The sequence below is a fragment of the Saccostrea echinata genome, unplaced genomic scaffold (assembly GCF_033153115.1).
Source record: "Saccostrea echinata isolate AGI-Se365-2 ecotype Australia unplaced genomic scaffold, CSIRO_AGI_Sech_v1 ptg000009l, whole genome shotgun sequence".
Taxonomy (NCBI): domain Eukaryota; kingdom Metazoa; phylum Mollusca; class Bivalvia; order Ostreida; family Ostreidae; genus Saccostrea; species Saccostrea echinata.
This window is the reverse complement of record NW_026889758.1, coordinates 5037516-5098463: the sequence shown is the minus strand read 5'-3', so window position 1 is coordinate 5098463 and position 60948 is coordinate 5037516. Positions and strand designations below refer to the sequence as shown.

General features: G+C 33.7%; 4 protein-coding genes across 10 annotated transcripts; 2 read left to right on the top strand and 2 right to left on the bottom strand.

Annotated features, from left to right (window-relative positions):
* The first annotated feature begins 7410 nt into the window (after nt 1–7410).
* Nucleotides 7411–8793, top strand: LOC133181648 (putative nuclease HARBI1). Its single transcript, XM_061316202.1, has 4 exons — nt 7411–7419; nt 7715–7791; nt 7887–8141; nt 8404–8793. The coding sequence occupies exons 1-4, from the start codon at nt 7411–7413 to the stop codon at nt 8627–8629; spliced, it is 567 nt and encodes a 188-aa protein (XP_061172186.1). The 3' UTR covers nt 8630–8793.
* Nucleotides 8794–9841: 1048 nt separating this feature from the next.
* On the bottom strand, nt 9842–13873 carry LOC133181655 (uncharacterized). Of its 2 annotated transcripts, none has more exons than XM_061316210.1 (7): nt 13668–13873; nt 13360–13438; nt 12935–13030; nt 12650–12700; nt 11973–12029; nt 11754–11793; nt 9842–11247 (listed from the first exon to the last, which is right to left on the bottom strand). In XM_061316210.1, coding segments are annotated over exons 2-7 (294 nt in total). In that variant the 5' UTR covers nt 13408–13438; nt 13668–13873; the 3' UTR covers nt 9842–11245. The 2 variants fall into 2 exon arrangements, with proteins under 2 accessions (XP_061172194.1, XP_061172193.1); XM_061316209.1 differs by having other exon boundaries at nt 9842–11250; nt 11758–11793.
* Nucleotides 13874–15015: 1142 nt separating this feature from the next.
* On the bottom strand, nt 15016–27528 carry LOC133181652 (calmodulin). 2 transcript variants are annotated; one of them, XM_061316207.1, is made up of 5 exons: nt 27279–27528; nt 22270–22300; nt 22012–22155; nt 20000–20242; nt 15016–15764 (listed from the first exon to the last, which is right to left on the bottom strand). In XM_061316207.1, the coding sequence occupies exons 1-5, from the start codon at nt 27279–27281 to the stop codon at nt 15736–15738; spliced, it is 450 nt and encodes a 149-aa protein (XP_061172191.1). In that variant the 5' UTR covers nt 27282–27528; the 3' UTR covers nt 15016–15735. The 2 variants fall into 2 exon arrangements, with proteins under 2 accessions (XP_061172191.1, XP_061172190.1); XM_061316206.1 differs by lacking the exon at nt 15016–15764 and adding an exon at nt 15860–16197 and having other exon boundaries at nt 27279–27522.
* A 12582-nt stretch (nt 27529–40110) lies between these two features.
* On the top strand, nt 40111–60855 carry LOC133181644 (dynein regulatory complex subunit 7-like). Of its 5 annotated transcripts, none has more exons than XM_061316192.1 (19): nt 40111–40321; nt 41000–41171; nt 41585–41710; nt 45541–45735; nt 49129–49287; nt 50588–50806; nt 51220–51339; nt 52021–52038; nt 52488–52535; nt 53961–54039; nt 54283–54411; nt 56119–56247; nt 56557–56789; nt 56947–57162; nt 57784–57894; nt 58560–58670; nt 59038–59232; nt 59761–59900; nt 60389–60855. In XM_061316192.1, exons 1-19 carry the CDS (start codon nt 40119–40121, stop codon nt 60468–60470), a joined length of 2685 nt encoding a protein of 894 aa, XP_061172176.1. In that variant the 5' UTR covers nt 40111–40118; the 3' UTR covers nt 60471–60855. The 5 variants fall into 5 exon arrangements, with proteins under 5 accessions (XP_061172176.1, XP_061172177.1, XP_061172179.1 ...); XM_061316193.1 differs by having other exon boundaries at nt 57784–57899; nt 58565–58670; XM_061316195.1 differs by lacking the exon at nt 52488–52535 and having other exon boundaries at nt 57784–57899; nt 58565–58670.
* The last annotated feature ends 93 nt before the right edge of the window (nt 60856–60948 follow it).

The following is a 60948-nucleotide window of genomic DNA, read 5'->3' as shown; positions in this document are numbered from 1 at the left end:
TCGTTATAACGAGATAACTAACTCGTTATAACGAGATAACTATCTCGTTATAACGAGTTAATTATTTCTTTATCTTGTCAAAAATGAGCCTATCCGGCTTTCGTAGTTCTCGGCATTAGCTCCTTTGATAAAATGTAGCGGTAATGATCGCCCGAAAATTTGAGAAAATGTAGCGGTAATGAGTTGAAATTTTTCGCAATGTAGCAGTAATGTTGACCTCCCCTGGCGAGTTGGTTTTGCTTCCTTGCATTTCTACTCTGAATTTTTTGGATTAAATTTTTCATTAATACACAAATATTTTTTTTCTACTTTTCTTAAGTATTATAGATAACGTTTGCTTTGTGAAAGTGCAAGGATTATGCGTCAATCAAACGCGTCCCAAAATCTGTAGTTTTAATAATTTCCAGATAAAAGAAGTTTCTAAACATGCTTTTAATATATTTCGGTGTGAAATGCTCTGGCAACATATAAATCATGATATTACTTAAAGGTCATCTGATGTTTCTTGAGGGTGTATGACCGTAAGTTAGCATACATTTTATAAAGTTTTTACGGGCAAAACTATAGAGGGGCACAACTTAACATTAACTTTCTTTTTTGTAGTAAAGCTTATACTGGTAAGAGTAACCCCACCTTCTCCTCCCCGGTTTCCGTGGGCCTGATATCATATACACAGGTGCTGTCTTCAACAGCCATGCATCCTATTTTCAACAGAAATGTCTTCCATATCAAGAAGAACACCACTGAGTAGCTAAAACTGGACAATATTTTTAACTCACATAGGCGTCGGCCGGGGGGGGGGGGGCTTAGCCTCCCACTTTTTTTTGCAAAGATAGACATGATAAAGGCATTGAACATTGGGGCGTAGGTTTAGCCCCCCCACTTTCAACAGGCACATTGCAGTGTAATCAAATAAGGGTAAGTGGTAGCGTTTTGAAAAACAAATTTGGTACTGAAACAAGTTCGACCCCCCCCCCCTTACGAAACAGGATTTTCGGATTGGACAATTTTTAATTATCCCTTTTTTTTGCTTGTCAAGTTTTTTCAGGTTTGTACGGAAGCCCATTAGTGCCAACCTGTATATATAAAGGAAAAGCAATATATAAAAGCAAACCTTGATATATAAAGGAAATGCGAAATATAAAAACAAAATCTCGATATCTATAAAGGAAATGCGGAATATATAAACAAAACCTCGATATATATATAGGAAATGCGAAATACATAAACAAAACCTCGATATATATTAAGAGAAATGCGATATATATATATATATATATATATATATATATATATATATATATATATATATATATATATATATATATATAGAAAATTTTCCACTGCGTGACCTGTATCACTCAGCTGTCCATCAAGATTATATACAGATTAACTCCTGGCAGGGGGAAATCAGTTATACAGTACTCATGTATTACTTTCCCAGAATCAGCAAAATGGTGCTATTTAATGTTTATTTATTTATACATGCATGCATATATCAATGAACTGTAATTGTAACATTACTTAATATAATGCACTTAATTGAGTAGATGAGCATTCAATTATATATATTCATGAAATAAGTATAATGTGTATCGTATTTTCTGTGTATCTATTGACTATACATGTATTTTGATCAATTTAGTTTTTACAGCCTACCTTGTGTACTGTTTTACAAAAACTTAGCCGTACTACCTTTGGTTTCACAATCGAGAATTTATGAAAATAATGATCAACATGGAGTCTTATCAAGTTCAGTTTTTTTTATGTCCTAATTCATATTATAAAAATAATATACTAGTATGCCCATTGATTGTAAAAAAAGGAATCGAAATCAGAATGGGAGAGAGGGGAGAGTTTAATGAAGGTGCTCGTCCCCCCCCCCCCCCACTTCATTTGAATGTGAGGGAAGATCAGTAGGGAACTAGTATTGCTAATGCAATACTCTCAGAATGCTTGTTAGCTTTAGTTTTAATCATTGTAATTATTAAGATACACAAATAAAGAAAACATAATACACTAATACCATCCTGAAACCGAGCCACATCAAGTGATTTCACTAAAATCATTAGATCGGGAGCCGCTTATCATATGTTGGCGAAGTCCCTGTTGTAATGAAAGTCATTAAACGTGTTAAAGGTCAGGCGATGGAAATTTTTCTCTTTATATATATCGATGTTTTGTTTATATATTTCGCATTTCTCTTTATATATATATCGAGGTTTTGTTTATATATTTCGCATTTCCTTTATATATATCGAGGTCCTATTTATATATTTCGCGTTTCCTTTAAGTATATCGAGGTTTTGTTTTTATATTTCGCATTTCCTTTATATATCGAGGTTTGCTTTTATATATTGCTTTTCCTTTATATACAGGTTGGCACTAATGGGCTTCCGTATAGGTTTGAAATTTTTTTCTCTTTCAATTAACCCCCCACTTTCAATTTGCTTCCGACGCCTATGACTCTGACCTTTCAAGAGCAAAACATTTCACATATAAAGGTAATTGTGATACATAGATGACTACCATATACTCCCAACATTCCAACGTTAAAGGTCAATGCTATATTAGATACCTTGATCAAGTATAATTGATATCCAGCTTTAGTTTTAAACTATTAGGTTAAATTATATACTCAAACGCAAAAGAAACGCAACATCCTAATTTTAGGGGGAAAATTATATACAGGTTACAACTTTGTACTTAAAAAAGTTATGACATCTTCAACTTTGCCAAATCAGTATAATTTAATGGTTGAATAATTTTCATTCGATTACCGGAAGTTGATTTAGAGCCCTTTTTACAGAAATCAAAAATTGCATGTTTAATAGAACATTTAATAATAATTTGGGTTTTCATGAGTTTGTAGCTGTTAATCGTAAGTATTGCACTAATATTCCGAAAAAAAATCCTTTCTTTTCCCGATGTGATGCCAATATTTCCTAAAAATGACTGAAAGCACGCATTTTCATTGCTCTTGTTGGAAATTCTCAAAATAAAGGTAAAGGAGAGTTGCAGATGCATATATACACTGCATAACGACTCATCAGGCTCATGCGTTTCATAAGTATGAATGACAGTTCTTTGACCGGAAGTCCAAGGGTTACTACACTACGCCAGGTTAGAGAAAATTCGACCTCAGTATCTGAAAAACAGGCACTTAAAAATGCCTAAGAATATTTATTTCGCTCAGATCAAGAAATTGATAAACCTAATGCAGAAATCAAGCTGCAATTGTTGTACAAGGCGGACTAGCACGCTGTAATTGAATGGTAAATTTAGGTTAGACTTTTTTTTTTGGACAGGGATGGACCCCTCCTGGATAACCTTCCGATCACGGAGCGAGCGCTTTACCGAGTGAGCTACCTTGACGGCGCCAATTTATATTGAAATCGGATCAAAACTGTAAAAGTAGTGTTTTGAAAGTACTTCACAGAATTTTCTATTTTTAGTAACCATGGCAACACCGTTCATTGAAATAAAAAATCGATAAACAGAATTATGTATCTTTGTGTAGTCTACTTGTGTGTCAAGTTATAATAAAATCAGACAATATGAGGAGTAGCATTTTGAAAGTATTTCACAGAAAGGATCACTTCTTTCTGAATGGAGCTTGGACCTATAGGATCGGGATTGGTTTTAATCTTTACAAAAAGCTTGTTGAGTTCGTTACGGTCAATGAATTTCGGCTACATATATGTAATAATTCGTTTTCATTTTATTACAGTATGTATAGAGATAGGCGGAACCTTTCCATAGATATTTATTATGAAGCATGATTATATTGTCAACACGGTTTGAGTTTGTTATCTCAAAATGTTATTTGATTTGATTTTTCCCCTTACTTTTCATCGCAAATAATGATAATGTCTATATTCTGATCTTTTCTTGATGTGTGTTTATTTTACAACACATCTCCTTTGATGTTATAAAAATTAAATCCAAGGGAGTGTAGATACTAATATATTATCCTATACTGTTAGAAAACTTAAGATCTGAAATTTATTGACTCGGGACATGTATGTATTTCTAAATATATTTTTAAGCTCAGATAATATAAGCAGTGCGTATACTTTCCAGCGCAATAACTAGTAGTACAGACGGAATAAGAGCAATGTGATTAAATTCTAAGGAATATATATATATATATACAATAGAAATTCATCGCAGCTCATGTTCATCGCAGGCGAGAATATTTAATAAGTGAATAATTCTTGTCCTCGAAGAAAGTGTGCTATCCTGAGGTATAGTTTCGCTTGACTGTTTTTGTTACAGTGGAATTTACAATTTGCTTTCTCTTTAGAAGTGTCTATTATATCAAGAATGAACAGGCATAAAAGATAGATAATTGAAAGAAAATACACGTTCATAAAAGATAGATAATTGAAAGAAAATACACAAGACCCTATAAAAAAAAATTAAAAAGTCTATAACAAGAGGCCCAGGGGCCACATCGCTCACCTTAGCACTCTGGCTAGGAAAAAGCATAAATCAGTTCAGTCTTGAAAAGTTTAAATATTTAAGTGGTTTAGGGGGAGGGGTTGATTTGAACTAACTTGAATCTATACTTCATAGGGATGCTTTCGAATTAATATAACAAATAATGGCTTTGCTATTCTTGAGAAGAAAATTTTTATCGATATATCCTTTGTATTTCTTTGTATAACTATGATCCCATTATGGCCCCTCTATTCTCCTGAGGGGTTATGATTTGAACAAACTTTGATCTGCATAACCTGAGGATGCTTCCATATAAATCTGACCAATCATGGCTCTGAGAAGATTTTTAAAGATTTTTTCAAATGTATTCCTATGTAAAACTTTGGTCACCCATTGTGGCCCCACCCCTACCCCGGGGGGTCATGATTTGAACAAACTTGAATCTACACTACCTGAGGATGCTTCCATATAAATATGACCAATCATGGCTTTGCTGTTCTCAAGATTTTTCCTATGTAAAACTTTGATCGCCCATTGTGGCCCCACCCTATCTCCAGGGGTCATGATTTGAACAAATTTGAATCTATACTACCTGAGGACGCTTCCATGCAAGTTTCATATTTTCAAGCACAGTGGTTCTTGAGATTTTTAAATGATGTCATTAATTTTTCACAAATTCATAATTATCTCCCCTTGGAAGAAGGTGTGGCCCTTCATTTGAACAAACTTAACCCCTTTTACCCAAGGATACTTTGTGGCAAGATTGGTTGAAATAAGCCAAGTGGTTCTTGATAAGCTGAAAATGTGAAAAGTTTACGATGACGACGACAGACAATGGACAAATTTCGATCAGAAAAGCTCACTTGAGCCTTCAGCTCGGGTGAGCTATAAAGACAAGAATATAAAAGTGTGCCACCAGGTGGATTCCAACTTCGACTCATAAAAATATCTTCGGTGTATATACCCAGCTGTTTTACCGATCTAGCTATTCTGGATTTGAATATTGTGTGCATAAATGCGAACTAGGTTTTTGAAAACAGGTTTCCTCATTTTTTTATATGCTTTTTGTGAATTTCGATCCTAGGGCAGGGATGCCCAAAAATATTCCTTTCTGAAAATTATTCCTTTCATGTCATCACAAGCTATCAAAATATCATAATTTTATTTACGGACAGGCCTGCCCTGAAAGACTTTTAGGCCAAAATCCATGCAATAATCTGGACATCTATTCACAAAAAATCTTACGATAAATCGTAGACGTAAGATTGTCGTAAGATTTTTTTGGAGACTTTGAGCTATTCACAAAAATACTTACGATAATCTTACGATAAAAAATTATCGTAACTTTACGAGTGCCCTGAGGCTGTCGTAAGTCTAAGATTACTATGGTAACAGTCTTAGAGGTAAAAATGGCCGCCGCATTAATTGTATTAATGAAAGAAAAAAATCAAAACAGAACTAGAAAATTACCTACACCGAGGATATTTCGAGACAGAACAAATCCGCTCGAATCAATGACGGACAGTGACATACTAGCACGGTACCGTTTTCAAAGAGGGGATATTTTACATTTAACGGACCTTGTGAAAGATGATATAAGAAATCCAACTTCCCGAAGTTATGCGGTACCTGAAATAACACAGGTATACATTCAATATACCAGTACAGACTACTTTCATTTTAATATTTTGTTAAAGTATGAATTCCATGCCCGATTGAAATCCATTGTAAAATTAATTCTAAAAAAGGGGACTCGTTGTGTGTACTCGTATTGTGTTCTTTTCTTCTTTTTTTTTTACCTTACTGTTTTATTAAATGATAATATTCCCCTATTTTCTAATGATACATGCAGTTTTTATGGATAACATCCCATTTATTTTATATACTTCTTGCCGATGTTCAAAATTTCTGTTATCAAAAATAGAAAGCCTTTATCGTAAAAATCTCCCGATAATTTTTTAAACACCAAATATTTCACTGTCTACTTTGTATTATTAAAAATGAAGAGGAATTCAGTTCAGGAAAAGTGTCTGTAGACCCAGTAAAGTAGCATTCACATACCAAAAGGAAGCTTAAATAGCTTGTTCACAGTGGGAATAATCTAATACCCCCCCCCCCCCCCCCGGTCCGGTTTATTAATTCAGAGAAGTAATAATGTATGGTAATGGTATCAGAATATTTTTGTCTGAATATTTACAAAAGAAAGATATATCCTTGGAAATTGCTATTTATCAATGGTTAAAGTTTATATTCTAAAATCTTTTTTCCACATCGTCACAAGCCAAGGTTCGGGGGAGGGCGTGGGGTGGAGATCCATTAATTAAATTTGAACAATAGGTTAAGCAATTTTATTTTTTTAAATTAACAAAATTACAATGTTAGATGCATTTTATGGCATTTATTTCAGCACACGTACCCCCAATCGCTTCAACCCCCCCCCCCCCCCCCTCAATACACATACAGTATAGTCAAATCAAATATTTTGTCTCTTAGTTGATTAACCTTGCCCATAACTTTTAATTGGTTGGAGCTATGGCTTTCGTATTTTACATGTATATTCCACAGGCGTCGGAACCGCGGGGGGGGGGGGGGGGGGGGGGGGGGGCTTCCCCCCTTTTTGCAAAGATAGACTTATTACACTACATTATTTGCTACACCAATTGTTTGTATTCTAGTTGTGTTCTACCGTATTATTATACTTATTAATGTGCTCTGTGTGGGCCTTTACCAATTACTGTAATTGTGTTTGTGCCAATTAAATATTTGTATTTGTATTTGTATTTGTATAGGCATTGAAAATTGTGGCTTACCTTTTTTGTTGATTTAACCCCCCCCCCACACTTTCAATTAGCCACCCCACTTTCAATTTGCTTCCAACGCCTATGCAATCCTCAAGACAAGACCTTCCTTTGGGTACGAATACATTTCACCTTTTAAAAAACCGTTAACCTTGGCCATGACTTTTGAATGGCTGGTGTTTCACAGACACATCTTGTCTTATTTAATTGTGTAGATGCTGGTGTGTTTGCGATACTTGGCAAAAGGAGACTTTCAGTCAGAGTGCGGGGACATACACGGGATTTCCCAGCCCACGGTATCCAGAATTATACACAGAGTTGTTTCAGCCCTTGACCTGCGATTGCAAAATATTCAATTTCCAACATCAGAACATGAAATCGTAAAAACCAAAACACAGTTTTACAGACTTGCAAGCTTTCCTGGGGTGATAGGCGCTATCGATGGGACATTGATTCCTATCCTGGCTCCAAAGGAAGACGAATATGTGTACATATGTCGTAAAGGATATCACGCCTTAAACGTTCAAGGCGTGGTTGACTCAGCTTTAAGGTTAGAGACTGATTATTCATATACTGTTCATACGTGTACATTTACTTCTCAAGTATAAACAATAGTGTATATCTTATGATATATGAATATTACAGATTCACGAACATGGTGTGTAAGTGGCCAGGATCCGTTCATGATAGTTTCATCTTTAACAATAGCAGGCTGCGTGAGGTTTTGGAGAGGCTAGGCAACTGCTGGTTGGTTGGTGATTCCGGATACCCCTTAAAGTCGTACTTAATGACCCCAAAGCTGATTCCACAAACAGAGGCAGAGGAGCGCTATAATAAGGCCCACGGACAGACAAGGGTCGTTGTAGAAAGGGCCTTTGGCGTCCTCAAATCGCGTTTCAGGTACATGTATAGCATCAACCATTGGTTTTAATCTTGTAAAAATTGCATTTAATTTCACCTGGGTTATTGTTTTCTAGCAATTTACACAAAATTAATAGCCTGAGAAACTCAAAAACTTTCAAACCGTTCCTACAATAATTAAATTCATACCGCCGAAATATGGCTGAAATATTGCCGACTAGGCGTAAAACAACAATAATCGATCAATCAATCAATCACAAAATTAATATTGAATGAGGCTCAATATGGTCATTTTTTTCAGGTGCTTGCACAAAACTGGAGGGTGTTTGCCATTCAGTCCTGAAAAGTGTATTAAGGTGGTAAGTGTTGCAATGAAATTGCACAACATGTGCATCGAGAGGAAAGTTCCTTTGGTTACTCCTGGGGATGATATAGTTGACATAAATTCTGAGGAGGACACTGTCTGCCTGGGACAAGATCGTGATGGTACACTGCAACGTGAAAGACTTGTTCATCTTTTTGTTTAGTGGTAGCTCAATAGTAGGTTATCCTCATATATACACAGGTATCATTATACCTTTAAAAATTCTACGGATTCAATTATTATGTAACTGTCTGGTTGAAAAGACATATGCTGGCTTAGTGCATCCTTACCACCACGAAAAATGAATAAGTTTCTTATGTGGCAGAGTTCTGGAAAAATGACAAGATAAACTCTTACTCTTAATTTTGAATTAATTTATCTGTGTACAAGTAATTTATAACAAGAAGAAAAAAAAGCTACATTTGTTTGTTTACTCACACATTAACAGGGTTATTTTAAAATAAAAATTTAATTAACAGATTTGAAAAGTGTTAAGAACAAATGACAAATTTCTATTTTATGTAAAAATTGAAAATTTCATTTAAATCAAGGATCAAAAATTGTATACAAATTTTAAAAAAATGCTGTGTTTAATGTATGTTGCACATACATGTAAAACTTTATGTTTAGACTGGATTCTTGTATATCCATTTTAAAAATACCGGTATGTAATACATGTGACTGTTCTATAATATATGATATAAACCAATGAAATTGGAACTTTTTTTGTAAAATAAATATTTCTTTGCAGCATCATCATAATTTCCTTATATATTAAAATGAACTAACAGAGAAAAAATGGAGATTCTAAAAATTGATTGAAAATGACTATTTGAAGGAAATTTGTTATAAATAAATATATTTCATTGCACAGAGTAGGATGAAATTTCAAAGGAAGATAAACAAGAGCCCCAACACTAGCATGAATCAACACGGTCTTGCTTTTTTCATCAGAACATATAAAGCAAAGTATTTTCCCATTCATTCACATAAAAATCAAAAATTGTAACATTTAATTTATACTGTGGCCCCAACATTAGCTCTAGGGATCAAAATGTAACCAAACTTTTTACATGGGAATGCATTAGTAAAATCATAACTAATATGACCCTGCCATTTACAGAAGTAAACATGCTTTAGCAGAAAAAAATTGCTTAAGGAGGCTGGGGGGTCAACAAATTAACCATCAGATATAACTTAATTTTTTAGGTATGATATCTTAACCTGTCAACTTTCATTTTGTAAAGAAAAATTTCATAAATTTTAGTTTTAAAATTTGATCATTTTTGTATATCTTTATATGGAGCTCTTCTTCTAAAGGAGATCAATATAGTCTGAAAATGGCCACAACCCTCCCCCCCCCCCCCCTCGCCTTCTTAACTTGGGAATGATTACTATATATATGAAATCTCTTTATTACACAGTCTACCCAAAAGCTGTAAAAATGGATACTTAACAAGAGAGAAGTTGAGATATATTTACCGGGTATGCCTTATGTGTAGCATGTAAAAAATTTTTGTGTTGGAGCACGGAATTAAGGTCAGTCAGGTAACATTAAACAAACTATCATTAATGTGATAGGTAAACAGATGACACACAAAAGACAAAAAGATGAATGCTAAACACTTTGATAAGAAGAGTTGATCCTCATGGCCCATTGGCCACAAAGCTCACCTTAGTCAATACGGCCTAGCTGTTCATTGTTAGCAGATTTTTTTCTATTATATATTCCCATGTAAAACATTAATCCTGAATGTGACCCCACCCTACCCTGGGGTTCATTATTTGAACAAATTTGAGTTTACACTACCTGATCATTTGAACAAACTTGAATCTACACTACCTGAGGATGCTTCCATATAAATATGACTCATCATGGCTTTGCTGTTCATGAGAAGAGGATTTTTAAAGGTTTTTCCTTTATATTTCTATGTAAAACTTTGATCCTCCATTGTAGCCCCATCCTACCCCCGGGGATCATGATTTGAACAAACTTGAATCTCCATTACCCTAGATTGCTTCCACATGAGTTTCATCTTTCCTGGCCCTGTGGTTCTTGAGAAGAAGATTTTTAAAAGATGCTATTAATTTTTCACTAATTCTTTATTATCTCCCCTTGAAAGAGGGCGTGGCCCTTCATTTGAACAAACTTGAATCCCCTTTACCCAAGGATACTTTTTAGCAAGTTTGGTTGAAATTGGCCCAGTGGTTCTTGAGAAGAAGTCGAAAATGTTAAAAGTTTACAGACAGACAGACAGCTAGACAGACAGACAGACTGACAGACGGACGCCGGACAAAAAGTGATCAGAATAGCTCACTTGAGCCTTTGGCTCAGGTGAGCTAAAAATGTTTCATATAAGTTTCAACTTTTCTGGCCAAGTGGTTCTTAAGAAGAAGATTTTTAAAAGATACCATTTAAATAAACTTGAATCCCTTTCACTCAAGAATGCTTTGTGATTTGAAATTGGCCAAGTGGTTCTGGAGAAGAAGTCAACATATGAAAAGTTTACAGACAGATGGACAATAAACAAAATGTGATCAGAAAAGCTTACTAGAACTTTCAGCTCGGGTGAGCTAAAAACTAGCCACACATGTAATAAATACATTACAACTCAAAATATGTTGGGCCTCTGGCCTGCTCTTCAAGGTGTTTATCTAGTTTTTTTTTCTTTAGAGTCACCAACTCCTCCAAAGACGCCAGTATTCTCCTCTTGATGGCAACATCTTCCCTCATTATCTCCAACATTTCCTTCTGAATGATGAGAAGTTCAGATGTATCTTCTCCTAAAAATTAAGAATAATTAGTAAATACACTTAGGCAAAAATGTTTAAATTAAAATAATATATGGACTTCTAATAATAGTAAAACAAGCTAAGATGAAAGCAGTTTTAATCAAAACACAAATTGAATTTAACTCTCTTTGAACAGGAAGGTAATTAAAATCTAATAAAATATATAGATGATATTCAATGTTTTGTAGATGAATATGGAATTTATTTCACAAGTGCAACAGGATTTTTGGATATTTTCACGAGTGCGAATATCATTTTGGTATCCTTTCACACTGTGAGAGAATATCACTTTTATTCAATAAATAAATCACAGTATTTCACTGTTGAAAATGTAATAAAATGTTTTTTCCTCTAACATGTCCTTAATTATGAAATAACTCAAATAACTCAAAAGACAATAAAAAAAATCATATAAGATTTATGAATGTATTTGGAGTTGGAGGCCAAAATTGTCAGTGTTTGCAAGATAACTGTCATGAACATATAAAATCAACACACCTGTGTGCTTCTGCTTTCTACTGCTTTGTTTCTCATCTGAAATCAAATGATATTTATTAGGTAATTACAGTTTTTCCTTTTTTCTACTCATGAAATAAGTAAAGAAGTATGTATAATTAAAATTCATTCTGTATGAATTTTATAAAGAGAAAGAGAGAGAGAGAAAGGAAAAGCAAATCAATAAAAATATACATATAACACTTTTTACTACTTACATTTACTTCTTTTAGAGCCATCCTGATCCTCCAAAGTTTTACATGTATTAATGACCACTGTAAAAATACACTTTTATTACTGCAGATATATGCATACACATGTATATGTTCTTTTTTTGAAATTTATAATGTTTCAATTCTCTACATTTTGTGAAAAAAAAAACTGTTTTCAAATTGTCATTTCATGGTTAAATACCAATAAAAATTAATGTTTTTTAACCCACAACCACCTCTTGCATTGACCTAATGAAGGTAACCTAATAAATCAAAGCTTTAATTTTTCAGTCAACATGGTCAATGGCTAAAGTCTTGTGAATTTTGATGTATTTGAAAAACACTGGGATGTCATATACATTATTGTTTACACCATATCATTGTTTCCACTACAGAAATGTGCCTAAATTTTTTAAAAATAGTTCCTTCTAGACATCATATGTAAAACCATATGTAGCAGGATAAACAAAATACATGATAACTCTCTTGAAATAGAAGCAGTATTTGGGCTCGGGTCAAAAACGTTATAGAGGGCTTCGCAAGCCTATCCCTCTATCAGGTTTTCTTACCCTTGCCCAAATATTGCTTATATTTCAACAGTGTAACCATATATTTCATATATTAAAGATTTTTGATATAGCTGTATCTTCTCATAAAACGAGGGATTATTATAGTACAAATACCTGGCTCAAACTCTGTGGTTCCCTCAGCTGAAGTTGAAGTGCTACAGGTAGCTATAAAAATATCAAATATAGCAATGAATTCATTATCCCAAATTTAAAAACATGTACAATTTAAGGAAAGTTTTTTCCATGAACTACAATGCAGTGTATTTCTTATTTATAATTAAATCTCTTTTATCTATAAATTCACTCAAAATTTTACAGATATATAAAACATAAACTTGCAATCCTATAATAAAAACTGTCTGATCTTCCAAATTAGTTTGGACAGCTATAAACTTGTACCTTCAGTGTCTGTGGCCAATACCCCGGGTAGCACTGCCTGTGCACTAGTACTGCAGATGTTGCTGAGACATGCACTCTCACTACATGCTTTATGCACTGAAAATTATCATGCAATTCAAATCTCCATTTTACTCACATAGCATGGGAAATAATATGCATATGCCTTAACAGTTATACAATTCTGGAAAACAGAAAGTAAGTTTGTATGTTGATTTACTTGAAAATAAACTCTTCATGGTCATGCTGTTGATAATGTGCTAATAACTACTAATAATATTTCATTAGTTCAACCTGCTGTACAATTATATTTGAAGATAATTTTTGTCTATGGGCTGATGATTTACTTGATTTTATCAAACTGTACTTTAGAGTACATGTAAAATAAAAAGGCAAAGAAAATTATATAATATGCATAATGTTTATACCTGTTCCTGTTGAGACTTCAAGAGTGTCTGTCCCTCCCTCAATCCCATACAGGACTTTTTCTGAGATGATTCCAATTATCTAAATCAATCACCCAAACTCATTTCTTTAATGCCAATTAATATATCTTTAAAATTTTCATATCATTTTGTGGCAACTGATGTACATTATTAGACTATTTGTAATGTTTCAAATTTGACAGCCAATCAATATTTTGTATGCTACAGGTTAAATGATAACTGTTAAATCAATTGCAAAAAAAAAAATGTTTTTTTCCCCCAACACCCCTTCTTTAGAATTTAAAACATACTCTTTTTTCTAAGGGGGAATGATGTCCTCAGGTGGAGGGCCTCCACCTGTCTTCATTGCAACTCTTTTTCTCTCCACTTCCTTCTTCTTTGTGGAAGACTGGATGTCCTGCCATTTTTTTTAACCTCTTTGGTGGTGCGTCCATTTCCACCAATAGCATTTATGCTGAATAATTCAATTAAAAATATTCAACATAGTTGAAATTATAAATGAACAACATACCTACATATCACAAATGAATACCCATTATAAGAAATATAGGGCCTAGACATCGATGATGTTTATACCTCTACCCTACCCCACCACCCCGTTTTTCCACAACTCTGCAAATGTAAGTTTAATTGAAACTTAATGTTATGAATATGAGAATAATGATTCGGGTATTAAAGGTTTTATTAGATATATTTGCATGTTAATTACAAATCTACTATTGTTGCATACTTTTATAGAATGATTTGTAAACAAAATTTGCAAACCTTGTAGCGATGGCCTCCCATGCCCCAGCCTTATCTGCTGAGGTGAGTGCCTATCTGCTGAGGTGAGTGCTGGAGAAAATCTCCCTCTCAAAACATCTTTCCTCTCGGATACAAGATCCACGAGGAGAGATATTTCTCCGGCACTCCAATTCCTTTTCCTAGTACTGTCGCTCATGTTGCGCAATCGTCTGCTACTTTCACTTTTCCCGCACAGCGTACTGCGCATGAGCAGTTGTCGGTAGCCAAGAAAGGAAAAATCTTACGATCGATTTTCACTTACGACAATGTGTCGATCTTACGACCACTTTCATGAATAGCTCGTAACTTAAATCTTAGGATTATCGTAAGTTTAAGTCGTAGTCGTAAACTTACGATTTTTTGTGAATAGATCTCCTGTACTTTAACAGACAAAATGCTACTTTGGCCAACTTTGGATGTTAATTTTCAAGTTGTAAATAAATTTTAGGTTCAAAATACAAACTTGAAAAATTTTAGACATATACGTTAGTTAACAACTAATGAACACTGATTTTTAAAAAGTGACTTTTGTTCTCTCCTATAGGTCAATTCTTTTCAAATAGTGAATACATCCTTTCTATTTTTTCAACCATGGCAACACCGTTCATCCAAATAAAAAAAAAACGATATGCAGAAATATGTGTCTTAGTGGAATCTACTAGTGTGTGAAGTCATATTGAAATCAGACCAAAACTGTAGAATGATGGACAAGAGGGATGGATATGAATGCCATACCTAATAGCGATACATGCCGTTTTAAGATGGGCATATAAAAATACCATGGAATTAGAACTCTTTAGTGTACAGTGTATATATAGTCCTCAATTAACAAAAAAAATTAAAAAAAAACCTGTCTTAATTTACAACATCATTTATTCAGGATATCATGTTATGAAGATATAAAACAACATGATAGGTGACATAACAATACTTATACACCTGAAGTGCATTCCTGAACTTGAAAGATGAAAATTGGATGAATAACGAATAAATTCTCTATGAAGGTAGTTTTCTTCAGTTTTGCGTTGTTTGGTGCACTAGCGTAGACAAAATTTTAAAATGCATAAAAACTATCATAATTTAATTAATCGAATAGATTACTTATTTCATACATGAAATAACTTCAAATACTTCAATGACATAAAGTCCAACTGGTAGACAATCCAGTCTTTTGAATGAGGGAATTCATATACAGTTATGGTAGTAAATAAAAATATAAAATAATCAATGATAAATATATCAATAAGAAACAATAAACATAATCCTTTATACCACTGGAATTATAATACAAATTCAAAGTGAACACCTTACTTGTTTTAACTCCAAGTCATAAAGTACAACAGGCAGAGCTAAAGTTGCAAGAAATTAGAATGTAGATTTAATCAATAAACTAAGTACAGAATAGGTACTGAATTGCACAATATGACTAGCTACTTAATGTACACAAGATGTACATAAAAGAAGATTTCAAAAAAGTGGAAACTGCTCATTAACATCTTTTGAACACAAATGTTTTTACCAGTTCAATAATACAAAACCAAAGGATAACAGAATATACCAAATTACTATTCTTTCTCACTTTGAAGTCATCATCGTAACAAATTCTGCAATGAATAAAAGAAGAACATTTGACTATCCCTCAACAATTTGCTCAAGTAAAAAGCTGTCTTTTGAGTAATTCAGAAATTAATGCTTACTATTTAGTATTTACTGTGCTTTATTTGACATTGAGGCAAGATGCATAACTGCACCGAGACATAGCACCTTAACTAATAACAATATCAACAGTTAGGAAGGTACACATAAATAACTAGCACTAAGTAATGTTCTTTGATCCTCAGAGCAACACAATAATAAGAGTGAAATAATGGTAGAATGTCTTTAACCGTAAAGCCTAGCTATACAAGCAGTTGCCATTCTTCTAACACCTGACATGCCATATAGCTGCAGTGACATTCATTCTGATCTATAGGTCCAACAAACTAGGCACACTATGGATGGTAGTTATCTACTTTGATGTCATCATAGCCACAAATTCTGAAATAAAAACACACCACAAAACTCAGCATCATGCATTTACATGGGATCATTATTAATAAATTATTCATCTCAAAGTCATCATGGTTTGAGACTTTCAAGATGTTCTGACGTACATAAATGGAACACAGTATATCAGTTCTCAACCAGGAACATTCTCAGGCAGACTAAAAGATGTCCCCAAATAGGCCATGAGCCTGGGGGCCACCTAGCCACCCAGAAGCTCTTGGGTATACATTGCAAAACACTGCATTCTGGGCATTTTCTGTCATTTTTCACTTTGAAATTTTTTTAGGGGGAAAATTATTACAAATGTTATTAAAATTGTTACCTACTCTTATCAACATCCTTTACATTTTTGTTATTAATTCACATGGTTGTCTGCAAGACCCAGAGGGTCGGGGAATTTCTCCACCTATAATGACGTAAAGCCTCGGATATTCTGCTATTTTCCCTTAACCCCGTTAAGGGAGGAACCCCAAACCCGTCTACTCTTTTAAAGTCCCTTGCTATTTCAATTCTTAGGGACAACCCTGAAAAAAATCAGATTTTACTGGCCCCCTTCAAAATTTACAGGGAATACACTGTGAACTGGTGCATTTCTGTACACATGTACACTAGACAGATTTGATATTTATTGCTACTTTCAATCTAAAAAGAATCATGGCTTAATTGACCCTTTTTGGTACAGGGTCCCGTACCCTTTCAATTGGTGAAAATTGGTGAAACTGAATTTAAAATTAAGTTTTACTGTTGAATAAACAGATACTTTGAAGGCTTATTCCCTATTTACATCTTGATGAATCATTAAAATTTCAAAATTCAAGTTTTTCTTAAAATAAAAAGCACTGAAAAATTCAATCTGCATGTCATTTGGAGTTAGGTATTTTTGTCTAAATTTTTGGGGAAGAGTAAATTTTCAATTGGGACAGGGTCCTTTACAGGACCTGGATGTAAAGGTTATTAATTATTATTAAGCCCTGAGGGTCTTAAGGAAACCTTTGATAAACCTCAACAATCTGTATTTTCCCAGAAACAAAACAAAACAAAAAACAAAAAAGAAAAGAAAAACATAGGTAATCAAAGATTACGAAGCTCACCTCGACGAAGGTTATCTATAAGTAAGGCAAATCTCACATCATATTTTTTCTAGTTAGTGTACATCCCAAGATCAATATCTATACAAGTTTGGTTTAAGAAGGACTTATAATTACTTGGAAATAGACCTGCTCAAAAAACTTTAACCTGGTCACTCATCTGGAAAATCTAGGTCAGATTCAGCATCCGAAGCAAGTGTGTAGTGTTCATCCCTAGATGCATCATCCATGCAAGTTTGGTCCAGGTAGGGCGTATAGTTACTTGGGAATGGACCTGCTCCAAAAACTTTAACCTGGTCACTCATCTGGAAAATCTAGGTCAGATCCAGCATCCGAAGCAAGTGTGGTAGTGTCCATCCCTATATGCATCATCGATGCAAGTTTGGTTCAGGTAGGGCTTATAGTTACTTGGGAAAGGATCTGCTCCAAAAACTTTAACCTGGTCACTCATCTGGAAAATCTAGGTCAGATTCAGCATCCGAAGCAAGTGTGGTAGTGTCCATCCCTAGATGCATCATCCATGCAAGTTTGGTTCAGGTAGGGCGTATAGTTACTTGGGAATGGACCTGCTCCAAAAACTTTAACCTGGTCACTCATCTGGAAAATCTAGGTTAGATTCAGCATCTGAAGCAAGTGTGGTAGTGTCCATCCCTAGATGCATCATCCATGCAAGTTTGGTCCAGGTAGGGCGTATAGTTACTTGGGAATGGACCTGCTCCAAAAACTTTAACCTGGTCACTCATCTGGAAAAATCTAGGTCAGATCCAGCATCCGAAGCAAGTGTGGTAGTGTCCATCCCTATATGCATCATTCATGCAAGTTTGGTTCAGGTAGGGCGTATAGTTACTTGGGAATGGATCTGCTCCAAAAACTTTAACCTGGTCACTCTTCTGGAAAATCTAGGTCAGATTCAGCATCCGAAGCAAGTGTGGTAGTGTCCATCCCTAGATGCATCATCCATGCAAATTTGGTTCAGGTAGGGCGTATAGTTACTTGGGAATGGACCTGCTCCAAAAACTTTAACCTGGTCACTCATCTGGAAAATCTAGATTAGATTCAGCATCCGAAGCAAGTGTGATAGTGTCCATCCCTAGATGCATCATCCATGCAAGTTTGGTCCAGGTAGGGCGTATAGTTACTTGGGAATGGATCTGCTCCAAAAACTTTAACCTGGTCACTCATCTGGAAAATCTAGGTCAGATTCAGCATCCGAAGCAAGTGTGTAGTGTTCATCCCTAGATGCATCATCCATGCAAGTTTGGTCCAGGTAGGGCTTATAGTTACTTGGGAATGGACCTGCTCCAAAAACTTTAACCTGGTCACTCATCTTGAAAATCTAGGTCAGATCCAGCATCCGAAGCAAGTGTGGTAGTGTCCATCCCTAGATGCATCATCCATGCAAGTTTGGTCCAGGTAGGGCTTATAGTTACTTGGGAATGGATCTGCTCCAAAAACTTTAACCTGGTCACTCATCTGGAAAATCTAGGTCAGATCCAGCATCCGAAGCAAGTGTGGTAGTGTCCATCCCTAGATGCATCATCCATACAAGTTTGGTTCAGGTGGGGCGTATAGTTACTTGGGAATGGACCTGCTCCAAAAACTTTAACCTGGTCACTCATCTGGAAAATCTAGGTCAGATCCAGCATCCGAAGCAAGTGTGGCAGTGTCCATTCTAGATGCATCATCCATGCAAGTTTGGTCCAGGTAGGGCTTATAGTAACTTGGGAATGGGACTTGCTCCTAAAACTTTAACCGGGACGCCGACGCCAACGCCGACGCCAACGCCGGGGGTATAGCATAAGCTCATCTCGACTCTGCGAGGTGAGCTAAAAAAGGATTTTTAAGTTCTGGAAAAAAAAAAATGATCGTGTAGGGGCAATATTAAGGGATCAGGCAGAATACATCAAACAAATCAATTTTAGTGTTGGCATAAGATGAACAATTTTAGTGTTGGTGTAAAAAGTATACTGATAAATTTTGATTATTACAAAAGTGAATCAAAAAATTTTAAACTGTATTTTTTCTTTTTCCTAAATTAGGATTTATTTCTCCCATCACTCATGCCAAAGTTTTGTTTTTTTTTTGTTTTTTTTTTTTTAAAAATTCACTTTAATAAAGCCCCCTGTAGTGTGGTTTTTTTTTTTTTTTTTTTTTTGCCCTTGTGACTTTTATAACAATTAGAACTATGAAATGTTTCATCTTTTTATCGCTTGAGAGGGGAAATCCCATTCTTGAAAGATTAAATGGACTGTTTTCTTTTTTGCACTTTTATTCTCTGTCCCAGAGCAAAACAATATACACAGCAGTATGAGCACCCAATCCCAAAAGAAAGCATCACACATTCTGTTCTTAAGGAACTTTATCATCACTCCAGAATATCATTTACAAGGTATCATGCAAGTAAGCAACATGCCAATAGATACATCAGTCTATCATTATATTTTCTAATATATGCACAATACATAATGATCTGAACCATAATGACTTTTTCCTAGTAACATCAGCACTACATTACCTCAATGAAAAATCTAAACAAGATGACAATTTTCATCACCAATAAACAGCTTATTTCCGTGATACTTGTGAGGTACAAGTTTTTTTTTTTGGTATACACTTGTATCAATCCTACTTTTTCAAGTAGCTAAAATGGTCTTTATGGTTCAGAACAACAATAAGATCTAATCCTGTCATTTTTAACAACATACCTTCATAATTAACTTGACCATCGCCGTCTATGTCTGCTTCTCGGATCATTTCATCCACCTCTTCATCTGTGAGCTTCTCTCCTAAGTTTGTCATTACATGCCTCAACTCAGCTGCACTGATAAACCCATTGCCATCTTTGTCAAATACTCGGAATGCTTCTCGAATTTCTTCCTCACTGTCTGTATCTTTCATCTTTCTTGCCATCATTGTCAAAAACTCAGGGAAGTCTATTGTTCCATTTCCTATTTAGGACAGGGTAAGATCTGTATATAACCATCAGATTTCAAGAGAGAGAGAGAAAAAAGAGGCCCATGGGCCGCAACTCTCACCTGATTAGCAGTTTTTCTTCAGATTTCCAAAAAGATTTTTACGTTCACATGAAAAATTTCAACTCCATATTGTACCTCCCTCTAAATCTAAGGGTCTCTGAATCCACACAACACTGGGATGCTTCAATATCAATATGATTAACTTGGCACTTGCAGTTATTAATAAGTACAGCCCAATATTTTCTGTGCACTTTGGGGATGTATTTCACCACTTTCCAGCATTGGTTCATCAACTACCTTTCACTCCCTAATTCTAGACATATTCTATAACCAATATTATATGTATATTTTATCCATCTCCTAACCCTTTCGTCATCTCTACAGACCAATAAACTTGCTTGTTGTGAATTTTTTGCCATCCGACAATAAATATAAGGAATAAATGTCGGGGGGGGGGGGGTTGGGGGGTTATGATAATAAAGCAGTTTACTTTGGTATTTATGCAAATTATCATGGGAGCAAACTGCTTGATCATAAAACGAAACTAGAGATACTGCGAGCAGTGAGCTCATAAAATGATACCCTTCACTCTTATATGAGTGTAATGGCAAAATTAGGGCTGTCATGGTTACCCGAAATAATCGAGAACCGTGGTCCAAGTTGTTCAGTTCGGTTTCGGTTTTCCATTTTTCCAGATTTCGGTTCGGGTCTGGTTTATATATTAGCATCTGTTCAATAAAAAAAATGGCGTCGAAATCAAAGGAATGATGACTATAACAGTGATAAATAAACATCACAACTGAAATCTACTTCATTCCATGACAAAACAGTTGTCACAGAAGTATTAGATAATTATCAAAATGACCAGGAATGGTCAGGTTGTGGCTAATAGACCAAGTAGTTCTACACACCAATGTCTAGACGTTCGCATGGTTAAGACTTGTTTTCAATGTAAATTTAATGTAACAAATAAAGATTTTTCAAGTTAAATTCATGAAATTAAGGTTTAAAATAGATGTAAATAACCGAATCGAAAAACCTGAAACTGAACGGAAAATTTACAGAACCGACCCGACCCGAAAAATTTTGGAACCGTGACAGCCCTAGGCAAAATCATTTTTTATCAATGGAAAGCCCAAATATCTGATCAAAACATGAAGAAGGTGGTGCACAATGGCATTGTGTAATAAAGATTTTGTGGAAATATTAAATTTTATTTCGTGGCAAAAAAGGAATTGTGGATAAGAGATGGGGAACCCGAGCATTATACAAAGAATGTCCGTTTTGCTATCGGAAAACTGAAATATATGTATGATCAAAAAGTCGCACTGTGGACAATGAAGTTTTTTTCTCTGAGATTATAATAAAAGATTTTTTTACCAAGTGAACAAAAAAATTGAGGACCCCAAAATATCAATGTGGACTAGCAAAACTTGTTAAGTTGGAGCCCACATGGCCCCTAAGGTTTAAAATGTTATTTGCAACCCTGGCAAGATCATAATTACATCTAATAAAATGGAACAAACCAAGAAATTTTTACCATTTTAACCACAACATGCTACAATAGAATGGCACCTTTGTATTTTACACATTTTTATAGTTCACCAGAATTTCCTCTGTCGTACGGTTATAGACATTTGTAAACGCATTGACTTTAATGAAAAGGGTCCCTTGGAATCATTATAAAACTTTTCAAAATGAATCGCTGCTAATGCAAATGTTAGAGAACAGGAAAAAATTACCATCAGCATCTACTTCGTTGATCATGTCTTGAAGTTCTGCCTCTGTAGGATTCTGACCCAGTGACCTCATCACGGTGCCAAGTTCTTTCGTTGTAATGGTTCCGTCTCCATCTTTATCAAAAAGACTGAAAGCCTCTTTGAATTCTACAAGTAAACATGAAGAAATTAAAGAAATGATCAAATAATCTAGTTTAACAATGCAATTCTTTCATTGATTCTACCAGTTTTCTTATTTTGTGGACTAACCCATTTACATACCTGCAATTTGTTCTTCTGTTAGTTGATCTGCCTGGAAAATATAATATTGCAATGTGAAATAACCATGAAATTAATTTAAAAAATGATAATAAGAAAAAAAACTTAAATTTGTAATATTATTTCTGGTAATATGTTATGTTTATAAGACTTTTAAATTTTTTCTGAGATTCTTCTAGAGGATTTAGCTTAAGGACCTTCTATACACTAGAGGAAAATTTTTTTGAACATCAAGAAAATTATAGTGTGTAAAGGTGTAAATATTGAGCTTATCTACCACATTTTCAACAGAGGGTACATTGCATTTACCCCCAGGAAAAATGTTCAAAGACAATGAAGTACTGATGAACAGAAATCACTGTTGTTTACTTAAGTGGACAAAATACCAAATGAAGTGCTCAATCTATTCATCTTAGCATATTAAAAAGCTATGGATGCTTGCTTTGATTACAAATTAAGTAATAAAATGTACATTTCAATTGATTTTATTTTTGATCAAAGGGCAGATAACTCTATCTGCATAAAAAGAACTCTTTAGTGTGCAGTGTATAGAGGGTTCTTAATTTACATCTAAAAAAAATGCCAAATTATCTATTAAAAAAAAAATCTTTTTTCATCCAATTTACATGGGTTTATAGCATACTTACAACACCTAAAACTTTAGTCAGACATCTTTAGTGTGGAATGAGAATCAACTATATATATATATATATATATTCCAGTAATTCAAGTTGATATGGTAAACAGTGTGCACCAAAAGGACTACCCAAATTCCTGAACACCAGTACTAATTACAAAGAGCTAGGTTCACTTTATGCATAAAATGGCCCTGTCCTTATACTCAATTAATTGACTATCACCCTCTGTCGCATTTCATATATCAAAATAAAGTAGAGACTTAGTGTTTTCATTTCCTATAACAGAATTTCTTTTTTAGAATCAAGGTATTGGAAAATAGGCTTTGAGAAAATGCGATGTTCTTAAATTTTGCAGAAAACATGCGCATTTGACTACCTTCAGCAAAGAATTAAAATATGAGCACAGCCCACGATCCAAATATTAAAACATGTTTTGTGATCTTCAGAAACCTATCTTTTATTATGTAATTGCATATTTTGGATCAGAGGTTGTGCTCTTTATGAAATATTGAAAAAATACCTCAACTTCTGGCCATTTTTAAGGGAACTTACAGGATATGAGGAAAATGACGCATTTTATGACATCATGATGCATTGACTAGAGAGAAAGTTATGTCATGTTCAATAAAAACACGGCCACTAAGAGTCCAAGTTATAAATACTGCATTTTCAATCAAAACTGAGCAGTTTCAATTTTTCAGAAATTCTCAGGGCCAAAAAAGACCCTTAGTGGATGTTGCTCTTTGATCAGACTGAGAAAATGTGTGTCCGAACTACCCCAAGTAATCTAGTGAAAATTTAATGCATTTTAATTGATCTCTTCACAAAATCATTGAATATCAATTCCTCCCCCTCCTCTCTCTCTCTCTTTCTGCATGTGTTTGGATTTTTTTCTTGAACTTTTGCAGAACTATTTATTTTGACCACTGCTGGAGTTTTATAATTCTTTAACATTGGAGGTAAAATAAGCTATCAAAACAAGGTTCTGGTTTATAATATTCACTTATACTTGCATGTTCAATTAAAGAACTAATAATAAAAAGAGCACTCTTTGACAGTGAAAAGTGGTTCAACAAAAATATATAGTATAACGGAGAACAGACAATGTTCAACACATTCACGAATAAAAGATTATTGCTTTATTATTCTTAGTTAAAGATGAACACGACTCATAAATAGACACACACCATATTAGTTTCCCCATCGTCTGTATCAGGACTGCGGTATATAAACCCTTCACATTTGTTACACCTGCTTTTTACCTGGTCACTGCTGCGTGTAGTATTGTGTATACCTTACATTATCTTTCTGTTTACATTTTATTTCATTGAATTTGCATTTGTGTTTCACTCATTTGTAATGCACTGACCAGTGCAATTGATTTTGAATATATCTTTGGTAACTATTTGTCCTGAAGTGGCAGAGACGTACAGAAGTCATTTTTGTCACACCCCATTGCTCCAAGTTGTGACTAAAATGGTCGTCTTTGCGACCAAAAAATTGATTTTGTGACTAGAAATTCAAACCAACTCGCATTTTCGCAACTGAAAAAATTTGGGCCGGTGACGTCCATTTTTAAGATTGCGATTGAGATTTACGTTTATCAAGAATCTCTATCAAGAAAATGTTTGAAGACATATACTTTTATGAACTTTATAAAGCTCTTGGACTTGCCTTGGATCACGTAATGTTATGACAGCGTGTTGTAATAGTGACTTCTTATACAAAGTTTGACACATATACGTCCCTGATAGAATCAATGGCATCTAAACGTCGTTAACTTTCTAGAACCTAACCTTGTTATTGAAACTTTGGTCAATTGCTTGCATACCACAACTAATTAAGAGTGTTTTGGTGGCATTAATAACAACTGTTTAATGGGCTAGGTATATAGTAATAAGGAATCATGAGAAACAGCTGGCAAAGTCCTGTCTCAATAGATGATTTTAATTCTAGGATCAGAATACTTGACATGTTCTTCTGTGTACTGTACTACCATAAGGTGGTTGTAAAATATTTCCTTCAACCTAGCAAATTGTTTCTAGTCACAGTAATAAGTAATCCTTGATATATTAAGGACATGCGCAACATACCTTACCTACTGATAATTTTTCAAGATATTCTTAATTTAAGATTATAGTGCCTTCAGAAGTTCGTAGATGAAAAATCAGTATGCATTACCAGGGGTTTTGAAAAGATATCAACTGATGAAAATTCTTGTATAATTCAAAGAAAAATATACAAAAATTACTAAACATATATTCTAGATGTTCTATGTATCCAAACTTGTTTTAGAAGAAGTGTACAACAGCATATATAGACATTAAAATGTAACACACAGATCCTTTAAGTATTGGAACTCTTCAACTCCATTGAAAAAGAAAATAAAGTTCAAACTATGTTGCATATGTCCTTAATAAAAACATGATACTTTTATGGGTGTTTGTTCCTCGTTTTACTAGTGTTATTCACAAAATGCTTTCGTCATGGCGAGTGAAATATTTGTTGATGGCGACAAGAAATTCTGAAATGGCGACCATAAAATTTTTTAGATCACCATTCAGCAACCTGAGAGTAAGTGTGACTTGTGACTTGCACCCAAGTCTATCATAACAATGAAACAGACATCTGTTCAGGTAAACTCAGTGAAGCAAAATACACTGAACTCTGGACAAAACTGAGGCTTATATAGTGACTGGCAAATGACTGTATTGAGAAGACTAATATGGCAGACAAAGATATCTCTCTTTTTTATGAATCGTGTTCAGCTTACATCTGTAAACAATACAGGCTATTGCTGTTTTCCACTACTAGCCTGATTGGTCAGTCCTGAAAAAAGTTTTTTTTACACAAAATAAAATTTATCAGATCAGCTGGTAAAAAAACTGTTATGATTCTAGGATCAGGGTTCGACACTAACTTTTTAGGCTTGAGCCGGCCGGACTAGTGCTTCTTTACTTTTACTAGTCTGCATGCAATTTAATGAGTCCGAGGAAACATCAATGTTTTGTAACATTAATTTAAAATAAACATTTCAATATACGTTCTTTATACTTTTATTAAATAAACAAAGCATTTACGTGAAAGGGTTTATTCCACAGCACAGATTCGTTGAAATCTCGTGATCAACGAGTACGATCGTATTCCCCGATATCCTTCTTCTTATCTTACATTACATCCAAAATGTCTGACATCTTTCTTTTAGTTGTGATATAAATTATGATCGCTAAAACGTTTTACTTCATATCAATCAGTCGAAAAATTAAGCGCTGACTCGAAATTGTCTAACTACCCGCCAAGAAGCTAGAAAGCTAAAAATAAATGCGGGGTTTTCCAGTAAAAGTTGTGGAGAATCAGACATTGGTAAATTATTCATATCGTTTTCCAGGAATTTTTATTGGTCCGTTCGGACTAATAAGCCACAGATTTTATTAGTCCGAATAAAAATGTATTAGTCTGAGACTAACAGACTAACATTAGTGTCGAACCCTGAGGATGGATAGCTTGTAAATGTAGATCATGGTATTTTGTTAACCACCTATTTAATCTTTTATGAACTTCACAACAATCTGAGCACAATTTAAAAGTTCTGGTTTTACCTAACTGTTGGCTGACAAAAATTCTGAATACACATTTTACAAATCTGTATACTGCATATGTTAGCCCCTGTGCATATACTAACTGATTTTTAATGTTTATGACATTTAATTTCAAGAGAAGGCTATGATCCATCTTGTGTCATGCTTTGAATATGAACATTAACAACGGATGCATGAATAAAAGTATCAGCAAATAACAATTTTGTTTGTTAGTACATTCATAATCACAATCAACAGGTATTCTTTCCAACTTTTATAGATAATATCTATTCTCCAACGTCTATTAATCCAGGAAGTCACCTGGCTTTACTACAGCAATATTTGTCTGGTGTGCTTGAAACTCAATGAAAATCTTTGTAACCTGAGCCTTACAATAAAATTTCAGAATTTGCAAACTGTTGAAAAATTGTCAAATGAATAACCGTTACAAAATAGTTATTTCCAAGGATCTCTGATCTCTAGTCTTAGATATCAAGTACCGACAATCTCATATCATATGTACATAACGTTAAAAATACGTGTACTGCAATATACATGATGTCTACGTCTTTAATGCACATTATGTTTTCTTCTTCATTTAATATATTATTTATATTCATGAAACAGTATCTCTGCTCAGAACATTGTCAATATTTGTCATCATGTAAACATTTCGCCGGTTAAGACTCGTATGGGCTGCATTAATCCAAAAATAATCAACATTCTTCAACATAAAGATCTCTTTGGTCATTTCTTTTCCTATCAGGTGGTTCGATGGTTAAAAGTAACTACTTACCATAGTGGATAGAAATGAAATTTAAGCGGCAACCCGACAATCGTCGTGCAGATGATGATCTAAGTCGATGGTGTATTCCTACACGCGAATGAATTTCTTCCTGTTGTGAGGATAACAGCAAAAATATTTTTTTCCAAATAAAAATTTAAGAAATAAAGAAACAAAATATAAATGCCTCCTTATGTTTCTTCCAAATTAAGCTCGAAGGTCGTAGTGAATTTGAGGAACTATTTTCACTTACTAACATCAAAGTCGCGGGAAGGAAATTAACCGGTATCTTCGATTTCTGTGTAACGCACGTTTTCATTGGCCAACTCTCACCTGCAATGCGACAACGCGCACTGCGGCAGATGTAAACACAATCCATACTGTACGTATGTCGCAGGAGTAAAAACGTCATGAATTTGATGAAATCAATTAACTTCGGTATATTTGATATGTGCAAAATAACACACACAGTCACCCGAGACATTATTATATGTCTTTTTTATGTAGATTAATTCAGGTCTTTAGGGCCCCTAAATATTATATTGCGAAGTCGTCAGACTCGTACAAGTCTGCTCTAAAGTATATTCTAGGATCTCCTATGTGAGCTGTATTGCAAGAAGTTCAAGTGTTGTAAAAAAATTCAAACTTTTGTAGATTAAGTATGTTAATCTCAATAAATTTCAAACATTTACTCAAGAGAGAGAGAGAAAGTTGGGGGAGGGGGTAAACAAGTGTCAGAAGCAAATTGAAAGTGGGGGGGGGGGGCTAAACCAACAGAAAAGGTAAGCCCCATTTTCAATGCCTATAACATTTCTATCTTTGCAAAAAGTGGGGGCCTAAGCCCCCCCCCCCGATTCCGACGCCCATGGGGGTATATTGTTTATACTAAGAAAATCATGAAATATTAATCCATTTTGAGGATAACTTACGAACGTCACTTTGCACAAATTCGGTGATATCCAGTGGATATCAAGAGCGTAGCGGCTACGTAGCATCTAGGTGAAAAGCTACGCTCTTGAACGGAGAGCTTGCCTAGCCGCTAGATCTACGTAGGGAGAGCTGGCATAAATATTTATGCTAAGTACCAAATCCAAGGTGGCCTCCTTAGTAACAACTTTGCAATGCACACGATTTTAACAAAAAGGGACATATTGTTTAATGAATTAATTAAATGTAAATTTACATATATAAATTTTGTATATTGAAATAAACTCTGGTCCAAAAATAAGTTTTTCATAACATATTTTTATTCGAAATTTAACACTTAGCGACTAGATTAGCTGTCCGTTCAATAGTATACAGTTAAAATATATCATTGAGGGAGTTAGCAAGATTCCAGTTCCCCAAGGCCAGGACTATTTCCCGAGGCGAAGCCGAGGGAAATAGTCCTGGTCGAGGGGAACTGGAATCTTGCTAACTCCCTCAATGACATACTTTTAACTGTTTTATTATACCCATGGGCGGATACAGGATTTGTGATTAGGGGGGGGGGGCGTGGATAACTTCGTTCAGGCAGGGGGTCTGGGGGCCGCCTTAAGGCCCCCAGGGGACCAGGGGGCGAAGCCCCCGGAAGCTCCTGCGTTTTCGTGAATTTTAAGAGTAAAACCAGACACAAAAATAGTGGTATTGATTAGCTATGTACACTACGATATTTCACTTTTTAAAAAAAAAAATACATACACAAACAAACCAAAAAACAACGAACAAACAAGATCAGATTTTAAAAATAGCATTTTACCTAGATATACCAGAAGTTACAAAAATCTGAATGTTTTTCAAAGTACCGCTAGGTGTAATTTCGACCGATTATTTTTTTTATATTTAGATTTGTTCAAGTATGTCACTGCCTATTACAAGTATTATGCTCAACTTTTACTGGATCCATTTTCCTTCGGAATACCTTTTATTGTTCAGATTAAATTGTATTATATGTATTATTCGTCATGATATAAAATAAATGTGTTCGATTTACAAGATATGCGTGTTGGGTAACTTCGACCGCACAGGGGGTATTTTCGATCGATGTGCAAATATAAACGAAATTATTCGCGTCACTTCTAATTTAAATATATATATATATATATTAATTTAAATTATTCTGTTGTAAAACATAAAAGATTGTGAAAAAATGCTGACAAAAAAGAAGTAATTTTCAAAATGTACCTAATTTGAAGACATGAAGTGCACCAGGTGCCTAGAGACTGATTTACCGATTTGTCAAGGCATGCTACAAATGACATGTACATATATGCGCAGGCATCTAAACCGCATGTAAACAGAACAGATGATTTTTTCACTGTTATAGAACTAGTTTCTACGGAGTATTCTTATACATAATACTTATCTTAATAATTTCTTTATACGGACGGTGGTCATGATTTTTTTCTGGTAACAAAAAGTATTGCGTCTTTTTCATTGGTCGAACTGAGATACACAACTGTACCCGCTGACGCCGTATTCATGCATGGGTAACTTCGGCAGATTTCTGTTCAGCTGATTTGCATTTTATTTGTAAAAAATAAATACTATAAATTAACAAGAGGCCCAAGGGCCTTAACGGTCACCTGAGTATGATAAAACAATTTCAAGGATGCATAGAGTATAAAATGAATTGAAAGGTGAAGCTTTGTTGCCCAAAAGCAAGAAAAATAGGGTGATCATGATCAACAAAATAATTGGTCTTAATATTCATTAACAGTTCATAAATTAGGTTCTAATCTGTTCCCCATTTATCACTATCACTATACAGTATATTAACAAATTATCAATGCTTCTGTACTATTTTAATCCTTTGTTGAAATCTCTTACATTACCATCTCTTGGTCTTTGATGAATATTTAAGAAGACAAGTTATTTTTGTCTCATTTTTATTTATCTACTACTTACAAGTCTATCTGATCATTAAAACTATGAAAGTACTTTTTGTATTATACAATAAAAGTTTTTGCATAATTCTCTATTTACCTTTCAAGTACATTATTTACAGTGATAAATTATCAAAAGTAAATGGCAAAGGGGAATAACTCCTCTCAGTAGAATACAAACTAATAGAGCCCTGGCGAGGACCAGAACACTTGACCAAATGGTCCAGATGTTCAAAAATCTGGTGAAAATTCCCTTCCTTATAAAAACTTTTACTCTGTTTGCCTCAGATATGCCCAGGTGCGGAGAAGATTTTTAAATAAATAATGCATTTTTACTACAGATTCACTATATTATCAATAGAGCCCCCCCCCCCCACCCCCAAAACACCAGAGCTTCTGACCCTGGGACCATATGTTTGCTCATCATCACTTTGTTTATCTGCTTAACACTAAGGAGCAAACAGGATTATTTAATAGAATTAATGCATTTTCACTAAATTATCAAGAGCCCCACCCTCACACCAGCACATCTGACCCAGGGGTCATGAAATTCACTACTCTGGAAGAAGCACACTTGCTCATCATATCTATACACTTAGCTTCTTTGCTTTTTTAACCAGAAGAAGAAAAGAATATTTTCAAAGAAATTTTGCTTTTCCACTTTATAATCAATAGAAGCCCCCCTCCCCCCCCCCTCACCAGAACCCTTAAACCTGGGGTCATAAAATTCACAATTTTGGAAGAGGCATCCTTGTGTATCATAACAATGTACTTCAGCCTGTTTAAGCAATACCCAGGGGCAGAGAAGAAGATTTTCAAAGAAATAATTCACCTTCACTATAGGATCTATATAGCCCCGCCCTAGCACCAGAACTCCTGTCCCCGGGGCCATGAATTTCACAATTTTGGAAGAGGCATCCTTGCTTATCATAACAATGTACTTAGTTTGTTTAAATAATACCCAGGTGCAGAGAAAAAGATTTTTAAAGAATTAAAACATTTTCACTTTATAATCAATAGAGCCCCGCCCTAACACCAGAACCCCTGATCCAGGGGCCACGAATTTCACAATTTTGAAAGAGGCATCCTTGATTATCATAACTATGTATTTAATGTGTTTCAATAATACCCAGGAGTAGAGAAGAAGATTTTCAAAGGATTAATGCATTTTCACGATATAATCAATAGAGCCCCACCCTAACACCAGAACCCCTGACCCAGGGGCCATGAAATTCACAATTTTGAAAGAGGCACTCTTGCTCATCATAACTATGTACTTAGTTACTGAATCTAATACCCAGGAGCAGAGAAGAAGATTTTCAAAGGATTAATGCATTTACACTATATAATCAATAGAGCCCCGCCCTAACACCAGAACCCCTGCCCCTGGGGCCATGAATTTCACAATTTTGAAAGAGGCACTCTTACTCATTATAACTATATACTTAGTAAGTTTATTTAATACCCAGGAGCAGAGAAGAAGATTTTAAATGAATTAATGCATTTTCACTATATAATCAATAGAGCCCCACCCTAACACCAGAACCCCTGCCCCTGGGGCCATGAATTTCACAATTTTGGTAGAGGTACTCTTACTCATTATAACTATATACTTAGTTAGTTTATTGAATACCCAGGAGCAGAGAAGAAGATTTTAAATGAATTAATGCATTTTCACTATATAATCAATAGAGCCCCACCCTAACACCAGAACCCCTGCCCCTGGGGCCATGAATTTCACAATTTTGGAAGAGTCACTCTTACTCATCATAACTATATACTTAGTTAGTTTATTGAATACCCAGGGGCAGAGAAGAAGATTTTCAAAGAAATAATGCACTTTCACTATATGATCTATATAGCCCCGCCCTAGCACCAGAACCCCTGACCCTGGGGCCATGAATTTCACAATTTTGGTAGAGGACTCAATGCTTATCACAATGATGCCAACAGTTTGACTGCTTGATGTCCAGGAGTAAAGAAGAAGATTTTTAAAGATTGCATTAATTTTGGTGGTTTTAGCTCCACCCCTCAGGCCCCAGGGGGGCAGGGACCATGAAAGTCACAATTTTTGTTCCCCTTCACCCATAGATGCTATATGCCAAATTTAGTTGAAATTGGTTGAGCGGTTTCAGAGAAGAAGCTAAAAATGTTCAAATGTTAACGCACATCGCACGACGCACGACGCACGCCGACGGACAAAAACGGATAGCAATAGGTCACCTGAGTGACTCAGGTGACCTAAAAAGGTATGAATTTAAGTTGCAAAATTAAACATAGTTGATCAATTTCACGCCAGGAATATCCACCGTGTCTTTCTATATATACAAGATATTTTCAGAGGTGATAAACTGATAATTCCCCGCAATGGTTTAAAAATACTCGTCCGTAATTTTTCGGGCGATAAAGTTTCTTCTTGGATGTAATTTTCCAGTGAAGAAATAAATTTCGCCGATTATTATCGACATTGATTTGTATATGAAAAATGTATTTTCTTTCTGCATAAAGTACATGTAGATGTATGTACACTATAATGGGTTATAAACAAATTATTTTAAGGTATTTATGAACGGTCGAAATTAACCAGGTGGTCGAAGTTACATCATCCTAACCTATATCCTGACGTTAAATTCCATTTATATGGAAAGAATATGAGATGTGTGTAATGAAAAAAGTCTTGTATCTATGTAAGTAAATTACTGCATAGTTACACCATTTGATAAATAAATACATCAATCAGTGGACGGGTTTGTAACGTAGACCGTCTGATTTTAAATTCATTTATTTATCTTCGACCAGCCTTTAAATATTGCAGTATTTTTCCTTGCATGATGATAGGAAATTGACAAGTGCAGTCTACCCTCGGGAGACGTTTTCCGGTTTGAATAATTATGAGATAATATTCATAGCCTAGGGAAGGTGCAAGGTTTTCAGACTTGATTTTTAAGAAAACCGATACTTGGTCATTAACTAAAATTACCATTTTTTTATTGAACATTAATTATAAAACCAAAGTATGGCATTATTAATATTAGTCATGTCATACTTTGAAAATTTTAGGGGGGGGGGCGTGCGCTCCCACGCCCCCCCCTCCCCCTTAAATCCGCCAGTGATACCGATACAAACGTAATTCATGAGTAATGTTCAAAAAATGTCACTAGATTGTAAAACAGTATGTGAATTGTTCAACGTTGCGTGTGTCTCGAAAATGAACTATGGGGCAAAAGTGTGGGGCTCTATACCGGCAAAAGAAATGGAACGAATACACTTAAAATTTGGTAAAAGACTACTGGGAGTTAAAACCTCAACATGTACCCCGGCTGTTTATGGGGAATTAGGAAGAAAACCGTTGATAGTAACGAGAACATTTCGCATTATTAAATATTGGTTTAAAGTCCTTCGATCAGAAAATTGTCTTATAAGGTCAATTTATAATTATGATTTTAAGAATATGTCTACAAATTGGATCATTTTTGTCAAACAGACACTTTTATCACATGGTTTTGGCGATGTATGGTATTTTCCCGAGTCAGTAAATGAAAAGGTATTTTATGTTTATTTTGAACAAAGGCAGGCTGATTGTTTTTTTCAAAAACTAAAAGTAGAGATAGAAAATGCCCATCCTTTAACATTGTTTAAATATCTAAACCCGACTATGCACCAGGCTGAATATCTCAATTGTATATATTATGAAAAACATAGAAAAGCATTAAGTAGACTCAGATTATCTTCACATTGTTTACGTATTGAGTCTGGTAGATATGAGCAAAAATGTCTTATAAGTGAACGAAAATGTGTATTTTGTACATCTAACGAAATAGAAGACGAATATCATTTTGTTTTAATATGCAAGTTTTATGTTGAGTTAAGAGAAAAATATATTAAAAAATATTTTTACGCAAGACCTAGTATGGTAAAATTAATTGAATTACTTAATTCCGACTCAGAAAATGTACTTAAAAAACTTGGGAAATACGTGTTTGAATGTTTTAAAAAGAGGGAAAACTTTACTCTAAAGCAAGATTAATAATAGGAGATACTGCTGTATAGTTCTTCTTTCATATATGTATATTTCAAGTTATGTTATAAAGCACCTGTGTAACACCTGTTGACCAATGTTTATATTATAAAACTAATGTTATACTTCTGTGGCAATATATGTAATGTATACGCCAATAAAGATACTACTACGTAAACTTTGGAAAATTCAGATAGCGTGATTTCAAAGTCAGGGATTGGCTCACTGAACTAAACATACGGGGATTAGTCCATTCACATATCATACCCATATGGAGAAATGATGTACAGTTTATTCATGAGGTTGCTCCCACGTGATTTACTTCTCATTAATATTCATAAGATCCTGCATAAGCTCGAAATATTCCATTTCTTTAAATTTTTATATTAAAACCTGCAAGCACAGTTTGTTTTGTTTTTTTAAGCCTCCATCATAGTCATTGGGGCAGAATTTGGGGTTATTAACAGTTGACAACTCATGAAACCATCTTTTTTGGTAATAAGTAGGTCAAACTGATGGAAAAAAATTGCCGTTTTTAAATTAAAAAGGCGGTCGTAACTCTTCATGAAATGATAAATCATCTGTATTTTATAAAAATAAGCATTCGTGAATCGTCTGCACCTATTAATCGGCGGAAGAACTCTGTCAACTTGCAATAAACACTTACATTTAATCACCAAAAATGATAAAGACACCAATTCTGTGTTCTTTCCTTCATTAAAACATTATACTCTCGCTTCGTAATTTCAAATAATTTAATTCTGGTTGTAACGCTGTATTTGATTGGATAAAATTTTTTATTTATATCGTATAAAATGGGTTGCCTTCGTCACAATTAATGACTTGCGTCAAAAACGTATCGATCCGCCTGACGTTACATTCAAATTTTGTACAAATTGAAGTCATATTTAAGGACAATCATCTTTTTTTCATACACCAAATGAATGAAAATTAAATTATAAGGAATGAATTTAATAGCTACCCAATTTATACGGTATAAACTGGGTTGGAACAGTTTACGCTTTTTTATAAACCGCTTCGCGGTTTATAAAGCGTAAACTGCCCCAACCCAGTTTATACCGTATAAAATGGGTAGCTATTAAATTCATTCCTTAAATCAAAAAGGCGGTCGCAACTTTCATTTTGGCATCAACAATATTGTCATTTCCGGTAGAAGATATTAAGAAAAATCTAAACATCGGCGGAAGAACTTTATCCGAAATAGTTAGTATATAAAAATCTGCGGGTTTTTGTTCGTTCTCTATATAAACCTTTATGGAATCTGTCGCCATTATAGCTCCAATATGGCCGATATGTAAATGAGAAGAATGAACACCATTTCTCCATATGGCAATGTAAAAGTAAAATCTAGAGGATTACGAATAAGCGGGAATTAGCTTTTGAAGCAGGAATTAGCTCATTTGACTTACGCACGGGGATTAGTCCATTCATAACGATTTCTAGGGAGTTAGTCACATCTAACGATCTAATGTTATATAGGGAAAAAATCAGTAGAGGTATAATAAAGATAGATATCTATCACCTAGCTGCTAGGTTAGCCGCTACGATCTTGAACGCAGCCCTGGCTTATAAAGACTATATACGTCAGTACTATTGTTGCATAACAGAAGAAAGTTTCCAATTTTAGAAACAGCAGGTTTATAATTTTTTTTTTTTTTGAAGCTTAAAATAGAAACACTTTTTATACTTGATCATGTGATCTAGTTTAAGCCAATCAGATAGCTGGCAACAATAGAGAAAAATAATAATATACATTTATGGCATGATCATGAGGGAAATATGAAGATTTATTCAGTCAAGAAAAATCATATCAATAATAATTATTATTAGTAATGCTAATAAAAATGACAACAATAAAGAATGAAAAAAATCATAAATTATTATAACACAAAATTTATGTATCACAAAACATTATTTTTCCCGTGACGGCATCTTTCAAATAGCATGGTTCACGGTTACTCTTGAAACTTCGGCTATTTCCGCGATATTGAACGACAACTAATTTTCTTGTGACGTAGCAGTGACGTTGCGGTCTAACAGTGACAGACCGGTCAACAATGAAATTGCTAGATCGATCAAAAAAGCATTCACTTTGCTGGACTTTTTATTTGTAATAAATATATAGAAAAATTTTTTATGAGGGTATTAGAAGTTTTATGGCCCTGTCACGTGATAATTTAGAACCAATCAGATAACGCGTTTTATAGAATTATTATAATGAGGTATAAATATCCATTCAATCGCATCATCTCGGGTCTTTCCGTAAGAGGTCGGAAAAACAACCTCGAATGTATTAACATCACCAGATGTTAAAATTTTATACAACTTCCTATTTATTTAAATATAGGATAGACGGAGTTATAAAAAGTCCCTTCTATAGTATATTTTAGGTAATATCTTTACATTCAATAAAGTTAAACTATATACTTTACAGATAAGAGGTCTTCCCACATTCATTTCAAAGTTTGTGGAAAGGGGGATGTCATGGCGTCTACGTAATACATTCGAGGTTGTTTTTCCGCTAGTCGGAAAAGCCCGAGAAGTTGCGATTGATATCCATTCTCTATTCAGAGTTGTCTTCCGCTACGCTCCATACACCTCTGTCAACGCTCGTTGTACAAGATTTTTGTACAAGTTTTAAACATTGAAAATTTGAAATTAAAATAGTAAGTAAATAGTAAAAAAAAAAAAAGTTTTAAGGGAACTATTTTGCGGAATAAAAATTGAAAACTTAATTAAAAATCCTTTTAAAGGGTAATGGATTAAAATAAATCCTGTTTTCAGATGAGAAAAATATAACTAAAATCGATTATTAACACAATATTTCATCATTTACAATTTTTCCAAGAATCTTGTATTTCAAGCGTTGACAGAGGTGTATGTTGGAGCGTAGCGGGAACGACAACTCTGGATAGAGAATTGTGTGAACGAGATAATAAGTCATACGAACGAGATATTACGTCGTGCGAACGATATACAAAATGTACATGTAATATTTTGTGCAAACGACATATTTATTTACATGTCCAAAATATACCACCGTACAAAAAGTATCTCTTCGACAGGTCCAACCGGTCACAGTAGCCTAGTGGTAGGGCGCTCGCTTCGTGATCGGGTGGCTCTCGTCAAACCTAATACGTAAACATAATTAGTGACTGTTCCTAGAAGTGAAAGACACGGGTCCCGTGTCACGGTAGGCGTTGGCACGATAAAGAACCCTCACTGCTCAATGGCCCTGAGTGCCGAGTATATATAGGTTTGAAGCCCTTAACAATAAATCGAAGATATTGCATTCAAAAAACTACAATCTTATTGATAGTTCAGTCATTCTACGATAAAAGGACCAATATAGGGCATATAACATGAGATAAATAATTCCTTCAAATAGCCATTGATGAACATTATTCTCTATAGGACATATCAGTGGACTTGTCGACAAATCTGGTATCATTTATTTTTTTACAACAATTTCGATACATGTATAGCTAGTTAACCACAGTCATAATGCAATATTATAAAAATTAATGCTTAAATAGGACGCCTTGTTTTTTTTTTTTTCAATAAACCTGAATTCTATCTAGTTTTCGTTTTCTGATTCTGAGTATAGAATGGTATAATATGATTTTGAAGTATGGCACAAATCTGATATTAAGTTAATACTAGTATATCGTTACGGAAATAAATCGTTACGGAGGTTAATTTGAAAAAAAAGTGGAAATTCTCGGTAATAGATATATTCAAAGTTTGTTTTAAAATGTTTACCAGAAGTATGAAGTATTTTGCTTCCAAATTTATAAAACTTTTTATGCCTTAAATACAAAAACATTCCTTGATCACTGATACTGAGGTTAATTAAATTCTTAAAAGTGAGTCAACTATTTGTCTAATTCAATTTATTATGTCGGAAATGTATAATGCATTTATCTGACTCGAAGCTACAATCGATCATATCAGGTTCCATGGTCACTTTCAGGTAAGTTCCAGTTCATTATTAGATCTGCATGGTTTGTGTGCAATTTAAAACAAAAAACGTTATGGAAGTTAATTGATTTTCTGCGACATGCTACGATTTCATATGAGACAAGATACACGCATTTCTTTGCAGGAAGAGGTTTGTTTTCTTTTCATATAGAAAAATGACTTTTCTTTGATATCCCATGCAATTAATTTGAAACGCTAATGCGACTGAAATTCATCTTGAAATTTTTAACTGAGTAAAGCGACATTAGGATTTGCAGTACAACCTTTTAAAAACTAAATCAATGCTTTGATTATTTTTACATTTTCCATATGATTTCTGATCTTTTAAAAAAATTAAATTGAAAATATGTATTTTGTTATTTAAATACACGTATACCAGTAGCCGTAGGTTACATTTAGTAATTACAATATAATTACATGTGCATTCAGTGACTACAATATTACATTCATTAACTACAACAGTGATATACTTGAGAATTTATCTCTTTTAGAAAATTTTCATAAACTATGATATTTTTTTTTTCAAATGAAACAAGATACACGCATTTCTTTGCAAAAAGAGGTTTATTTTTCTTTTAAATAGGAAAAAGACTTTTCTTTGATATCCCATGTCATTAATTTGGGTCAACAAAATAATTCAACATTGTTAAAGCCGTATATAAGTATATAAAAAAAAATCCAAAAGATTTTTACGAATAACCAGCGTAACCATTCTGTATCTGTTACAACCCCCTCCTTCTTCCTTCTCTCCTTGCACTCCTATTCCCTTCCCTTCTTATTTCTCTGCACCTTTTTTCCTTTCTTTTTTCTTTTTCTTTTTGTATTGTACATTTGTTGGTTGTACATCACAAATAATTTGGAATGCTTACGAACTGAAAATTCATCTTAAATTTTTTAACTGGGTGAAGATTCGCAGTTACAATCTTTTAAGAACTATAGCAATACTTTGATTATTTCTTGTCCCAATTTCCATACGATTTCTAATCTTTATAAAAAAAATTAAATTGAAAAATATGTATTTTGTTGTTTAAATACATGTAAACATTGAATATCATCAAAATCCATTATATATACTAAGGTGCGTTATTTACAATTGATAAATAATATAATCTTGAAAAGAAAGAATTGAAATAAATTACTGAGTGATCCAGGGAGCTCCTGTCACCCAAGGCGAGGTGTATGCAGAGAGCTTCTAAGGAAGTTAAAATCCAAATGGTCCGCGGATCAAATATCTATATATATACTAATTAAATCATAGATTAGTTGTGTTGATTTCCCCTTTCTCCCCAGTTTGCTCTTATTATTTCTTAATACTAAACATCAACCCGGGCAAGCACAGGTTGAATAACAGTCGAGTACATGTATAATTTCAGGGGGTGTCCAAACCCCTCCTGAATCCGCGCCTTTCTAATTTCTGTATTTTCATCAGTATCCGTTTAGTCAGTTGAGTTAATTTAAGACTTTTCTACTTCCACCATATTTTTTAATCACATGAGCTATCTTTTTTATTATTTTTAACTACATGACTAAGTAAGTATAAATTGATTCACCAATGCTATTTCATTATCTGTCAAGGTTTTCTTCTTCTTCTTTTTTTTATTTAATTAGAACTAAGATATTCCATTGTTCTGGTTATAATTATTAACTCAAAGTACTTTTGCAATGGTGATTATAAACTCCATGAATTCAAGATTTTGCCATAACCTGTAGTTTGGTTAGTTCAATAAAAAGAATTTTCTTTGAACGAGTTATCTCAGAAACATCACATATATGTTCGAGTTGTCTATAATTAGCGGATGAATATATCAATTTAATGTATCTTTCTTTAAAGAAATATTGTTTAACAATAACTTAAATCATTAAATAAAATATAATTAATGACCCTAGAAACAACAATTTTGTAAATTTTATACAAATACAATAATTTTAGATCGGTGGTTTATTTCGTTGCTAAGTCAGCGCAGCTATATGAAACAGTCGTGCTTTGACAAAAACGAAAACATGGAATCCACAGATCTGAATGAGGATGAAGTTGTCCAAAATGATAGCGAAGATGTCATCAAAGAGGAAGATGAAACCGAAAAAGAAGAGGGAGAAGATCTTACCGAGGATGCAGAGGCGCTTAAAGCAGAGTTAGCAAAGATAATAGTGCATCCACCCTCGTATGAACCGTAAGTAAATTGTTAATGAATTATATATGCTTGGCTGATATAAAACCATATGATTACTTTAGTTTTGAGCAAGACAGCTATTAAAAATCTTTTTAAAAATCTATTGTACAATCCTTGTTATTTACAATTTAACGTATTTAATGATTTATTTATAAATTGAATCCAATAGAATTCTATTATACCTGATACTACAGTTTTTAATGTTATATAACATATTAGTTTTGAATATAGAGCCCTTTTCACTTATTTTGGCATTTTTATCTATTGACTTGTGATCTATTGCCTTGCACATGATCGATCTACTGACTGATGATGTCATCCCGATTTCAGTAGCATTGTCGTCAAGATTTCAGCTTATTCTTCCAGTATTATCTTTGTTGACATGTTAGTTCATAACTTTTATAATTATTCTTCACATTTTTGCCTATGAAGCTGTATTATCAGGTAATAAAACAGTTATTAAATGCCCAATGAGGCAGTAAATCGCAGTATATTTCCAAGGTACTGGGAATAGCTGATTGTGTTTATTATAGCCCTCAGCCATTGGCTTCAGACAGTAGAGCACAATGACCTGTTCCAAGCACCTTGGGAAATAATATATTCCTATCTGTTGCTTGATTAGGCATTATATAAATGTATAATAGATTACTGTTGTTGTTTTTTTTTTTTTAAATAAAGGTCGCCAATGGAAGAATTTGATCAGGCAGAGTTTTCACCTTCTTACAAAGACAACTTGCCAAAGGAAAATTTAGTGCTTCAATATGCTGAAAACTTCAGAAGACAAATGGTCCAGTTGTACCGAGACAGAAAGCCATTATTCCTGAACCCTGTGAATGAATGTGGAGTTGAGGTAAGTAGCTTGAGGTGAACAGCTACATATACGATCTAAAAATAGGTGGGAAAATTGTGTTATAATAACTAATAATGAATAATAATGACATTGCTAAAATAATTCCTTTCTCATATCTTTTGACCCTAAAGTGAGTACAAAGATTGAAAATTACCACATTGACACAACATTAAAATATCAAAACCTGATAAGGATTGTTGTATTTGGATAAAAAAAAATCTCCCACTGAATTATCTTTAAATCTTCTTTAAATGATGAGAAAGATGTACATGTACCAATTTCTCTCTTACTTGAAGTGAATTATTTGATAATTGATTTTTGTCAGTTGCTATATAAGAGGACATTTTTTATTTATTTGTATTGTTATGACATGACATTATTTAATTTTTTTTTTTTTTTTTTTTTTCAAACAGAAATTTGTTTGTACAACAATTCGACCAACACTGCTAGAATTCAAAGAATTGTATAACTGGGATGGAGCTTCTGAGTTTGTAGCAGATTATTTGAATATAGAGCCTCTAAAACCTGAATATGAACTGGTGAGTTTGTTGTAAATGTTCACAAGTACTGAATATAGGGTTATTTTTTGCCCCTGTGTTCTCCTCCTATCATACTGATAATGGATTTTGCCCCCTATCTTAAAATCGCCCAGACATAGCTGTGTTCAAAGAGAGTAAAAGACTTGGTAAGTACAACACAACAGATATAGAAACTTCACTTGTCCCATGAGAAGAATGATCTAAGTCATGGTGTTTCAACCTGCAAAGGGCATTTTGATAAGAGTCGAATTGCATCTTCAAGTTAAAGATTAATTGATGGTTTTAATGGGAGAAGACTGTCTTAATCATTTCTGTTAGAGCATCTCTGATCAAGCAGGTGTTATCCATATCTCTCAGAAATTTGATAAGGTAATTAAAGGCCTGACCATTGATAGCATCTGTCAGATAAAAATAGCTTTTGGTGGCCAGCCTTTCATTTTCAAAATTTGGTATAAAGTTCTCAAAATTAATTTGATATTGTCTAATATGATATTTTTTTTATTTTCTTATATTTCAACAATCAAATTGCAGAGTATCATGTATTGTAAAGATGACAGATGGTTACATTTAAGTTTTTCGGTCCAATAAAAAACATATTATGATTACATGTACTTATATGATGTTTTATTACAGTCCCTGAAACGTTCTACTTTCCCACTTGAACGGTGAGCGAACGCTGAACGAACGGTGAACGAACGCTGAACGAACGCAGAGCGAACGGTGAGTGAACGATGTGTGAACGCTGAACGCAACTTGGTGAACGATGTGTGAACGGTGAACGGTGAACGAACGCAGAACGCGAACGGAGCGCAAACGCGAACGCAAAGTGAACGGTGAACGAACGGTGAACGCAAGATGAACGATATATTCGGAATGCCTCTGATCTTTTCCTTGCATTGAAACTATTTTATTGTATTATAATGTCAGGTGCCAAAAAATAAATAAATAAATAAATAAATAAGTAAATCAATAAATGAATGAATAAATAAATAAAATAAATTCTCCAAAATTGTCCTAAGAAAGACGATTCATGCACATTAAGTTTTTAATCACACGATTTTTAACGCATTAAAACATTGCAATTGTTGCCGAACGCTGAAGTATAAAAGATATTTTTTTAGTTGGAAAATAAAAATGTTTATTCTTATTTGATAACAAATCAGAGAAAACTTCTGACTTTTGGAATGAATTAAAGCGATTGTAACATCCATTCATATATGTATATCCGTGTAAAGTAATAAAAAAAATTAATTACAAAGGTCAGTGGACGTTTTGCATTTATACGCTCGTATTTTAAATGTTTAATACAATAATATATTATGTGTCATTTCTATTTTTCATGATGATTTATTGAGCAGACTTCTACATGTATCTGTAGATGGCCGTGATTATACTCAGACAAGATAATACAAAGATACATATTCATATTATTTGTTATAAATTCAATTTTCAGAACTTGATATTTAAGTAATATGCTGTTATAATTTTTATCAAACAGACAAATGAGAGAGAGAGAGAGAGAGAGAGAGAGAGATACATTCCGTTTCAGCCCCCCCCCCTTCCTTTCAGGCTTCACTAAATGTTTGCACCTATATCAAACAATAACTCTTATATTTTTTTCTAAATATATTAGACAGTGAAAGTAACTTTTTTTTATCAACAAATCATATCCATCTGTTTGACAGTATTACTCGTTTTTATTTTCCTGCTTCAAGTTCACACGAAGTCCACGTGCTTGTCCTGTCAATCAAAATCATTCGACACTGTGCAGGTGTGAAAGTTTCGTCACATCGAAGACGAAGTGCGAGTATTTCCAACAAGTTAAAACATTTATTTTTATCATTTGTAGATTTGATACCAACATTTGAATAATTAGTGAATAAAATATATTGGGCATTAACACTTGAATTTGAAACATACTCTCTGCCAATTTCAAATACCACCGCCGACACGTGTACATTTTGAACTACTATTGTTTTGTGACTTTTTTAGATGCAAGTTTGTTTTGAGACTGAAATTTTTGTTCTAAAAAAGACCTTAACTTTTTTTTAACAGGTTAATTAAAATTTTCTGGAAATACAGTACTGACTAAGTAACCGATTTAGGGGAAAAGGAGGGGGGGGGGGTATTAATTATATCGAATAGCAAACATATAACGTTACGGTGAAGAAAGATTTTTTCTCTATAACTATAGACTTTACATACATGTATTATAGTAGCGAATATTCTGTAGTGCATTACATTTTAAATAAATATTTCCTTTAAACACACTATCAATTTAATTCGCTCCAAAGATAATAAATTAACAGGATATCCGCAGTACTATGTATAACTCTCAGAACTAGTTCTATCATATTTTCTGTAGTAATTGAATAAAAAAACGCGTTAGAAATAAATATTTTCGTAATTTTGCTGCGTAATTATTTGACTTGGATAATTATATCTCCATTAACGATTTGTCGTCTTTAACAAAACATCAAAATGTTGCAGTGCTTGAAGTATTTGCACATTGGCCTTAGTTAAATTTAATATTTCAGCATCGTTCTAAATAGGTACAGGATGTGCTTATAACAACATTTTTTTTTCCAGAGTAATTTAATAAATAACCTAATAGCTAAGTTAGAAAATATATATCTTAGATTTTTCCCCCATGAAATAATGATTCTTCGAACACGATATGTTAGTATTAAATTAAAAAAATCTGTAACTCCTTACCTACAAAAAGATAAGTCCCACTTGGGAGTTCCGAATGGCAATGACAACTGAACGATAGGTGAACGCTGAACGCAAGGTGAACGCAAAGTGAACGGAACGAAGAGCGAACGCTGAACGCTTTGTGAACGGTGAACGCGAGCGCACGGTGAACGGTGAACGCAAAACTGTGAACGGAGAGCGAACGGTGAACGCACGCTGAACGAACGGTGAACGCACGCTGAACGAACGGTGAACGAACGGTGAGCGAACGGAAAAATGGGAAAGTAGAACGTTTCAGGGACTGTAGGCTGAAGCATCATTCATAAAAATACAATGAACAAAGCTGCAGGTTAGGTAACTCCAACACACCTAGATAAGCAATATACAATGTACTATTTGTTCTAATTAGTAACTACAGCATAGGAGATGAACATCAAACATCAGAAATATAAAAATCATTGAAATCTTTTTACCTAGGTTGACATGAATTTCTTGCATGCACACTCATCTGTTCATATTTAAACAAAATGTGATGGGTATATCATGTGTCTGCATGTGGTCACTTTATTTACACAAAGATTATCATCTAAAATATTTGCATTGCAGAATCATATTCCATATATATTATTATAACAGTAACTTGATCCGAAGAGTCGTATCATGTCGAGTTGACAGGCGCAGATCATCAGATCAAACGAGACGCGAAGCGTCGAGTTTGATCTGATGATCCGCGCCTGTCAACGAGACGTGATACGTCTCTTCGGATCAAGTTACTGTTATAATGATAAATTTATTATATACCCCCTTACAACTAGCAAGATATAGTTTTGAAAACTTCTGAGATCAATTATTTAATATTTTTCCATTAAACAAAGCATTCTGTCAAGGGACTTTTTGATGTGCAAGAAAAATAACGTCATGCTTCTGTGTACTACGTCATCAATTTCAGAGGGGGGTGATATGGATTCAGAAAACCACAGTGTGGTGATCCGGAAAGTCGGATCACACCGTCACGTGATTGTACAAAATCTACAGTAAAATTGAGTGATACACTGTTTGGTATATAATAAAAAATTTTATCAGTAAAGTGTTTGGGATATTTCATATTTCATTAAATATATTTTTTTTATTTATAGCCTAAAAGGTTAATTTCTCCAGCTACGGTGTTAAAACGTCAGAAGGGTAACTGCTTTGAGTATAGCACATTGCTGTGTTCTCTTCTCATCGGAGCTGGTTATGATGCCTATGTCATCAGTGGATATGCCACTAAGGAGACATGTTTAGCAGATGAGTCCAGAGATATATGCCCTCTCCTGAAAAAGAAAGAGGAGGTAAACATTATATATGGAATACAGGAAAACATTAAACATTAATTTGTATGGTTAGTGGAAAATGATGTACACTTTCATTTGAAATTCATGAAATGGCCATGGAAGTGTAAAATATGTTTAATCAAGCAGAGGAAGAAAAATGTTGTCCAAACCTTTAGTTTTAAATTTAAGTGGCATAAATGATTCAGGGACAGACAGGAAAACAGCGAAGATGATCCATGCTTGGGTTGTCAGAAAGTTGTGACGATGAAAAGTAGTGTGTGTCTTGTGTAGAAAAAAATTCTCAGACTTTTTGAATTTTCCGTTTTTTTCTATCTTAATATGAAGTTAAGTGATCTAAGTGAACTTAGATGAGCAGTAAAAGATATCTTTTTATCCCATAACCCAGAATGGTTTAAAATTGTTTGGTATGTTTGTGAACTAGCTGGCACCAAAGATGAACCAAAGGAAATGGTAACAATTTGAACAAGAGGCCCAAGGGCCTTAACGGTCACCTGAGTACAATACAACAATTTAGAGGATCCATAGAGTATTAAAATGAAATGAAAGGTGAAGCTTTGTTGCCCAAAAGCAAGAAAAATAGGGTGATCAGGATCAACATAATAATTAGTCTACTATTCATTAACAGTTCATAAATTAGGTTCTAATCTGTTCCCCATTTATCACTATCACCATACAGTATATTAACAAACTATCAGTGCTTTTGTACTACAATGTATTTTAATTCCTTGTTGTAATCTCTTACATTGGCCTCTCTTGGTCTTTGATGAACATTTAATAAGACAAGTTATTTTTGTCTCATTTTCATTTATCTATTACTTACAAGTCCACATGATCATTAAAACTATGAAAATACTTTTTGTATTATACAATAAAAATTCTTGCATAATTCTCTTATTCTATTAATTTTTCAAGTACATTATTTACAATGATTAATTATCAAAAGTAAATGGCAAAGGGGAATTACTCCTTTCAGTAGAATGCAAATTAATTGAGCCCTGGCTAGGACCAGAACACTTGACCAAATGGTCCAGATGTTCAAAAATCTGGTAAAAATACCCTTCCTTATTACAACTTTTACACTTTTTGCCTCTGATATGCCCAAGTGCAGAGAAGATTTTTAAAGAAATAATGCATTTTCACTACAGATTCACTATATTATCAATAGAGCCCCTCTCCCCCCCTCCCCCCCCCCCTTCACCACCGAGAAACACCAGAGCCTCTCACCCTGGGACCAGAAGTTTCAAGTTTGCTCATCATAAGTAATCACTTTGTTTAACTGCTTAACATTAAGGAGCAGACAGGATTATTTAATAGAATTAATGCATTTTCACTACATTATCAACAGCCTCACCCTTATACCAGCACATCTGACCCAGGGGTCATGCAATTCACTACTCTGGAAGAAGCACTCTTGCTCATCATAACTATAAACTTAGCTTCTTTGCTTTTTTACCAGAAGCAGAAAAGAATATTTTCAAAGAAATTTTGATTTTTCACTATATAATCAATAGAGCCCCCCCCCCCCCCCACCTTTTGACCAGAACCCTTGAACCTGGGGCCATGAAATTCACAATTTTAGAAGAGGCATCCTTGCATATCATAACAATGTACTTAGTTTGTTTAAATAGTACCCAGGGGCGGAGAAGAAGATTTTCAAAGAAATAATTCACCTTCACTGTAGGAGCTATATAGCCCCACCCTAGCACAAGAACCTCTGTCCCTGGGGCCATGAATTTCACAATTTTGGAAGAGGTGTCCTTGCTTATCATAACAATGTACTTAGTTTGTTTAAATAATACCCAGAAGCAGAGAAGAAGATTTTTAAAGCATTAATGCATTTTCACTATATAATAAATAGAGCCCAGCCCTAGCATCAGAACCCCTGACCCAGGGGCCATGAAATTCACAATTTTGGTAGGGTTACTCTTGCTTATCATAACTATGTATTTAATTTGTTTCAATAATACCCAGGAGTAGAGAAGAAGATTTTCAAAAAAATAATGCACTTTCACTATATGATCTATATAGCCCCCCCCCCCCCCCAGCACCAGAACCCCTGACCCTGGGGCTATGAATTTCACAATTTTGGTAGAGTCACTCTTGCTTATCATAACTATGTTTTTAATTTGTTTCAATAATACCAAGGAGTAGAGAAGAAGATTTTTAAAGAAATAATGCACTTTCACTATATGATCTATATACCCCCTCCCCCCAGCACCAGAACCCCTGACCCTGGGGCCATGAATTTCACAATTTTGGTAGAGTCACCCTTGCTGATCATAACTCTGTATCTAATTTGTTTAAATAATACCCAGGAGTAGAGAAGAAGATTTTCAAAGAAATAATGCACTTTCACTATACGATCTATATAGCCCCACCCTAGCACCAGAACCCCTGACCCTGGGGCCATGAATTTCACAATTTTGGTAGAGTCACCCTTGCTTATCATAACTATGTATTCAATTTGTTTCAATAATACCCAGGAGTAGAGAAGAAGATTTTCAAAGAAATAATGCACTTTCACTATATGATCTATATAGCCCCGCCCTAGCACCAGAACCCCTGACCCTAGGGCCATGAATTTCACAATTTTGGTAGAGGGCTCAATGCTTATTACAATCATGTCAACAGTTTGACTGCTTGATGTCCAGGAGTAAAGAAGAAAATTTTTAAAGATTGCATTAATTTTGATGGTTTTAGCCCCACCCCTCAGGCCCCAGGGGGGCAGGGACCATGAAATTCACAAATTTTGTTCCCCTTCACACATAGATGCTATATGCAAAAATTGGCTGAAATTGGTTCAGCGGTTTCAGAGAAGAAGCTGAAAATGTTCAAATGTTAACACACGACGGACGACGACGGACGAAAACAGATAGCAATAGGTCACCTGAGTGACTCAGGTGACCTAAAAATGTGAAAAAACATATGTGATGTTACTGATGTTGAAAAATGAATGGCGGGTTGCATCGGGTTAAAATGCCTTTTATTTTTTGTAAAGTCGTTTTTATTTTTTAATTGGCTAATGATGATGGATATTGGTTAATGGTGATGAAATTTTCTATGCTTGTCAAACTTAAATGTATATATATTATCAAAATTTAAAGCATTAAAATTAATTAAAAATATAATGAAAAAAATCAGTCCACAAACTTTTTGATCACCCTTGTATATTCTAGAGGAAGTCTTAAGTTCTGCAAATACATATATTCACCATACAAAGCCCATTGAATATACCTACAACTAACATTTAAACTCAGATCTCATTGTATGGAGTTAGCATACTTTAGAAGATATTTACTTTATGTATATATACACTTAGTGTTATAGGCATTGTTCAACTGTGTGTATGAATTATAATATACTGGTATAAGGATTTCTGTTGTTTTATAGGTAAAAGAGGAAGCTAAGAAGAAGGAAATGAAGAAATATAACGTAAAGCCTCCTCGTGACCTCCGAAGTAAGTTTGAACTGAAACAAGAAGCAAAGAGGGAGGCTGAAAAACAAGCAGAAAAGGAAAAGCTACGAAGGGAAGAGGAGGAACGAATAGCCGTAGGTTACATTCTGATTTCAGTCTCTTAAATATTACATACACTAACTTAAATATTACATACACTAACTTAAATATTACATTCAGTAACTCTCATAAATATTACATTCAGTGACTTGAATATTACATTCAGTCACTTAAATATTACATACACTAATTTAAATATTACATACACTAGCTAACTTAAATATTACATTCAGTAACTCTCGTAAATATTACATTCAGTAACTCTCGTAAATATTACATTCAGTAACTCTCGTAAATATTATATTCAGTAACTTAAATATTACTTTCAGTCACTTAAATATTACGTACACTAACTTAAATATTACATACACTAACTTAAATATTACATTCAGTAACTTAAATATTACATTCCGTAACTTAAATACATATTACATTCAGTAACTACAGTAATGATATGCTTAAGAATTTATCTCTTTTAGAAAATTTTTCTAAAATCCTGATAATTTTAATGTTCAGAATTCTGGCACTTTATTGAATTCTGACTTCTCTTGAAGGGTGCATCATGTGATATTCTGAAATGTTGATATTGCATGTTGTCAAGTAAGCAAAGCAGTAAACAATTAACTGTGAAAACTGATTATTTGAAGAAATAAAACATACTCATATTTAATTTATATTTAGCTTTAAAAGTCCTTTGTGAGGCAGAAATAACACCAAAACATGTAATTTGATCAATGGAAATGGAGTTTCAAAAATTGTTTGATATATTATTCAAATTATAGTAATACTAATATAATACTATCAAGAAAGTTGAGGTATCTGATATATATGTTTTGAAATCCATAATATTTAGTAATTCCACCATACTCTGGATTTTGTTGATGTTTCACTCCTACTGTATCTTGATGATATATTATGATGTAATTGCTGATTTTAAAGAAATCTAACTACATAAGGGAAAAAAAATTCTTAAACTAACATAATAAAGGAGTTAATGAATATGTATCAGTAGATATAAGCACTCATTGGGATTTAGAATGCACTGTTTATTTCATATATCTGAAAATCCAACTTTCATTAATATTTACAGATTTATTTAATTAAGTTTTATGATATCTACTGCAGACTGTGTTCCCAATTCTGTATAAAGCTATTATTGCCTTAAGTACAGATTTCCTTGCTTGTAATTACTGTGTTTTACTAATTTGTGCATTTGTCTTCTACATATAATGTATGTGCTATACATATTCCTATTTTTGTTATCTATTAAATAAGAAAAACATCTTAGCATCAAAATAGGAACAGAATGTTAAAGTTTTTAATTTGTTTCAACAGGAGATGGAAAAACCCCCACCAGACCCCTATTTTGGCCTCCGGGTCCATGCCTGGGTGTTGGTTCTGTCTGGTAAAAGGGAGGTACCAGAAAACTTTTTCATCGAGCCCTTTACCGGACTGTCTCACCCAATGGACAGCTCTAACTACCTGGGTATTGAATCAGTCTGGAACAATGTCAATTACTGGGTCAATATGCAGGACTGTTCTGAAGGAGTCAAGGTAAGTTTAGCACAAATTACTACCATTCAGTTATCAGAACCTGTTTGTACCCAGAAGCACACTACATGCAGTCATCAATTTGTTGTTTTTTCCCCCTTCTCTCCAGAATATTTTCAGCAGTCTTTGATATTGATTCAAAGACTTCAAATATTTTCACTTTTGTGTATAGATTTGCAGTTTGCTTTTTACCTAACTGATATGTACATGTGACTAATTTTCTTCAAATTTAAGAGGATTTTGTTGTTATTTTTAGAAATACAGTACCATAATTGAATTTATTTAGCTCAGTAAACTTTTAGCTTAAATGAAGATCTTGTACTTTTGGAGCATGAATAAGAATTCAAATCCAGTCAGAGTAAGAATATACAGGGTAGGCAAAAGATTTAATTTCATTTGTAATTTCTTTATTACAGGGATTAAGTTTTGACCTTGGTGACCCCACCGTTTGGGAGTACATGTTCCCTAACAATGACAAGCCACTTCTAAAGGTTCCTGATGCTGAGGAGGATCTCAATGACATGGATGATGATGAGGTAGGTCCCCCTCCCACTGAATTAGGGTTAGATCTTGTTATAGAAGACATATATTTCATATACAATTTACCTAAAGGTAAATATTTTAATTATGCTTTAGATGCTGTAGGCAGAAGTAGAAAAGTTTTAGATTTTTTTTATGTAGTAAATATTTTAGCTATCTGTATTGTCATCATTTATCTAAAAAGAGTAGATTTTATTATCAGCCCATTATTATCTCTTTAGAAAAAGAAAAACCTTTATACTGATAATTATTTTGCATGTTTGCTGTTGTCAGAAATTTTTCTTTCATTTCTACTTTATTTTGGTTATATTACACAAATGATTCTGTGCATTAGAGAAAATATACATCTTCATCCATATGTACTGTGAGTATAGGGTCAGATCAACAAACTAAGGTCTACAATTTGATAAATGATGTAATAAATTGCATGCTTAAAATATTAAGTATTTTTTGAGACTATTAATGATTATTACTTATATGAAAAACATATATGTAATATTAATATTAAATTTGCATGGAATACAAACACTAGCTGCTAAAAAAAAGTTCATTGCATGTGAAAATAAATTACCACACAAAAGCTACTGAGAATTCTTAAGAAGAAAATAGATATTTTAGGAATTTAGGAAGTTAATATATGTAAACTTTTTGATTTTTATTGAATATTGATTATGTAGCATATAGAGCATGGAAAAGTGAGTTCTCTTGTTTGTTCTTGTTGTACTATGTTTTTCATAGTAACCAGATTCTTCCTGCATATCAAAGCCAAATGATGTTGAAGATTTAAAATACGATAGCAAATTAAGCTTCATGCCTTTCTTTGCTTTCAATCTTTATAGTTTCTTGCTTCTTTATAAACTTTTTTTACTGAAAAAAAAAAAAATATAAATCAGTATATTTCAGAGGTATGCTCTAGGAAACAGTTGGGATTTATTTGAGGACATCCATCCTTACAACACTTACAATTTTATAAAGTTTTATTTGAAAATTGATATGGATGTTCTATATACATGTAATTTTAGGGTGAAAAATTTAAAATATACTAAACAATTGAGATAAAAAATGGAAACAATTAATCAGGTCACAAAGTAATGATTAAATTATGCCCTCCAATCACGGCTAACTCTGAAGTTTGACATTACAGAAAACAGCTACCAGTGGACGAACACGGGAAAATACACGCATGTCTATGGTCATCCTCTACGCATATAAACCTGCATGCGCTTCACGCTAACTTTGTAATCAGAATTTAATTGCAATCAGGAAAACACTTTGGCATAATTCTTTAAAAAAAATTCACTACATGTGAACTTATTCACAATGAATCATGACAAATTATTTAAGAAAACATTCCTATTGCTTTAGACCATACACAGATGCAGATCACTCAGCACATCTCAAAATGAATTGTTTTTCTATACAGTGTTTTTTTCAGAAACACTGATTTACTTTTCTGATTGGAAAAAAAAGTATTTTAATAATTAACAGTTTTTACACCCATACACATTATGCCAGAGTATGTGACAGTATTATTAATATGCATGCATGATGTTCCGATATACTAGCTATCTCTTATAGTATTATACCCATATTTGTGTTAACTAATTATATATACATGTTTGATTGACAGATTTTCATTTTCCAGGAAAAGAGATTGTTAAAATTCACACTTTACATTGTAGCTGATAAAACAGCAATCATTTATTTAATTTATGTAAAGAATATGTATGTATACCTGTGAGTAAAGGTTTGGTTTCTGATTTTTAAAAAAAAAGTTTCAAAGGTAACAGTTTATGAGGAAAAAATTAAAAATTTAAAGTAAAAAGTCCCTTTAATATTTTTTTAATAGATTGAATTATATTGAGGAAATTTGGTTTAAAATTATACCATACATTTAACTTCCTCAGAGGGGAAACTTAAAAAATAAGCAGTGTAGAGCTTTTTATTTTTAGTGTATAGGTCTCTGGTGTAAATTCAATTTTAAATTTTGTTCTTTACAATGAATTTATTTTCCCTAGAAAAAGCATGTGTAAAAATCATACATATATCTTTCTAAAATCACAGCACACACAATGTACATATATTATGTGTGAAAATTATGTAACATAGAAGTGAATATACAACCAGGAATAATTAACAACAGCTGGGCTTCTTATAAAGGATATAAATTATAAAATTTTACTCCCTTTTATATTTATTTATATTCTTACTATTTATCTAGAGAAAGAAGTCTTTAGTAAGTCAAGCTGTCAATTGAATCAGCTATAAAATTGCTTGGTACTTCAGACTTTAAAATGTTTAATGTATTAATATTTAATTAATATGTGGGTTTGCTTCCTAACTAAATTTGATGTTAAGAAGAGGTGGGCAGGAATTGTTTTGAAGTGATACATGTACGTGTATTTTGTATGTGCAGAAAAAATGCCAGTGTAAAGAATAATGAATTATAGTACTCAAAATTTGTAGGTTAGTTTTTAGTCAGAAATCTTTAAATTTGATTTTAATGTAACATGACATCATATATATGTATGCATACAAAAAAATTCTGATGGATAAAACAAATTGTAAATACTGCTTTGTATAATAATGGTTTCTGTTTTTGTAAATGTTTTTGTAGGATGATGAGGAACATGAAGTTGAAAAATATTTGGACATGCCACCATCTTGGGTTGATGCTCTCAAACTCTCACTTAGAGGTTTGCTATTTTTGTCTTATTGTCATATGTTCTGCTATATATACCTGTATATATCAGCATAGTCAATTGTAGAATACATCTGAGAACCATATAGGAAACACCTTATCCATCTGTGTCGTCATTGTAATCATGTCTGGACCATAGTTTCATGTGACCTGAGGGTGTGTCTTGACCTTGAACTAAACTTAAATTTTGATTTGTTTCAATGCAAGTCCATATAATTTGACCAATTCCTCATTACAGATTTTCAGATGCGATGTCCACATGGTAAGAAGACTAAGGTGTACAAGCGAGCCAAGCTGGAGAAATTTGCTCATTACCTGATGAAGGATGGACTCATTTCCAGGCTCAGTGTGTATGAGGACAGAGAGTGTAAGTTTCAAAGCCCTCTTTAAATTTGAGAAATGAGAGAAGGATCCATGATTTGAAAATAAAACACCAAATAAAAAGGATAATACAAAAGTTCTTTAATTTGAATATATAGTGTACATGTATTTAAGTAAAACAATGGCCATTGTTTACAAAAGGATATCAACATGAAATCTCATTTAAAGACAACATTTGGTTGATACAATGACCTTATTTGCAATACTATCTGTGGTTGGGTCGAATGTTGACAGACATCTTGTTAGGTCATTATTTTCACACTGAAATGGCTACTGATTTTTCCATTTACCTGTGATCATGAAAAGAGCACACAGCTGGTGTGACCAGTCAGATGGGAATGCTTACTCCTCCGTGGTACCTGATCCCACCTCTTTTCAAAATCCGTGTTGCCTCTGCTCACAATTTTTATGCCCTGGAAATTGAGGATTCTGGGGCATATAGTTTTTGGTCTATCCATTTGTTTTTCTGTTTATGTGTTTGTCCGCAAATACTTTAACCTTGCGCATAACTTTTGAATGGTTGGTGCTAGGGCTTTCATATTTCACAATTGTATTCCTTGTGATAAGATCTTTCTTAGGGTACCAACATAATTGACCTCTTGACCTTGAACTGAGTTTGACCTACTTTTGTAAAATTTTACCAAAACTTTATTCTTGGTCATAACTTTTGAACAGTTAATGCTAGGGCTTTTATGTTTCACAATCTATTCCACATAACCAGACCTTTCTTTTTGAAACCAAGTTTTTTTTTTATCGTTTGACCTTGACCATGAAATTTAACTTTTGAAAAAAGTTTAACCCTGGCCATAACTTTTCAATGGCTGGTGCCAGGACTTTCATATACATGTATCACATGTGTATTCCTTGTGACAAGATCTTTCTTGGGGTACCAACTAGTGATGGGACATCGGTTAATTCTCATAATTTCTTTGTTGTTTTGCTTCTTTTACATTTTCTATATATGCACCTTTCGGTTCTTAATCACCTCTGCTTCGTGCTAGTTGGCTAGTATCAGATGCAGACACCATTTTCTTTCATTAAGAAGAAAGAATTTTTGACCAGAAATGGATAATTCCATAATGTATTTTATTAGAAGTATGTTTCCCATGATCGATTATGAAAAATTATAATCGATCATCAGAATCGTTAGCATTTTTTCGTCAACAATCGATGTTTTCTGATTATCGGTACAACACTAGTACCAACAATTTTTGACTTCATGAGCTTGACCTTTAAGTTTGACCTATATTTGAAAAAAAGCTTTAATCTTGCCTATAACTTTTGAACGGTTGGTGCTATTGCTTTTATATTTCACTTGTGTATTCCTTGTGACAGGACCCTTCCTTTGGTACCAACATTTTTGACATCATGACCTTGATCTTGGAATATGACCTTCTTTTGAAAAACTTTTACCGTGGCCATATTTTCTGAATGGTTGATGTTAGGGTTTTCACATTTCACATGTGTATTCCTTGTGACAAGACCTTTCTTAAGGTACCAATAGTTTTTAATGCTTGACCTTGAGTTTGACTTACATTTGAAAAACTTAACCTTGGCCATGAGCTGCCATACGGACGCATTAGTGTTTCAGAATCACATCATGTTGTTGTTCAAATGGACTTTTGAGAAGGATCTCTGTTCACGATCTTCACATTTCATTCATAAAATCTGTGTGTATCTTTTTTTTTTTTAGTGACAGAGTTAATTAAAGTTCATGAGTATTATGCCCACCGATCGGACAAGTTGACCCAGAGGCTGACCAATCACAGAACAGGTCAGGTGTGTGAAAACTTTGACCCAGGGAGACCAAGATGTCTTAAAGGTATAATCCACGTGCTATACATGTATCTAGGTGTTTTAATATAACCACATTTACAAAGAGTAACTTGATGCTGAAATTTAGGTGTTAATTAAATCATTTCTCATATAATAAAGATACAGTGAATATTTCAAGACTATTTATTATCAACATATATGTAAGTTATATAAACTTATAATGGCTGTATGTGACACAATATTGTATGTTAGTCCTATGTTACTTGTATCACAGAGAATCTTTTTTAATAAATGCTTCCTCTCAGTAGCAAAGCCTTACAATCAAATGGTGTTCAATTTTTCCTTTATTTCTCAGAACATCAATTTAAGTCAAGTGCACCAGGACCAGAAAATGAGAGAATTATGTTATTTTACCATGAGGCCAGAGTGGATGGACTTGTAAAAAGGGAGGAAACTCAGAGCGAGATGACAGAAGAGTATATCAATAGGGATGACTTCCTGTACTATAAATATGTCGAGTTTGGAAAACGAGCCAAGAAATTTGGACCACAGGAAACTTCAACTGCCAATAAAGGAAGACCAATCAATGTAATTTTACTGAAGTCTCTTGCTGATAACAGCAAACTTTCAAGTTTTTCCTGGTTGGAGTTACCCTCCCTTTAGTATACAACGTTTATTTTCATAGTTATCTTTCTTTGAACAGATTCAATAGCATACTATTGTTATCTTTCTTCTTTTTTTAAAGAAAATGATACAGAAATTCCACAGAAATAGAAATAAGCCAGCTAATGAAGATATTGCTGAGTTAATATTCCATGTAGCTGAAGATAAGATCCAGATAACGTACCACACTGAGGATCTGAGGATAGCAGCCTCAAGTAGAGAGTTCCTCAAACCTCCAAACTGGGACGAGAAAGGAGCAGTGTTAACCTTCTCTCCAGAAATGCACCAAACCTTCCAGGTAAGGAAGGCAATGTAACTCAACATATTACAATTAAAGTAAGTTACTTTCCAGATTTCAAATACACATCAGTTAGTACTATTAAAAAATCAGATTTAATGTGGATAAAATTAACTTTATGGTATGCAATTACTTGAACAATTTCAAGTACATGCAAAAAAAAAAAAAAAGGCTCCATAAACTTTAATATTTGAAGAAATTTAATTTGGTGCATTCAGTTATTTAGACCCCAAAAAAGCTTAAAACAGACATTTCTGCTTTTTGAATTTGTCTAACCAATATATATCACAGAAAAATTTACCATGAACCCTCACATTCCTTTTTGAAATAGAAGTCAAAGCATACAATGCCATATCAAATGATACAATTAAGTTGATTTTTGGATATTTTACAATATGCATGAATTAATTGCCATATGGGAATTTTTAAAAACTGTTTTCAATATTTACATGCTCATTATTTGCACGTCAAGTTTATTTGATTCATTCCTTGACTCTAAGATATAATGCTGTTAAAATTAGATGGTGCATTGTAATAAGAATTTCTTTGGTTAATGTAGGATATTACTATAATGAATACTGGACATGTAATACAAAATTAGTTTATTCGCTGTGATTTTAGGTTGATCCCACTCAGCCAGCCAACAAACAAGTCGAGCTGTATGAGATGCTAATGGAGTTGTTAAAAGCCGAAGAGAAATGTCGAAATGAAGTTAGAGATTCACAGAACGAGGTAAGGTTACTCTGTCTTGTTTTTCTTTGTCCTGAGATTTAGTGGTTTATAGATATCATACTTATTTCACTCTGTACGATCGTGAATTGATGTAAAGCTGGAAAGACCGGAACCTGTCTTCTAATTGGTGTCAGTAGAAACATTTCTTTATGGTTGACATGAATTGGCTTCTGTTAATCATTTCCAGCCTTATTATCCATATAAAATTTGTTTTTCACATTAAGTAAATTTTGACATTCTGTGAAACTCAATTACGAGCTACTGAGTACAGTCTTAGCATGTATGCTGTTGTTTTTTACATTAGGTGATATCAATACATGTTAAGGAATCTCTAGCGTATATATTAAGTATTTCCTTTCTCAGACTTTGAAATCAAAGCTAGTGCTCAATAATTTTTGTTCTTTGTCATTTTATAGCAGAAAAAAGGCCTAAAGATATTCTGTATATGTTTATTCTGTCAAACTTTATATAACAAATATGAAATTTTTTTATCAGCAAAATATTACCAGAGTAAACTATTTCTGAACAGAACTTTCCATTGTGAACTTTTCTGTTTTTGTTGTTGGGCCCTCAGATGATAACACCAGTACACTGAAGAGTTTATATGTATATACATGTATACACTCAAGGACATCCCCCTGTTTATTCCATTGGATACTTTGTAGGTTAGGAACATTCTGGATGATAGAACAAAAGAGGAAGCTGCCTCAGAACTGGATATATCGGTGTATGACACAGAAAGGAATGAAAAGGCCAAGAAACATAGAAGGGAACTGGTCAGTGCTTTAACTCAGTCTTCTTCCAAAGGGAGATAAATAAGAAATAGTAAAGCTAGATTAATTAAGAAAATTAGGGGAAAAAAAACTTTCTCTTGAGATGTAGATCTGAGACAGATAAACTTGCTGAATATAAGAGCCCTCTTATTTTGTGTATATTGGTATTTGTTGAACCCTCTGAATTACAATACAGTTGAACTTCAGTATCTCAAGCAACGATATCTCAAATACCATGGATATGTTGATTTTGAAGTCCTCAACCATATATTCTTTAAGTATTTTACCCTGAGATATCTGGAAGTTTTTTCTCAATCCCACCAAGTTTGAGATGATGAAGTTTGACTGTATTTTATAAATTGATTGCCAGGAGAGACAACAACTTGAGGAGAAGATGAGGAAGCAGGAGATGGACATTGATTACCTGGCGCCATTCCTGGCTAAGATTGGTAACCCAGAGAAACTGACCAAACAACAGGCATTCAGTCTGAAGGAAGAATGTCTGGCAGATCTCAAACAGAGGCTCATTGACAAAGCCAACCTTATCCAGGCTAGGTTTGAGAAGGTAATGTAATGAACCATTCTGATGACGATTTATGTAACATGAATTTAAATTAAAATGGAAGAGTCTTTAAAAAAAACTACCACGAATTCAATTCTGAGTAATCACATCATACTTAAGTTTAACTGATAATAGATCTGCAACCATTGATATAGTTCAGAGAGAATTATGTGTTCAATGAAAATAAACCTGCATTCAAAGAAAATAATTCGTGCAAAGTGAATGAATATGAATTAAGATTGATTTAACTCAGAGAGAATTAAGGCATAGATTTCTCTGTTCAGTGTTGTTTGTGGTGCAAAAGTGGAAGTTCTTAAATAGGTCTCAGTTTGTTTGTGTGTTTTTTTTTTTTTGGAAACAATTATAAACCATGCATATACATGCATTCAATGAAAATAATTCACACTAAATGAATGAATATAAATTTAAATTGAGCTAGTACATTTTCTTGCACATTCAGACAAACATTCATCTTTTACCAATAGCCAATTTTTCACATAACTTTTTAAAAATGTGCTTGTTGTTGTATAGGAGAGTCAGGAGTTAGAGAAGAAGCAGGCTTGGTATCAACAGAACCAGGTGTCCATGGGTAAGGAGGATGAGGAGGAGTACCTGACCTACTGTAAGGAGGCCATCTTCAGGATCCACATCCTCGACCTACGACTCACAAGGTCAGTGGCCTCAATGGTCTTAATCAGGGAGGGAGTGTTAGTCAGTCAGACTGTTACATTATTCACAATTTGTGCTTGTTTTAAAGCCTTTATTTGCTCTGATTAACTTTTTTGGTTAAATCGGAGAGTTGTTAAATTTGGAGGGATATTCTACAAACTAAATGTGAAATATCTGTACCTGTTATGAAAATTGTTCTTTATTGGTAGGAGAGCCATTTAAACACAATGTGCATTGTTTTTTACTTCCTAATGTAGTACTTGTGTGTATCAATTCATCTGTGCTGGTTCTGAATAAATAATTAAATTTATGGATATGCTGATCTGGCTACTCCTTTGACATATAAGCACTTGTATGAATAAAAATGGTAGTACATTTAACTGTTATAATGATCTCCTGTTGTTAAGTAATCTAAAACACCTCTGCATTGCACATTATTATAAAACATTTAAAAGACATTATAGTAATGTATCCCATTTTTACCCCTCAGGCACAAGGAGCAAGCCCCCCACAAATATATGCAGCTGGAACAGAAGCTTAGAAATGATGAGAGATTATCTGAATTCTTCTAAGTTTTGATGTTGGGACTTTCTACTCAGTATTGCTGTGATATACTGTCCGTCCAAAAAAACATTCCTTTGCATTCTGACACAGTCTGCTTGTGTTGTCTTCACAGTAAACACTTAATTATTTGATTTGTAAAAACCAAGACTGGTAGTTGCCTGTGATAAATTTGTGACATTAATTATTTATGAAGTTAATTTTACATATAAATCATATATCTCTAAGATTTAATAAATTGTTACTGCTGTACAATTAATAGCATCTTATTCTTTCCAAGGCCTTGTGTGCTGGTGCGCACTAAGAAGAAAACTGAAATGATAATTCTCTCTAGAACTGTGTTTGAAATTCTTTGAAATAAAGAATTTTATGTGAAAATCGTCACTTTGCCTTTAATTAACTGAATTTCTGTCTCGTCTTTTCAGTGTATAATGATAAAACTCAGTTGGTATAAAACTGGGCGCAATAGTGGATTCTGATGGATTACAA

Coding starts and splice junctions, on each gene's coding strand:
- LOC133181648 (XM_061316202.1), top strand. Junction 7,792..7,886: donor GTGGTTGACTCAGCTTTAAG/GTTAGAGACTGA, acceptor TGAATATTACAG/ATTCACGAACATGGTGTGTA. Junction 8,142..8,403: donor GTCCTCAAATCGCGTTTCAG/GTACATGTATAG, acceptor CATTTTTTTCAG/GTGCTTGCACAAAACTGGAG.
- LOC133181655 (XM_061316209.1), bottom strand. CDS start 13,407: ATGGGATTGAGGGAGGGACAGACACTCTTGAAGTCTCAACAGGAACAG. Junction 13,031..13,359: donor TGAAGTCTCAACAGGAACAG/GTATAAACATTA, acceptor GATAATTTTCAG/TGCATAAAGCATGTAGTGAG. Junction 11,794..11,972: donor TGGCTCTAAAAGAAGTAAAT/GTAAGTAGTAAA, acceptor ATTTGATTTCAG/ATGAGAAACAAAGCAGTAGA.
- LOC133181652 (XM_061316207.1), bottom strand. Junction 22,156..22,269: donor AACAGAAGAACAAATTGCAG/GTATGTAAATGG, acceptor GTTTACTTGTAG/AATTCAAAGAGGCTTTCAGT. Junction 15,765..19,999: donor TGGTCAAGTTAATTATGAAG/GTATGTTGTTAA, acceptor TATTCATTGCAG/AATTTGTTACGATGATGACT.
- LOC133181644 (XM_061316192.1), top strand. CDS start 40,119: ATGAAACAGTCGTGCTTTGACAAAAACGAAAACATGGAATCCACAGAT. Junction 41,172..41,584: donor TGAATGAATGTGGAGTTGAG/GTAAGTAGCTTG, acceptor TTTTTCAAACAG/AAATTTGTTTGTACAACAAT. Junction 56,248..56,556: donor GAGACCAAGATGTCTTAAAG/GTATAATCCACG, acceptor TTTATTTCTCAG/AACATCAATTTAAGTCAAGT.